Source organism: Triticum urartu, chromosome 6A (genome assembly GCF_056163025.1).
Source record: "Triticum urartu cultivar PI428250 chromosome 6A, HENAU_Tu73, whole genome shotgun sequence".
Classification (NCBI taxonomy): Eukaryota; Viridiplantae; Streptophyta; class Magnoliopsida; order Poales; family Poaceae; genus Triticum; species Triticum urartu.
In genome coordinates this window covers 203,536,342-203,608,430 of record NC_141878.1, presented here as the reverse complement: position 1 = coordinate 203,608,430, position 72,089 = coordinate 203,536,342, and the positions used below count along the sequence as shown (strand labels likewise).

Genomic DNA, 72,089 nt, shown 5'->3' with positions numbered 1-72,089 from the left:
TGGTGAGCATGGGGCCGTGCTCATGCTCCAGGATCCGCCGCTGACGTATCTCGTCCGCATTCTGGCGCGCGACGACCTCAGCCTCCTCCACCCGCTGGCGAAGAAGGATCACCTCGGCCTGGGAGGTGGTTGACTCCCCTTGCGCTACCTCAAGGGCGGCCCGAAAAGCATCGGCCCGCCGCGTCGCTTCCTCCAGCTTGGCCCTCAAGGCAGCAGTCCTACCTTCAGCCTCGGCCCGGATCAACTCCAGCCTCTCCTCGAACTCGTGCTCGAGGTTCAAGCGCACCATCGCCACCCGACGTCCGACCTCCTCCAGGACACAGGCTTCCCGTGCAGCGACATCATCCTCTATCTGCGTCACCAAGCGCTCCCTCGTCTCCAGAGGCTCGTACTCGCGGGTACGTTCGGCGGCTTCCAGCGTCAGCGCCTCCTGACGCTTCTGGAGCTCTACTGGGTCTCCAGAGGCCGCCTTCATCGATGCGAGGGCTGCCTCGCGCAGCTCCACTTGCTCCTCCAGTGAGTGGCACCAGGCCAGGAGCTCCCGAGCCCGCTCCTCCGCCGCCTCTCGCCGCCGGTCAGCTTCCCGGGCCTCCTCAGCGGCCCAAGATCGGGCCTCCCGAGAGGCCACCAGCGACGCCTTGGCCTCTGCATCGTCAAGATCGCGCTGACGGTGCGCAAGGGCGATGGCGCCCTCCAGCTCGCGCCTCTCTGCAGCCAGGCACAGGCCCTCGGCCTCAAGGCGCGCGTCTTCATCAGCAAGCTCCTCACCAAGTAGGCTCACCGCGTCAGCCGCCCTTCGAAGGAATCCTTGGCGAAGAGCGCGACGCTCCCGGGCGCGCTCGAGCAACAAAAAGGGGAGCGGCTGTGTATGACTATGAGTCCGCCTAGCATGGCGCAAAATAAGGGGCCGTGGGGGAACAGTGCTGCCCACGCCCAATCAACCGCCACGCGGCACCCGAGGCCGCAGGCTGTTAGGGCCCGCGGTGCTTCGCTCTTGCCCTTTCGCCTCCCTGCATGGCCAAGTCCGGGCTCACCTTGGGCCCGGGGGCTACTGTCAGCGTTCTGGGAACGGGGGTCCCCAGACTTGCCTGCATGCGTCCTGCGGCGTGGCTCAAAGGGGGGCCCAGCATGGCCCATCTTCATCAACACAGACCCAAGACCCTCGCGAGGGGCCAAGCCTCGCGGGGCGGACGACATGGAGCTTCCTCAGGCACGGCCTCATCAGGCTGGCTCGCGAGGAGGCAGAGAGATCAAGGCGGGGTACCTCACAAGGTGCCCATGACGCAAGCCATGACGACCAAGGGCGCCAGGCGGGCGCCAGCCCGCGCAATGTCCTCCTTTCCTCTTTGGTGGAAAGGGAGCAAGCGCAGGTGAGAGCATCAAGCAAAGGCACCCGTTTCGGTGCAACGAGACCAAGACCAGTCGAACGGCAGGGAGGAAGTCATTGTGGAGCCCAAGCCAGCGTCACCACCAGAGCCTTTGGCAGGCGAGGACCAACTTTATTCAGGATAAATGTACCAGATGTTCCCCTCCAAAATGGCCAATTGTTGGCGCCCTTCCCGCTCAATATTTGGGAAGAGGCCCAGGGCCTTTGCCTATAGATAGGACTAGCCACCCACAGGGTAAGGGGGATCGAAATCAGAGAGAGAGAGAGAGAGAGGGGGTGACTGAACTCCTCCTAGCAGTTCATCCCCTCAGCCAAGAATAGACCCTCGCGAGGCTGTTCTTCCTTGTATTGCTCATCTTCATCAGCCCAAGAGGCAATCCACCACACCACACACTGGAGTAGGGTATTACACCACGACGGTGGCCCGAACCAGTATAAACCCTGTGTCTCTTGTGCTGTTCTTTCCATAGCTTAGATCTTAGCGTGGCGGTGGGGCGCAGGTAGGTAGAAGGCGAAATCTCCGCGCGCACCCTAGTGTTCGAACCTCAAGGGTCTGCCGGAACCCGAAATCCGACAGCTAGGGCTTCGGATAGTGCCTCGAGGGCCAGTGCAGCTGTCTTGTTTTCGGCGCGGAGTGCTATGTCTAGATCACTAACGGGAGTGATGATCCCGTTAGGCCCAGGCATCTTGAGCTTCATGTACTCGTAATGGGGTATTGCTTGGAAGATTGTAAACGCTTCCCGCCCTAGCAGAGCGTGATAACCGCTGCTGAACGGAGCCACATGGAACGTGACCTCTTCAGACCTGTAATTATCCAGCGTGCCAAACACCACATCTAGTGTGATTTTTCCTATACAGCGCGCTTCCCGACTGGGGATTATTCCTCTAAAGGTTGTGCTGCTTCGCTCAATGCGGTTCTAGTCTATTTCCATTTTTTGAAGGGTTTCCTCATAAATGAGGTTCAATCCGCTGCCGCCGTCCATGAGTACCTTGGTAAGACGAAAGCCGTCCACTATTGGACTGAGGACCAATGCGGCTGGTGCTCGGGCTGTTCGGAATTTAGGTTCATCACTGGCGTTAAAGGTAATAGCCGTGTCACTCCATGGGTTTATTGTTGCTACTTGGTAGATTTCGGCAAGGCTGCGGAGTGTCCTTTTTCGCATATTATTTGATGCGAAAGTCTCGAAGACTGTTAATACCGTATTGGTGTCTCTGGGGTGGCTTTCTGTGGCCTCCGGAATTAGGAGATTTTTGCCAATTTTGGCCACCTGCTGGAGTATCCAACATGCTCCGAGGCTATGAGTTGGTGTGGCGTCCTCTGTACTGTGAATTTTACAGGGTCCATTGAGCCATCCTTCCAATACGGTTCCATGCCCTGTAGAGGGTTTTTGCTTTTTAGTGCTTGACCCGGGTGTCTGGTGATGATGCACCCTTTTATTTCGGACTGGGTTTGTATTCAGGGCCGGATTGTCCCAAAATTTGATTTTAATTTTCCAGGCGCTTTCCATCGCACAGTACTTTCGTACAATGGACGCCAAGTCAGCGAAGTGTGTAATATCACTGCGACTTATGGCGTTGAGTATTCCCTTGTCCGTGCAATTATTGCAGAAGATTGAGATTGCGTCTTCCTCGCGGCAGTCCCTTAGCCTATTCTTAACTAGGAGGAATCTGGCCCAGTAATGATGTACTGTTTCATCGGGCTCTTGCCTGGTTTTGGATAGATCGCTTATGTTGGGGTGGGTGGGTGGAATTAAATCCGAAGCCTCACCCCATCTGAGGCTTAGAGGACGAGGAATTTCCGAACTCGAAAATTTGGATTCCTGAATGTTTTCCAATGAATCCAGCCCATCGCCTGACTCTAAGTTCAGGTCTTGAGTGATATCCTCCCCTCCGCGGGTATCCGGCTTGGAGGGATCGGGAATCTGGATGTAGCGAGTCCTTAAGATAGATGAAGGGTCGCCGCACTGTCCCTCTACCATGACAACGTGATGGGTGACTTGGGGAGAGTTAACCTCTCTCAGATCGGGTTTAGGCCCAATCTGGTCGTAATCCGTAGCGACTCCCAGGGCGGCGAAGCGATCCAAGAGCTCGTTTATGGAGGAGAGATCCTTTGGATCTAACTGCTCGGCGAGTTCCGAGCTGACATGAAGATTGTTTTCGATGGCTCGAGAAGTCATCGTCGGCACAGAAGCCGAACAGGAGGTCATAAGAAAACCACCTAGCCGGAGGGTTTGGCCGACAGCCAAAGCTCCCTTAGCAACGGTGCCGTCTTTAAAGACGGGGCGAGGCATCCTTCCTGATGGCGATGACACAGAGGAACTCTCAATGAAAGCACCAATGTCGGTGTCAAAACCGGCGGATCTCGGGTAGGGGGTCCCGAACTGTGCGTCTAGGCCGGATGGTAACAGGAGGCAAGGAACATGAAGTTTTACCCAGGTTCGGGCCCTCTCGATGGGGGTAAAACCCTACGTCCTGCTTGAGTAATATTGATGATATGGGTAGTACAAGAGTAGATCTACCACGAGATCAGAGAGGCTAAACCCTAGAAGCTAGCCTATGGTATGATTGTTGTTGTGTATGTTGTCCTACAGACTAAAACCCTCCGGTTTATATAGACACCGGAGAGGGTTAGGGTTACACAAAGTCGGTTACAATGGTAGGAGATCTACATATCCGTATCGCCAAGCTTGCCTTCCACGCCAAGGAAAGTCCCTTCCGGACACGGGACGGAGTCTTCAATCTTGTGTCTTCATAGTCTAGGAGTCCGGCTGAAGGTATAGTCCGGCCATCCGGACACCTCCTAATCCAGGACTCTCTCAGTAGGAAAAGACCATCGCTCGTCCCCGACCGCCACTCATAAGGAAGACAATCAATAAATAAATCATGCTCCGACTTCATCACATAATGGTTCACCATACGTGCATGCTACGGGAATCACAAACTTCAACACAAGTATTTCTCAAATTCACAACTACTCAACTAGCATGACTCTAATATCACCATCTCCATATCTCAAAACAATTATCAAATGCACTTCTATGAAAGTTTTTATATTAAACCAAATTTCCATGTTGTTCTAAAGGACTCTCAAAATAATATAAGTGAAGCATGAGAGATCAACTATTTCCATAAAATAAAACCACCGCCGTGCTCTAAAAGATATAAGTGAAGCACTAGAGCAAAAACTATATAGCTCAAAAGATATAAGTGAAGCACATAGAGTATTCTAATAAATTTCAATTCATGGGAGTCTCTCTCAAAATGTGTGTAAAGCAAGGATGAAGGATGATTGTGGTAAACTAAAAAGAAAAGACTCAAATCATACAAGACGCTCCCAGCAAAACACATATCATGTGGTGAATAAAAATATAGCTCCAAGTAAAGTTACCGATAGACGAAGACGAAAGAGCGGATGCCTTCCGGGACATCCCCAAGCTTAGGCTTTTTGGTGTCCTTGAGTTTTACCTTTGGGTGCCATGGTAATCCCCAAGCTTAGGCTCTTTCCACTCCTTGTTCCATAATCGATCAAATCTTTACCCAAAACTTGAAAACTTCACAACACAAAACTCAAAATAGAAAATCTCGTAAGCTCCATTAGCGAAAGCAAACAAAACACCACTTCAAGGTACTGTAATGAACTCATTAATGATTTATATTGGTGTTAAACCTACTGTATTCCAACTTCTATATGGTTTCTAAACTCTTTTACTAGTCATAGATTCATCAAAATAAGAAAACAACACACGAAAAACAGAATCTGTCAAAAACATAACAGTCTGTAGTAATCTGTAGCTAACGCAAACTTCTGGAACCCCAAAAATTCTAAAATAAATCGCTGGAAGTGAGGAATTTATATATTAATCATCTGCAAAAAGAATTAACTAAATAGCACTTTCCAACTAAAAATGGCAGCAATTCTCGTGAGCGCTAAAGTTTCTGTTTTTTACAGCAAGATCAAAAAGACTTTTCCCAAGTCTTCCCAACGGTTCTACTTGGCACAAACACTAATTAAACACAAAAAACAAAACCAAAACAGAGGCTAGATAAATTATTTATTACTAAACAGGAGAAAAAATTAAGGAATAAAAATAAAATTGGGTTGCCTCCCAACAAGCGCTATCGTTTAACGCCCCTAGCTAGGCATAAAAGCGAAGATAGATCTAGGTATTGCCATCTTTGGTAGGCAATCCATAAGTGGCTCTCATAATAGATTCAGATGGTAATTTAATTTTATTTCTAGGGAAGTGTTCCATGCCTTTCTTTAATGGAGATTGGAATCTAATATTCCCTTCATATCAATAATTGCACCAATCGTTCTAAGGAAAGGTCTACCAAGAATAATAGGACATGAAGGATTGCAATCTATATGAAGAACAATGAAATCTACGGGCACATAGTTTCTATTTGCAACAATAAGAACATCATTAATTCTTCCCATAGGTTTCTTAATAGTGGAATCCACAAGGTGCAAGTTTAAGGAACAATCATCAAAATCACGGAAACCTAGCAAATCACACAAAGTTTTTGGAATCGTGGAAACACTAGCACTCAAATCACACAAAGCATAGAACTCATGATCTTTAATTTTAATTTTTATTGTAGGTTCCCACTCATCATAAAGTTTTCTAGGGATAGAAACTTCCAACTCAAGTTTTTCTTCATAAGATTGCATCAAAGCATCAACGATATGTTTAGTAAAAGCTTTATTTTGACTATAAGCATGAGGAGAATTTAGCACGGATTACAAAAAGGAAATACAATCTATCAAAGAGCAATTATCATAATTAAATTCCTTGAAATCCAAGATAGCGGGTTCATTGCTATTTAAAGTTTTGACCTCTTCAATCCCACTTTTAACAATTTTTGCATCAAGATATAAAAACTCTAAATTTTTGGAACGCCTTCTAGGTAAAGGTGGCTCATCTTTAGTCCCATCATTATCAAGATTCATATTGCAAAACAAATATTTAATAGGAGACACATCAATAACTTTTAGATCTTCATCTTTATTATCATGAAAACTAGAAGAACACGCTTTCACAAAGCAATCTTTCTTAGCACGCATCCTAGCGGTTCTTTCTTTGCACTCATCAATGGAAATTCTCATGGCTTTGAGAGACTCATTGATATCATGCTTTGGTGGAATAGATCTAAGTTTCAAAGAATCGACATCAAGAGAAATTCTATCAACGTTCCTAGCCAATTCATCAACCTTAAGCAATTTTTCTTCAAGCAAAGCATTGAAATTCTTTTGCGAATTCATAAACTCCTTAACACTAGTCTCAAATTCAGAGGGCATCTTATTAAAATTTTCATAAGAATTGTTTTAGGAATTACCATAATTATTAGAGGAATTACTAGGAAACGACCTAGAATTAAAATTACCTCTATACGCGTTATTACCAAAATTGTTCCTACCAACAAAATTCACATCCATAGATTCATTATTATTCTCAATCAAGGTAGACAAAGGCACATCATTTGGATCAGAGGAAACACTCTTATTAGCAAACAATTTCATAAGTTCATCCATCTTTCCACTCAAAACATTAATTTCTTCTATCGCATGCACCTTTTTACTAGTAGATCTTTTGGTATGCCATTGAAAATAATTAACCATAATATTATCTAGGAGTTTAGTAGCTTCTCCTAAAGTGATTTCCATAAAAGTGCCTCCCGCGGCCGAATCTAGAAGATTTCTAGAAGCAAAATTCAATCCGGCATAAAAGTTCTATATAATCATCCAAAGATTCAAACCATGTGTAGGGCAATTACGTATCATTAATTTCATCCTCTCCCAAGCTTGTGCAACATGTTCATGATCAAGTTGCTTAAAACTCGTAATATCGTTTCTATGAGAGATGATTTAGCGGGAGGAAAATACTTAGAGATAAAAGCATCTTTGCACTTATTCCATGAATCAATACTATTTTTAGGAAAAGACGAAAACCAAGCTTTAGCACGATCTCTAAGCGAAAACGGAAATAGCTTAAGTTTAACAATGTCATTATCCGCATCTTTATTATTTTGCATATCACACAAATCAACAAAGTTGTTTAGATGGGTAGCGGCATCTTCACTAGGAAGGCCGGCAAATTGATCTTTCATAACAAGACTCAACAAAGCAACATTAATTTCACAAGATTCAGCATCGGTAAGAGGAGCAATCGGAGTGCTAAGAAAATCATTGTTGTTGGTATTGGTAAAGTCACACAATTTAGTATTATCTTGAGCCATCGTGACAAGCAAGCAATCCAACACACGAGCAAACAAGGAACACGCGAAAAAGAGGCGAATGGAAAGAGAGCGCGAGGGGAAAAGAGGGCGAATAAAACGGCAAGGGTGAAGTGGGGGAGAGGCAAATGGCAAATAATGTAATGCGAGGGATAAGAGTTTGTGATGGGTACTTGGTATGTCTTGACTTGTGCGTAGACTCCGGCAACGGTGCCAGAAATGGCTCGTTGTTGGGAGTCAAATCTTGACTTGACTTGGCGCGAATCTCCCCGGCAACGGCGCCAGAAATCCTTCTTGCTATCTCTTGAGCACTACATTAGTTTTCCCTTGAAGAGGAAAGGGTGATGCAGCAATTAGCCTAAGTATTTCCCTCAGTTTTTGAGAACCAAGGTATCAATCCAGTAGGAGATCACCTCGAGTCCCATGCACCTACACAAATAAATAAGAACCTCGCAACCAACGCGATAAAGGGGTTGTCAATCCCTTCACGGTTACTTACGAGAGTGGGATCTGATAGATATGATAAGATAATATTTTTGGTATTTTTATGATAAAGGGAAATAAAGATGCAAAGTAAAATAAACGGCAATAGAAATAGCTAAGTGTTGGAAGATTAATATGATGGAAGATAGACCCAGGGGCCATAGGTTTCACTAATGGCTTCTCTCAAGAGCATAAGTATTACGGTGGGTATACGAATTAATGTTGAGAAATTGATAGAATTGAGCATAGTTATGAGAATATCTAGGTATGATCATGTATATAGGCATCACGTCCGCGACAAGTAGACCGAAATGATTCTGCATCTACTACTATTACTCCACACATCGACCGCTATCTAGCATGCATCTAGAGTATTAAGTTCATAAGAACAGAGTAATGCTTTAAGTAAGATGACATGATGTAGAGGGATAAACTCATGCAATATGATATAAACCCCATCTTTTTATCCTCGATGGAAACAATACAATATGTGTCGTTTCCCTTTCTTTCACTAGGATCAAGCACCGCAAGATTGAACCCAAAGCTAAGCACTTCTTCCATTGCAAGAAAGATCAATCTAGTAGGCCAAACCAAACTGATAATTCAAAGAGACTTGCAAAGACAAACCAATCATACATAAAAGATTTCAGAGGATATTCAAATATTGTTCATAGATAAACTTGATCATAAACCCACAATTCATTGGATCTCGACAAACACACCGCAAAAGAAGATTACATCGAATAGATCTCCAAGAAGATCAAGGAGAACTTTGTATTGAGATCCAAAGAGAGAGAAGAAGCCATCTAGCTAATAACTATGGACCCGTACGTCTGAAGTAAACTACTCACACATCACCGGAGAGGCCATGGAGTTGATGTAGAGGCCCTCCGTGATCAATGCCCCCTCCGGCAGAGCTCTGGAAAAGGCCCCAAGATGGGATCTCTCGGGTACAGAAGGTTGCAGCGGTGGAATTAGGTTTTCGTGGTGCTCATGGATGTTTGGGGGTACGTGGATATATATAGGAGGAAGAAGTACGTCGGTGGAGCAACGAGGGGCCCACGAGGGTGGAGGATGCGCCCAGGGGGGTAGGCGCGCCCCCTGCCTCATGGCCTCGTCGATCGTTTCTTGACGCCCACTCCAAGTCTCCTGGATCACGTTTGTTGATAAAATCACGTTCACGAAGGTTTCATTCCGTTTGGACTCCGTTTGATATTCCTTTTGTGTGAAACTCTAAAATAGGCAAAAAACAGCAATTTGGGCTGGGCCTCCGGTTAGTAGGTTAGTCCCAAAAATGATATAAAAGAGTAAAATAAAGCCCATTAACATCCAAAATAGATAATATAATATCATGGAGCAATCAAAAATTATAGATACGTTGGAGACGTATCAGCCTTCATGGGCCATAGGGGAGAGGGGAGGCAGCCCACAAGGGGTGGGTGCGCCCCCTCCCATAGGGAGTCCGAATTGGACTAGGGGAGGGGGCACGGCCCCCTTTCCTTCTCCTCTTCCCTCTCCCTTCCTCTTTCGCCCTCCGTAAGAAAGGAAGGGGGTGAATAGGACTTGGACTCCTATTCGGTTTCCCCCATGGCATGCCCCTCTAGGCCGGCCGACTCCTCCCCTCCTCCTTTATATTTGGGGGCAGGGGGCACCCCAAATCACAACAGTTATTCTCTTAGCCGTGTGCGGTGCCCCCTCCACAGTTTACTCCTCTGGTCATAGCGTCGTAGCTTAGGCGAAGCCTTGCGTGGATCACATCATCATCACCGTCACCACGCCGTCGTGCTGACAAAACACTCCCTCGACCCTCTGCTGGATCAAGAGTTCGAGGGACGTCATCGAGCTGAACGTGTTCTGAACTCTGAGGTGCCGTACGTCCGGTACTAGATCGGTTGGATCGTGAAGACGTTCGACTACACCAACCGCGTTAACCTAACGCTTCCGCTTTCGGTCAACGAGGGTACGTGGACACACTCTCCCCCTCTCATTGCTATGCATCTCTTAGATAGATCTCGCGTGATCGTAGGGAAATTTTTGAAATTGCATGCTATGTTCCCCAACACCTTTTCCCACCATTCCACCCTTTCCCTTCATTTTCTCATTGCTTCCCCCCTTCTGCCCGACTACTCCCGCCATTCTCCTCCCGCTCCCCTCCATCCGGCCGCCATCCCGTCATGCTGTCAAAGAAGTATTTGGCCCCTCGCTCCGCTGACGATGCCCATTCCACCCAGCCAAAGCAGAGGAAGTCGAGGGCGCCGATGGAAAAACCACCGGGCATGTCGAACACCGAGTGGAGGGCAGAGGTTCAGCGCTGGGAGGTTGTCACCACTGACTGGCGGAACATGCTCAATGCCAAGAAGGTCCGGGACGCGGACGCGTCGGCGGCGGCGGCGGAGCAGGCAGAGGCATCTCGTGCAGGGATGAATCTGCCCGGCGGCCAGTGCCCGCAAGCTATGTGGAGCCAACAGAGCGTCGCGTTGCCGGCCAACTTCTCGCTGCCGCCTCCCTGGGGGTACGTACCCTTGCCTGGCTACTCCGACGGCGACGCACATGGTGGATTCAACCCCAACATTGCGTTCCCACATGGCGCGCCGCCACGTGCCTGACCCTCCGGCCTGAACCCCGACCAGCGCACTCCCTCACCCGTGTTCGACGGCGTCCAGTACCCCAATACAAGTACTCATCGCTAATGTACGCAGCCTCACCGACGCCGCCTCTACGGCGTGGCACCCTGCCCTTCTCACAAGCCTCGGCCTTACATTTCGGCAACCCCGATGCGAGCAAGGCCGACAAGATCATCACGAGCGGCTTGGTCGCTGCCACCTCCTACCCCAGATTCCACACACAAGACGACACAATGGACACCACCGGCGACATGGACGACGAGTTCGACGATGCCAAGGAGGAGGAGGAAGAGGAGGAGGAGATGGGGCCGGCGCCGACGAGGAAAGGGAAAAACAAGAAGCGGGGGGGCAATGCCAGGCCGGGCGAGCCACGCGTCAAGTGGACGTCCAAAGAAGACGAGTGCCTTGCCGAGGCATGGAAGACCGTCAACATCGATCGGTCATCGGCGCGAACCAGAAAATCGCCACCATCCACATGGAGTGCGGCGACAAGGCCATGTCGAACCATTAGGCGATCGTCCAGGCGGCCGGCAACAAATGGCATGGTATCATCGATGAGATCGCGGCTCGCCCGAAAAGCGGCTCCAACATTGAGGGTCACGTATGTCCAGCTGTGATACATCTCCGTCGTATCTATAATTTTTGATTGTTCCATGCTAATATTCTACAACTTTCATATACTTTTGGCAACTTTTTATACCATTTTTGGGACTAACATATTGATCCAGTGCCCAGTGCCAGTTCCTGTTTGTTGCATGTTTTTCTGTTTCGCAGAAAATCCATATCAAACAGAGTCCAAACGGGATAAAAATGGACGGAGATTTTTTTGCAATATATGTGATTTTTGGGAAGTGAAATCAACGCGAGACGATGCTCGAGGGGCCCACGAGGCAGGGGGCGCGCCCCTGACCCTCATGGCCACCCGTAAGGCGGTTGGTGTCCTTCTTTCGCCGAAAGAAAGCTAATATCCGGATAGAGATCGTGTTAAAATTTCAGCCCAATCGGAGTTACAGATCTCCGGGAATATAAGAAACGGTGAAAGGGTAGAATCTGAGAACGCGGAAACAGAGAGAGAGACAGAGAGGCAGATCCAATCTCGGAGGGGCTCTCGCCCCTCCCATGCCATGGAGGCCAAGGACCAGAGGGGAAACCCTTCTCCCATCTAGGGAGGAGGTCAAGGAATAAGAAGACGAAGGAGCCCCCTCTCCCCTTCTCTTCTGGTAGCGCCGGAACGCTGTCATGGCCATCATCATCATCACCGCGATCTACACCAACACCTCCGCCATCTTCACCAACATCTCCATCACCTTCCCCCCCTCTATCTACAGCAGTCCACTCTCCTGCAACTCGTTGTACCCTCTACTTGAACATGGTGCTTTATGCTTCATATTATTATCCAATGATGTGTTGCCATCCTATGATGTCCGAGTAGATTTTCTTTGTCCTATCGGTGGTTGATGAATCACTATGATTGATTTAATTTGCTTGTGGTTATGTTGCTGTCCTTTGGTGCCCATCATATGAGTGAGCGCGTGGATCACACCATAGGGTTAGTTGTATGTTGATAGGACTATGTATTAGAGGGCAAGAGTGACAGAAGCTTCAACCTAGCATAGAAATTGATGCATACGAGATTGAAGGGGGGCCAATATATCTTAATGCTATGGTTGTGTTTTACCTTAATGAACATTAGTAGTTGCAGAAGCTTGCTAATAGTTCCAATCATAAGTGCATAGAATTCCAAGTCAGGGATGACATGCTAGCAGTGGCCTCTCCCACATAATACTTGCTATCGGTCTAGTAAAGTACTCAATTGCTTAGGGACAATTTCGCAACTCCTACCACCACTTTTCCACACTCGCTATATTTACTTTATTGCTTCTTTACTTACAACAGCCCCTAGCTTTTATTTACGTAATCTTTATTATCTTGCAAACCTATACAACAACACCTACAAAGTACTTCTAGTTTCATACTTGTTCTAGGTAAAGCGAACATCAAGCGTGGGTAGAGTTGTATCGGTGGTTAATAGAACTTGAGGGAATATTTGTTCAGCCTTTAGCTCCTCGTTGGGTTCAACACTCTTACTTATCGAAAACTGTTGCGATCCCCTATACTTGTGGGTTATCAAGACCTTTTTCTGCGCCATTGCCGGGGAGCAATAGCGTGGGGTGAATATTCTCGTGTGTGCTTGTTTGCTTTATCACTAAGTAAATTTTATTTGATGTTCTTAGTTGTTCTCTATCTTTAGTTATGGATATGGAACACAAAATACCAAAAAATAGGTGTACTTGCTGCTCATGGAGATGAGGAACCTCCTAAAACCCTCGATGCTCAATATGTGAAAAATGTTATGTACCACTTTGATAATCCTGAGAAAACCTCATTCAATCTGGTAATGGGAGTAACGTTGGATCAACGTGAATACTTTAGGGATTGTCGCTTGACACAAAAAAGGGAAACTATTATGGGATCAAATTTATATATTGTATTGGTATGCTAGGCAACTATGCTTGAGATATGATTATACTTGTTGCTCTAGGATGAAGGCTCCACACCTTCCCTTTTTCATGTGAATTTAATGATAATGAAACCTTAGATTCTTATGCTAGAGGTATATATGATTACTATGATGTGGAACAAATAGAAGAATTTGTTGCTTTTAAGGGTGCTTATGAAATTGAATCTTTGTTTGAAAAGTATGAAGCTTTTGATGATGATGTTTATAGGCCTGAAAATTTAGCTATCCTAAAATATTGCTATGATAATTATGAATATAATTCCTATATTAATGTGCTTATTAAGAAAGTCTCCTCTATCCAAGAAGAGACTAATATTTTGCAGGAATCTATGGAAGAAGCTGATGAAACTGTGAGCTCATTGGATGAAAAAGATGAGGAGGAGAGCGAAGAACAAAAGGAGGAAGAGCGGATTGATCACCCATGCCCACCTTCTAATGAGAGTAACTCTTCAACTCATACATTGTTTAATTCCCCTTCATGCTTACCGAAGGATGAATACTATGATAATTGCTACGATCCCGTTGATTCTTTTGAAATATCCCTTTTTTGATGATGCTTGCTATGCTTGTGGCCAAGATGCCAATATGAATTATGATTATGGAGATGAACTTGCTATAGTTCCTTATGTTAAACATGAAATTGTTGCTATTGCACCCGCACATGATAGTCCTATTATCTTTTTGAATTCTCCAAACTACACTATATCGGAGAAGTTTACCCTTATTAAGGATTATATTGATGGGTTGCCTTATACCGTTGCACATGATGATTTTGATGAATATAATATGCATGTGCTTGCTGCTCCTACTTGCAATTATTATGAAAGAGGAATTACATCTCCGCCTCTTTATGTTTCCAACACGATAAAATTGCAAGAAATTGTTTATACTATGCATTGGCCTTTACTATGTGTGCATGAATTGTTCTTTTATGACATGCCGATGCATAGGAAGAGAGTTAGACTTCGTCGTTACATGATATATGCTGCTTTGTGCTCACTACTAAATTACAAATAATTGCTAATTAAAATTGGCTTTGATATACCTTGGGATCCGGGTGGATTCACTACTTGAGCACTATATGCCTAGCTTAATGGCTTTAAAGAAAGCGCTGCTAGGGAGACAACCCGTTTTAGGGAGTCATTTATTTCTGTTGAGTGCTTTCATATAGTTTAAAAATAACAAAAATAAAGAGGGGAACCCAAAACTTTTTCAAAAAGGAAAGTGAAAGTGAGAAAGACAAGCATTGTTGAAGTGGGAGAGCTCCTTGAACTTTGTTCATGCTCACGGCAACTTTGTGAATCTTGATTACAGAAACTTTTCAAAAAAAATAATTATCCCCTTGTACAATTCCATTGTATTATAAAAATAATGTGCCAAGGTTTGCCTTTAGGATGTTTACATTTGCTTCATGGTTTGTAGGGTGCAGGACAGAAACTTTGGCTGTAGTGCGCAATTTTACATTTTTAGCTGGAATGTCAAATGGTTATGATTCTTTTTGCACTGTCTTTATATACAAATTTTTTATTTTTCCTAATTTTGTAGAATTTTTCAAGTATAAGAAGTATGGTGAATGTTCGGATTGTTACAGACTGTTCTGTTTTAGACAGATTCTGTTTTTGATGCATAGTTTGCTTGTTTTGATGAAACTATCGATTTATATCAGTAGATTAATCCATGGAAAAGTTATATTACAGTAGACACAATGCAAAAACAAAATATTAGTTGGTTTGCAATAGCACTTATAGTAGTGATTTGCTTTATTATACTAACGGATCTTACCGAGTTTTCTGTTGAAGTTTTGTTTGGATGAAGTGTTCGATGATCGAGAAGGTCTCGATGTGAGAAGAAGGAAGAGAGGCAAGAGCTCAAGCTTGGGGATGCCCGAGGCACCCCAAGTAAATATTCAAGGAGACTCAAGTGTCTAAGCTTGGGGATGCCCCGGAAGGCATCCCCTCTTTCTTCAACAAGTATCGGTATGTTTTCGGATTCGTTTCGTTCATGCGATATGTGCAATCTTGGAGCATCTTTTGCATTTAGTTTTCATTTTTATTTTATGCACCATGCTGGTATGGGATAGTCCTTGGTTGATTTATAGAATGCTCATTGCACTTCACTTATATCTTTTGAGTATGGCTTTATAGAATGCTTCATGTGCTTCACTTATATCATTTGAAGTTTGGATTGCCTGTTTTTCTTTACATAGAAAACCGCCATTTGTAGAATGCTCTTTTGCTTCACTTATATTTGTTAGAGCGTGGGCATATCTTTTGTAGAAAGAACTAAACTCTCTTGCTTCACTTATATCTATTTAGAGAGATGACAAGAATTGGTCATTCACATGGTTAGTCATAAAATCCTACATAAAACTTGTAGATCACTGAATATGATATGTTTGATTCCTTGCAATAGTTTTGCGATATAAAGATGGTGATATTAGAGTCATACTAGTGGGTAGTTGTGGATTAGTAGAAATACTTGTGTTGAGGTTTGTGATTCTCGTAGCATGCACGTATGGTGAACCGTTATGTAACGAAGTCGGAGCATGATTTATTTATTGATTGTCTTCCTTATGAGTGGCGGTCGGGGACGAGCGATGGTCTTTTCCTACCAATCTACCCCCCTAGGAGCATGTGCCTAGTACTTTGTCTCGATAGCTAATAGACTTTTGCAATAAGTATGTGAGTTCTTTATGACTAATGTTGAGTCCATGGATTATATGCACTCTCACCCTTCCACCATTGCTAGCCTCTCTAGCACCGCGCAACTTTCGCCAGTACCATAAACCCACCATATACCTTCCTCAAAACAGCCACCATACCTACCTATCATGGCATTTCCATAGCCATTCCGAGATATATTTCCATGCAACTTCCATCATCATCATATACATGACTTGAGCATTCATTGTCATATTGCTTTGCATGATCGTAAGATAGCTAGCATGATGTTTTCATGGCTTGTCCGTTTTTTATGTCATTGCTACGCTAGATCATTGCACATCCTGATACACCGCCGGAGGCATTCATATAGAGTCATATCTTTGTTCTAGTATCGAGTTGTAATATTGAGTTGTAAGTAAATAAAAGTGTGATGATCATCATTATTAGAGCATTGCCCCAGTGAGGAAAGGATGATGGAGACTATGATTCCCCCACAAGTCGGGATGAGACTCCGGACGAACAAATAAAAAAAGAAAAATAAAAGAGAAAGGCCAAAAAAAGAAGGCCCAAAAAAAATAAAAAAATAAAAATAAAAATAAAAAGAGAGAAAAAGAGAGAAGGGGCAATGTTACTATCCTTTTACCACACTTGTGCTTCAAAGTAGCACCATGTTCTTCATATAGAGAGTCTCTTGAGTTATCACTTTCATATACTAGTGGAAATTTTCATTATAGAACTTGGCTTGTATATTCCGATGATGGGCTTCCTCAAACTCCCGAGGTCTTCATGAGAAAGCAAGTTGGATGCACACCCACTTAGTTTTAGTTTGAGCTTTCATACACTTATAGCTCTAGTGCATCCGTTGCATGGCAATCCCTACTCACTCACATTGATATCTATTGATGGGCATCTCCATAGCCCGTTGATACGCCTAGTTGATGTGATACTATCTTCTCCTTTTGTCTCCTCCACAACCACCATTCTATTCCACCTATAGTGCTATATCCATGGCTCACGCTCATGTATTGCGCAAAAGTTGAAAAGGTTTGAGAACGTCAAAAGTATTAAACAATTGCTTGGCTTGTCATCGGGGTTGTGCATGATGTGAATATTTTGTGTGGTGAAGATGGAGCATAGCCAGACTATATGATTTTCTAGGGATAACTTTCTTTGGCCATGTTATTTTGAAAAGACATGATTGCTTTATTAGTAGGCTTGAAGTATTATTGTTTTTATGTCAAATGATAGACTATTGCTTTGAATAACTCGTATCTTAATATTCATGCCATGATTAGATATGTGATCAAGCTTATGCTAGGTAGCATTTCACATCAAAAATTATCTTTTTTATCATTTACCTACTCGAGGACGAGCAGTTATTAAGCTTGGGGATGCTGATACGTCTCCGTCGTATCTATAATTTTTGATTGTTCCATGCCAATATTCTACAACTTTCATATACTTTTGGCAACTTTTTATACTATTTTTGGAACTAACATATTGATTCAGTGCCCAGTGCCAGTTCCTGTTTGTTGCATGTTTTTTGTTTTGTAGAAAATCCATATCAAACGGAGTCCAAACGGGATAAAAACGGACGGAGATTTTTTTTGAATATATGTGATTTTTGGGAAGTGAAATCAACGCGAGATGATGCTCGAGGGGCCCATAAGGCAGGGGGCACAGGCGCGCCCCTGACCCTCGTGGTCACCCCGTAAGGCGGTTGGTGCCCTTCTTTCGCCGCAAGAAAGCTAATATCCGGATAGAGATCGTGTTAAAATTTCAGCCCAATCGGAGTTAGGGATCTCCGGGAATATAAGAAACGGTGAAAGGGTAGAATCTGAGAACGCAGAAACAGAGAGAGACAGAGAGACATATCCAATCTCGGAGGGGCTCTCACCCCTCCCATGCCATGGAGGCCAAGGACCAGAGGGGAAACCCTTCTCCCATCTAGGGAGGGGTTCAAGGAAGAAGAAGACGAAGGGCCCCCCTCTCCCCTTCTCTTCCGGTGGCGCCGGAACGCTGCCATGGCCATCATCATCATCATCACCGCGATCTACACCAACACCTCCGCCATCTTCACCAACATCTCCATCACCTTCTCCCCTCTATCTACAGCGGTCCACTCTCCCGCAATCCTCTGTACCCTCTACTTGAACATGGTGCTTTATGCTTCATATTATTATCCAATGATGTGTTGCCATCCTATGATGTCTGAGTGGATTTTCTTTGTCCTATCGGTGGTTGATGAATTGCTATGATTGATTTAATTTGCTTGTGGTTATGTTGCTGTCCTTTGGTGCCCATCATATGAGCGCGCGCGTGGATCACACCATAGGGTTAGTTGTATGTTGATAGGACTATGTATTGGAGGGCAAGAGTGACAGAAGCTTTGACCTACCATAGAAATTGATGCATACAGGATTGAAGGGGGACCAATATATCTTAATGGTATGGTTGGGTTTTACCTTAATGCCACATAATACTTGCTATCGGTCTACTAAAGTAGTCCATTGCTTAGGGACAATTTCGCAACTCCTACCACCACTTTTCCACACTCGCTATATCTACTTTATTGCTTCTTTACTTACAACAGCCCCTAGCTTTTATTTACGTAATCTTTATTATCTTGCAAACCTATACAACAACACCTACAAAGTACTTCTAGTTTCATACTTGTTCTAGGTAAAGCGAACATCAAGCGTGCGTAGAGTTGTATCGATGGTCGATAGAACTTGAGGGAATATTTGTTCTGCCTTTAGCTCCTCGTTGGGTTCGACACTGTTACTTATCGAAAACTGTTGCGATCCCCTATACTTGTGGGTTATCAAGCCGCCGGCTCACTTCTTTCGCCATGTACGTCGCCGACACTTGTTCTTTTGTTGCGTAGATGGTTCGGATGTTTACCATGTACCGCCAGGACAGCAGCGACCAGAGTTCAAGTTCCTCCACGTGTTCTCCCAAATCGAGTCGTGCGAGAAGTGGAGGGATGTGTGGCGCACCCTCGCCAAGGCCAAGGAGACATACAAGCCGGACGCGCCTGCCCCAGGGGCGGCGGATAAGCGCCCTGATGACAACAAAAGAGCCAAGACGGCGAAGAACGCCGCACCGGCTGCCGAGCGGCCGCAATCGTCGATCGAGCAGTGCATCGTCGATGCCAAGAACAATGCCACCAAGGGAGGAGAAATCCGACGCGCGGTGGTCGGCATTGATGACAAAGCAAGACGTGAAGCTCGACCTACTCCGGACCAACGTTGTCGCGAAGAAGAGGAACACCAACCTGACGTTCTTGATGGGGGCGGACATGTCGACGATGGACGAGCAGGTTAAGGCGTGGTACCTGGCGGAGCGCGGCCTCATCTTGAACCAGATGCCTTCGACCACCGCGCCTACGCCGATGCCGACCCCAACGCCGACGCCCAGCACAGAAGCCACGCCGACGCCGAATAGCCCGAGCACAAAATCCACACCGACGCCGACGCCAGCCAGTCCCATGCTGGAGGGGCCCGTCGTTTGATGCATTCCTTTGTCTACGCGTCCTTCCTTTTGAGCGCCGAACTATCGTTTATGTATGATCGCCAACCTGTGGCATGATGATCGCCGAACTTTGTGAAAGATCACCGTTGATCACCGAACTTATGGCATTTTTTTGACAGCAGGAAAAGACAAATTTGAATTTATGTGCATCTTAGGGCCGAAACCTGGGGCGCGGCTGGGAATTGCATCGACCCCAGGGCGAAAAACCGCCGGCGCATGGGTAAAAACACAATCGCCGGGTGCGCTGGGGGGCCAAACGAGTGGAGATGCTCTCGACCGCGCAGCTAACCACTCCGCCTACGCCATGTTACTGGTTATTAATAGGATTGAGGTCTACTAGAAGCGACAGAGCTGGTCTTCTCCATCTTTTCCTTTTTCATTTGTTTCATTTGTTTTTTCTTCTCCGTTTTTGCATTCTTTCTTCTTTCTTCTCAGATTTGTTTCATTCTTTTTGTTTCATTTTTTCTCTCTCTTTTTATTTGGTTTTATTTTTTCTTCTTAATGTTTTGTTTTCCTTGTGTGTTGTCTAATGTTTGTTTTTGTTTTCACTCTACATTTTCGTACATGTCAAAAAAAGTTTCTAACAAGTGATCAACATTTTTTGTATATACGTTCAACATCGTTCGTATGTTTTTCAACATCTTTGAAATACTTCTTCAACATTTTAATAGTTATTCAACATTTTTTTATACTTGGTCAATATTTTTAATACTTAATCAACATTTTTAAATACTCATTCAACATTTTTTAATACCTATTCAACAATTTTCAACTAATTGTTCAACATTTTTAATACTTATTCAAGAATTTCAAATTCTTGTTCAGCATTTTGTAAATGTTTGGTCAACATTTTTCACATACTCATTCAACATTTGTTAATACCTATTCAACATTTTTCAAATACTTGTTCAACATTTTTCAAATGTTTGTTCAACAATTGTTAATACTTATTCAATATTTTTCAAATACTTGTTCAATTTTTTTAATACTTATTCAAAATTTTCAAATACTTGTGCAACATTTTTCAAATACTTGTTCAACATTTTTATTACTTATTCAAAAATTTCAAATACTTGTTTAATATTTTTCAGATACTTGTTCAACATTTTTAATATATATTCAACATTTTCTGAAATATGATTCTGAATTGTGTTTATTGTATATATGTGTAGAATATTTTAAAATATAAATAAAATTACAAAGATAAAACAAAAAATGAGAATAGAACACAGAAAAACAAAAAAAACAGGCCTTTTTGCTTCTCACGCGGCTGGGCTGGTCAATCTGGGCTTGCCCCGACGCGAGGCATCCCCGTTCGCTCGCGTAACGCGATAAATAGGATTGCCCCGAAATCACTAGTTGAGGAGTACTCATTGCAAAGATCACTCCCACCTTCTTAGGTTGTGACAAGTGGCGTGTTGCATGTGCGCCACTTGTCGCAACCTAAGAGTTTTCTCTATTTTCATAGGTCCATTTATTCAAAAATGTTTTATCTCTTAAACCGTGCGTCCAAATCTCGAACCGTTTTCACCGTTGGATTCCTCGCGTCGAGATCTTCAAAACTAGATCCCATGTTGATAGGTTTTGATGAACTTCTTTTCATGAAAAAACCAGTCGAAAAAACCGAACGAAGAAACGAACCGGGAGCACAGGTTTTTTCCCTTTCCGAAAGAGGCGGGCCCGTGCCTCTTTGTGGAATCACAACTGTGCCTCTTGCGGAAGCAAAACTGTGCCTCTTCCGAAAAGGAAAAAAAAGGGAGAAAACATGTTTTTTCCTTTTCCGAGGAGGCACGGCTATGCCTCTCGCGAAAGCACAAGCATGCCTCTCGCAGAAGTAAAACCGCGCTTCTCACGGAAGAGAAAAAAAAATAGAAAATGTGTTTTTTTTTCATTTCCAAGAGGCACGGCCGTGCCTCTTGCGAAAGCACAACCATGCCTCTCGCGGAAGCAAAACCATGCCTCTCACAGAAGAAGAAAAAAAAACAAAAAATGGGTTTTTTCGTTTTTGAGAGGCACGGACGTGACTCTCGCGAAAGCACAACCGTGCCTCTCGCGGAAGCAAAATCATGCCTCTCACGGAAGGAAAAAAATAAAAAACGTGTTTTTTTGGTTTCCAAGAGGCACGGCCGTGACTCTCGCGAAAGCAAAACCTTGACTCTCGTGGAAGAAAAAAAATACGTTTTTTCGTGTAAAAAAATCAATTTTTTTGTTCCAAAAGCTAAGGAAGACCGGTGAAGAATCGAAACGTCAAAAAAACCTGAAAAAACCCCATTTAAAAGGCCAAAAACACTGACAGAAAAAAAATTGAAGGGAGCACCCAGAGCGCGACATGTGACGGGCGGCTGAGAGCGCGCCAAGTGGCGTTGATCGTTGTGAGGCTCTCGAAGGAGCGCTCGTTAATTAGTTGCTCCCGTATTGCCCGGGGAGCGTAGGCCCCGCTCGTCCGCTTAGCTCCGCCCATGCTAGCAATGTACATGTGGGCTGGCCCAACGAGCTCACTCCAGTTTTGGGAAGTGCTAGAACCTTCCACAACCATTTTTTCTTTTGTTTTTCCGGTTCCCCTTTTCTTTTTTTCTTTTTATTTTTCTTTTATTTTTCTTTAAAAATTCAGGATTATATAGGAAATACGAGTACAATTTTTCAATAGGTGACATTTTTTAAAATTCGAACTTTTTCAAGTCGCGAGTGAACATTTTTGAAATTCAAAATTTGTTCATTGAAATTAAGAAATGCTCATGATTTTTTAAAAGTTGTTCATATAATTCAACAAATGCTCTTGAATTCATAGTTTATTCATATAATCTGCTAGGACGGAACATCTGCTGGGTGGAGGGGATGCAGATTATGGTCTGCATGGACGACATCTGAAAGACAGAACATCTGCTGGGCTCGTGGTTCGTGGATGGCAAGTATGGTTTCCTCCTTCAACGTCTTAGTCGTGGTGGTGTGTCAGATCTGGAATTCGATGGCGTGTCCGGGATGTTGCCCCGGTCTGATTCGTTCAACAGGAAGGGCTTCACTGTTGGTGAGCCACCTTGGAGGTCCGTAAAGCTGCATATCAGCGATGGAGCCGCGTCGAGTTCGGGTGAGGTGGTGATTCATCATTCTTTTCTTCAGCGGCTGCTATGGTGGTCCTAGAGGCAGCTGATGGGCGTTGGTGTTAAGCTCAGAGATGCTATCTTTTCAGTTTTGTCATGTCGGTCTTTACGTGACTTGTCCTTTGTTCTTTATGATATAAATGAGACACGTATTACCATACAAAAAAAGTATGGCATTTTATGGTTTAATTTTCTTTTTGTAACCTTTTCCTTTTTTGTTGTTTTTGATATAATAAACATTTTTCTAATACACATCAAACAATGGAGGAAAAAACCCCGTTTGAAACCCAACCAGGAATCTGCTTACCTGGGCCACAGGCCATGTGTTAATCGCGTGGGCGATCACCTGATATGTATCACAACGACTGATACATGTCAGTTGGGCGCTCGAAATCGCCAGGGCTATATGTCATAAGTACCGATTCCTAATATGAATCGCGTATGAGCGATGACTAGCAGGTCGGCTCATTAGTGCGGTTACTCGCTGCGCGCTGTAGGTTCGCACCTTTTCGATTTTCTTCATTTTTATTTGGTTATTTCACAATTTTTTCTTCGTTTTACTTTAGCTTTCTTTGTTTTGTCATTTGCTTTTCCCCCCTTTCTTTTACATACTTTGCTTTTCTTCGTGTTCTTTGATTTTTTTGCCTTTTCTTTTGTTTCTTTGTCAGTTTTTATAAAAAAATCAACATATTTGTATTTTTTTCTCAATAGACAATGTACATTTTTAGAGCACATGTGAAATATTTTTCTGATACACATTGGGCATTTTTCCAATATCATGCACACTTTTTTTAATACATGGTTTGAACACATTTTGAAAAACACAGTATTATTTTTAAAATGCATGTTTTTCATTTTTATAATGGCAATAAACATTTTTTAGCTAAACATTTTTTTGCATTTTATAATTAATTTGAAAAATTCAAGAACCATTTTTGCTGGAAAGATGTGATTATTTATTTAAAATATCATGTACATTTTTAATGGAAATAAACATTAACCTACGGGAACGTGTTTCTAAATGTCACAAGCATTACTTTGAATGTGGGAATATTTCCATAAAATGCCACTACGATTTTCTAATGAAATGAAACATATTTTTATTATGCAATCATTTTTGAATTGGATACATATTTAAAAAAATATTCATTCTTTTAAAATGCGGGAACATTTTTCTCATTGTCATGAACATTTTTATGAAAGTTATCCACATTTTTTTAAATTGTTCTAACTAATATTTTATAGTATGTTAACATTTTTCAGATACTTATTTTGATTTTATTATGTAAATATAATTTTGTGAAATATAGAAATTAAAAATATGAATAAAAGTTACAAAAAATTATTTTTTTTACTGGACTGGCCCATCACCGATTGTCGGCGAGGCTACGGTTTGCCTTGCAGTAAGCAGCATATAGAGGCACCCACTAGAAACTGCTAGCGGGGATTCCTAGCCACCTATCCTTCGCTTTCGTTTGGAACGAAAGCACAATCACTGGCGGAACGAAAAGTCAGAGTGGGGAGTACTCCTACAAAAAGACGAAACAAGACAGTAAACTCGCTGTCAAAATGATGCAAAATCATGTCCAGCAGAGCTGCACCCTTCTTATTTTGACCTCTAGCGACCTCGTCACGAGAAAAACAGGATGGTCATTGTTCAAGCCGGAAAATGCACGATCTAGATGCTAGGAATTTCCAAGTAACCACGCCGCGTCTCGTGTGGCTCGCGGCTAATATATGTAGCATTCCCGGAGCAGGTGAAGCATACCTATCCCATCCAACATTCTGACGGCAACTTGTCAATCATCGCAACCGCAAGCCATGACATCGCCACAATTACAATTTACACCATGCGGTAGCGCGCCGTACTTATCCTATAGAGCACAGCACAGCATCTGTCGCGAGAGAATTTCGGTCGTGAGACGGCCGCCTCGCGCCAAACCAAGCCAAGCCTCACTCTATTATAAACTCCGGCGGCGCTGCGTGCTTCGAGCAGCCAGCGGGTGGCATAGGTTGACGAGGACAAAGTCCACGGCGTTCATCCATCGTCCTCCATGGCGCCGCAGCACTTCCTGGTCGTCGCGTTCCCGGGCCAGGGCCACATCAACCCGGCGCGCGCTCTGGCGGAGCGCCTCGCGCGGGCCGCACCGGGCGCGCGGGTCACGCTCTCGGCCGCCGTGTCCGCGCACCGTCGCATGTTCCCCTCGATCGCGTCCCCCGACGACGAGGTCCACGACGGTGTTATCTCCTACATCCCCTACTCGGAGGGCTACGACCACGGCTTCAGCCTCTTGGCTGGCGACGGGGACGAAGTGCAGAGATACGCGGAGGTGTTCGGCCGCGTAGGTCGCGAGACCTTCTCGGCGGTGCTGGACCGCCTCGCGGCGCGGGGCCGGCCCGTCACGTGCGTCCTGTACGCCATGCTCATGTGGTGGGCCGCCGAGGTCGCCCGTGAGCGCGGCGTGCCCCGGGCGCTCTACTGGATCCGGCCGGCCACGATGCTGGCCGTGTACTATCACTACTTCCATGGGTACGAGAGGCTCGTGACGGAGCACGCTGCCGAGCCGGGGTTCACGGTGTCTATGCCGGGCCTCCCTTCGATGGTGATCCGTGACCTCCCGAGCTTCTTCACCAACCTTACGGACGGCAGGATAGTCGCGGCATTCGGGGACATCCGCAGTGTTAGAAATAGAGATAGAACTACCTATTGTAATCTCAACAAACTCTATTCTCTCTCTCGCGTAGCTTATCTCCTCCTCTCTTGTAACAACCGAATCGTGATCGATCGGTATTGCCTTGTAAGCCATGACAGGGGCTGTTCCTGTCTCATATCAATATAAACCAACGTGGCTCCTCATTGAGGAGTAGGAACGCTTCCATCTGACATGGTATACAGAGCCATCCACTTCCCATCGATCTAGCCAAAAGCTTTCCTCCCGATCACCCTCGCCATTGCCATGTCGTCCTCATCCATCGTCACCCTCAACCTTGGAGCCCTACCATCCGAGAAACTTACCAAAACCAACTACATCCTGTGGAAAGCACAGGTCATGCCGGGCCTGCGAGGAGCGCAGGTCACCGGCCTTCTGGACGGGTCAGATGCCGCACCACCGAAGACGGTGCAGCAAGAGCAGACGAACAAAACGTCACCACGGAGCCCAATCCGCTGTATGCACAGTGGATATCAAAGGATCAGTAGGTTTTGAGTCATCTTCTGAACTCTCTGTCAATGGAGATCCTCGCCCAAGTTGCGAGCAAGGAGACAACCTTTGATCTCTGGACTGCCATCACCACCTTGTTCTCATCGCAGTCCCAATCTCGCATCACCAATCTGCGGATTGCAATCACCAATACGAAGAAGGGTTCCATGTCCAGCAGCGCCTACATCTCCAAGATGAAGAATCTGGGGGACGAGCTCGCAGCGGCAGGACGCCCCGTCTCGGATCCAGAGATGGTGGATTATGTCCTCGCCGGCCTTGACAGAGACTATGATCCTGTTGTGGCAGCTATTGGCGCAATCAAGAATCAAATCACAGTTGACGACCTATTTGCTCAGATCGCGGCGTTCGATCAGCGTGTCGAGATGCTCGGCGATGGCCCTAATGGGGGTTTCAAAACCTCGGCAAAATTGGCCTACAGGGGGCGTGGGCGCGGCTACAGCAGGGGCCGCGGGCGCAGCAGCAGAAGGGGGCACGGCCGAGGCAGGCGTCCTTCCCCGACTCCGTCTGGTGGCCACGGCGGTGGCAGAGGTGGCCGCGGTCGTCCACAACAACAACGGCAGCAGCAGGAACATGACTATCCAGAGTGTCAAATCTGCTACAAACATCACCCAGGAGGTGCTCGTAATTGTTGGCATAGGTATGATGAAGATGAACCCGAGGAAAAGAGTGCAAACATGGTGACCAACTCCTATGGCGTCGACACGAACTGGTATGCAGATACCGGTGCTTCACATCACATCACCGGCGAGCTGGACAAATTGACGTTCAAGGAGAAGTACCATGGACATGATCAAGTACACACCGCGAGTGGTTCTGGTATGAAATTTGCTCACATTGGTCATTCAATCGTTAAAACCCCTAAGAAAACCTTGCATCTAAACAAAGTTCTTCATGCCCCTAAAGCCTCACAAAATCTTCTCTCTGTTCATCAGTTTACTTTAGATAATCGTGTCCTTATTGAATTTTATCCTTATTTCTTTTTGGTAAAGGACTTGGACACAAGGAGAATCCTGCTTAGGGGCAAGTGCGTGGGAGGTCTCTACCCACTTATATCTTCGTCATCATCATTGAATAAACAAGTGTTTGTCGCTGTCAAGCCTTCATCATCCAAGTGGCATAGTAGATTAGGTCATCCTTCATCAGTCATTGTTAAATTTGTTCTTAGCAAGAATAAACTTCCCTTCTCTCATGAGATTAGTGAGTCGGTTTGTGATCCGTGTCAACAGGCTAAAAGCCATCAACTCCCATACCCTGTATCTACTAGCATATCTACTGCACCCTTACAACTAGTATTCTCAGATGTTTGGGGGCCAGCTCCTACTTCGGTCAGTAGATACTCATACTATGTAAGCTTTATTGATGATTATAGCAAGTTTACATGGATCTATCTTCTTAAGAAATGGTCTGAAGTGTTTCAAGTTTTCACAAACTTTAAAAATCTTGTTGAAAGAAAACTAGACACTAAGATCATTGCCATGCAAACCGACTGGGGAGGTGAATACAGGAAACTGAATTCCTTCTTCCAGCAACTTGGTATTTCTCATCATGTTGCATGTCCTCATGCGCATCAGCAGGATGGTTCTGCAGGAAGAAAACATCGCCATGTCGTTGAAGTAGGCCTAGCTCTACTCGCAAATGCATCTATGCCACTAAAATTCTGGGATGAAGCATTCTTAACTGCCACATATCTCATCAACTTGCTCCCTAGCAAAGTCATCAAATTTGAGACCCCTATCACACGCCTCTTTGGCACTCATCCAGATTACAAGTCTTTGCGTGTCTTTGGTTGTGCATGCTGGCCTAACCTAAGGCCATACAACTCGCGCAAGCTTGCCTTCCGTTCCAAACGGTGTGTTTTCTTGGGGTACAGTCCCATTCACAAAGGAGTAAAATGCCTAGATGTCTCTACTGGCAGAGTTTATATATCCCGTGATGTTGTTTTCGATGAGTCCATTTTCCCTTTTTCTTCTCTTCATCCTAATGCTGGAGCCATTCTTAAGAAAGAAATCTTGCTTCTTCCCCCAAACCTTCGGAACTTTGAGCAAGGGGGCGACGATTGTACTGACCAATATGACACTTCAACCAGTCCTAGTGGTGCATCTATTCCTGTGCAGGGTCATGGAGAAAACGTAGGAGAAAATGGTGCTCAAAATGATCAAGATTTGGCACAAAATGGCCCTATATTGCATGTGTTGGAGGAAGAAGAGGCAGGCGCAGACTATGAGGTTGATCCGGAGCAACCTGTGACGCTGCAGCGTCAGGCGTCTTTGGATCGCGCGCCGTGATCAACTCTGGATCGCGCGCCCACCAGAGGCCAGTGCTAGCATGCCACGTCGCCAGGCGGTGGGCCGTCTCAGCGACCCACGTGCGGGTGGCCCACCACGACTGGTCTCCAGCCTGAGACGGTCGGCTCGGGATCTCGCGCGATCGGCTCGGGACCGCGGCTGCCCACGCGTGCGAATCAGGCGACAGCGACACTCATGGGATCTTCCGCGTCACGCGGGGCTGCAGCACCAGAGTCCGGCATGAACACACCAGAGGCTACAGAATCAGGGTCCGGATCAGCTACGCAAAGTGGATCCAGAGAATCTACATCATCTGGATCTTCTGTGGTGCAGTCATCTGCTCAGCTACAGCCGGTGCCAGCCTCACGTGTCACAACTCATCTTCAAAAAGGTATAAAAAATCCAAAGATTAGAACAGATGGTACTATACGCTATGGCATGTTATGTGTTGCAGGAGAGCCAACTAGATTGGAAGATGCACTTGGAGATCCAAGGTGGAAAAATGCAATGGATGAAGAGTACTCTGCACTCATGAAAAATAAAACGTGGCGTCTTGTACCTGAGCAGCGAGGTAAAAATGTTATTGACTGTAAGTGGGTATATAGAATAAAGAAAAAGGCAGATGGTTCGATTGACAGGTACAAGGCACGTTTAGTCGCGAAAGATTTTAAACAGCGTTATGGGCTGGATTATGAGGACACATTTAGTCCCGTTGTTAAAGCTGCAACCATTAGGCTTGTGTTAGCTATTGCTGTTTCCAGGGGATGAAGCTTGAGACAGCTAGACGTGCAGAACGCGTTTTTGCATGGTGTTCTGGAAGAGGAGGTTTACATGCGACAACCACCTGGGTATGAAAACAAGAAAACACCCCACTATGTGTGTAAGCTTGATAAGGCTCTTTATGGCCTGAAATAGGCACCAAGAGCATGGTATTCAAGGCTAAGCTCTCAGCTAAGGTGTCTTGGATTTGTTGCATCTAAAGCTGACACATCACTCTTCATCTACAATAAGGCAACCACAGTTATATTTGTTTTGATATATGTTGATGATATTATAGTTGCGAGTTCTTCATCGAGTGCTACTAATGCTCTACTTCATGATTTGAGTTCAGAGTTTGCCTTGAAAGATCTTGGTGATCTTCACTTCTTCCTGGGCATTGAGGTGAAGAAGATTCTAGATGGCATAGTAATGAATCAGGAGAAATATGCTACTGAGCTTCTGACTCGCATGAGGATGAAGGATTGTAAGCCTTCACCTACACCATTGTCCTCTTCAGAAAAACTATCAGCCTTTGAAGGGGAGCCTCTAAAGGAAGAAGAGATCACAAAGTACAGGAGTGCTGTGGGTGCCTTATAGTACTTAACACTGACAAGACTAGATATATCATTTGCTGTTAACAAGGTTTGTCAGTATCTACATGCACCTACTACTGTACACTGGACAGCTGTTAAAAGAATTGTACGGTATATAAATACACTGTAAGCCTAGGACTTCAGTTTAAACGTTCAAGCTCCACTCTTGTTAGTGCCTTCTCTGATGCTGACTGGGCAGGATGCAGTGATGACAGGAGGTCAACTGGAGGATTTGCAATATTCTTTGGTCCTAACCTTATTTCTTGGAGTGCCAGGAAACAGGCTACAGTGTCAAGATCAAGTACAGAGGCTGAATATAAGTCACTAGCCAATGCAACTGCTGAGATCATTTGGGTGGAATTGTTACTTAATGAGTTGGGTGTTAAGCAACACCGCATTTCATGTTTATGGTGTGATAATTTGGGAGCCACCTATCTCTCTGCTAACCCAGTGTTCCATGGAAGAACTAAACACATTGAAGTTGATTTTCATTTTGTGAGAGAAAGGGTTGCAGAAAAGAAGTTGGACATCAGATTTATTCCCTCCAAAGATCAGGTAGTAGATGGCTTCACCAAGGCATTGTCAATTAAACCATTTGAGGAGTTCAAGAGGAATCTTAATATAGGATAGTTGAGATTAAGGGAGGGTGTTAGAAATAGAGATAGAACTACCTATTGTAATCTCAACAAACTCTATTCTCTCTCTCTCCCGTAGCTTATCTCCTCCTCTCTTGTAACAACCGAATCGTGATCGATCGGTATTGCCTTGTAAGCCACGACAGGGGCCGTTCCTGTCTCATATCAATATAAACCAACGCGGCTCCTCATTGAGGAGTAGGAACGCTTCCATCTGACACGCAGGACGTTCCAGCAGCTGGACCTTGACGTCGACAATGGCAGCACCACTGGAGGAAGGCAAGCCATGGTGCTAGTGAACACCGTGGAAGAATTAGAGGCCGGTGCTCTCACGTCTGTCCCTGAGTTGGACGTGTTCCCCGTCGGGCCAGCCGTGGTGTCGCTCTCCACCGTGGGCGGCGGCGGCACCGCCACGCAGTAGGAGATCTCTTTGAGCACGACGAAAAAGGCTACATGGACTGGCTGCACACAAAGCCAGCACGGTCGGTGGTGTACGTGTCGTTCGGGAGCATGTCGGCGGTGAGCAAGCGACAGAAGGACGAGCTGAAGCGAGGCCTCGCCGCGAGCGGCCGGCCGTACCTGTGGGTGGTGCGAAAGAACAACAGAGACGATGGCTTCGACGATGCCGGCGACATGTGGGGCATGGTGGTTGGGTGGTGCGACCAGGTGCGGGTGCTGTCGCATCCGGCCGTCGGGTGCTTCGTGACGCACTTGTAACACCCCGGATGTAACTTTCCCAATTTATACTCCAACTCTTGCCGTTCCCGGCGTTAAGTTCTTTTATTTTCTTGGGTTCGGGTCTTTGTCTCCGTGTGTTGTTGTCGTTGCCATGCATTTCATATCATGTCATCATGTGCATTGCATTTGCATACGTGTTCGTCTCATGCATTCGAGCATTTTCCCCGTTGTCCGTTTTGCATTCCGGCGCTTCGTTCTCCTCTGGTGGTCATTTCTACCTTTATTTCGTGTGTGGGGATTAAACATTTCCGGATTGGACCGAGACTTGCCAAGCGGCCTTGGTTTACTACCGGTAGACCGCCTGTCAAGTTTCGTACCATTTGGACTTCGTTTGATACTCCAACGGTTAACCGAGGGACCGAAAAGGCCTCGTGTGTGTTGCAGCCCAACGCCCCTTCAATTTGGCTCAAAACCCACCTAAACCTGCTCCATCATCTAGAGCGTTCGATCACGATCGCGTGGCCGAAAACCGCACCTCATTTGGACTCTCCTAGCTCCCCCTATGCCTATATATAGCCTCTCCCCGAAAATCCGGATCCCCCCTCGTCCAAAACCCTAAATCCACCTCGCGCCGTGCCGGACGTGTCTGTTCCGGCTGGACACGCCGCCGCCAACCACTCCACGCCTGCCACGTGGCGCCGCCGCGCTGCTCCCGCCGCCGGCCCAGGGAGCCCGCATCCGCCCCCCGCGGGCCCATCCGCGCGCGCCGCCCGCACGTCGCCACGCCGCCTTCTCCTACCTCGCCGCCCGCGCGCCACCCGGGTGCCCCGCTGCCGTGCGCCGCCACCTCGCCGGCCGGATCTCGCCCCGGCCGCCGCAGCCGCTCGCCTCCGCCGCCTCCGCCGCCAAGTCCGCCGTCTCGCCGCGCCGCTCGGTCTCCGACGAGCCCCTCGAGCCGGCCTCGCCTCTCCCTCACCTCCCCCTCGACTCCACCTCGCCGGAGCAGCCGCCACCTCGTCGGAATTGCCTCGGTTCGCGTGCCGTGAACAGTAAACCCTAGATCTGGAGGTGTTTTTTTCTTCTAAGTCCCGAAAATCGCAGATCCATGTGCTCATGTTCATAGCCTCGTAACTTTGCATCCGTAGCTCCGATTCATGCATATAGCATATCAAAATGTTCATCTCAGAGAGTACATAATTTCATTACAGTGCATCATTTTCATTTGAGTTCATCTTGATGCCCGAAATGCTGTTAGAAGAGAGCTACTTGAGTTAATTGTCAGATCTGCTGCTCCATTTAGCTTTTTGTCATTTTTGCCATGATTATTGTGTGCATGATATGCCCTGATGCTCTACATATGTTTTGTTAAGGGTTTTGTCATCTTTCCAGAGGTGCAACCCATGTATTTTTGTGATGTGTGTGGTGACTAGCACAAGCTTACAAAGTGGAGCACTTGGTAATTCTGTTTTCAGGGACTTAGCATTTCCACTAAGTCCTTGATCTGTTTATCTCATGTTGTCATATGTTCGTGTTGTTTCCTAGTGATCCGTGCCTCTTTTGGGGATGATGAGTAAGGATGTTTTGTTAATTTTGCAGTGCTCTATCCATCCATGTCTTTGTTTGAAATTATGAAGCATCCTAGCTTGAGTCAATCGAGCTCTACTTTTGCTACTTTGTGAATCTGGGCAGATTGTCAACTTGTTTGCAATTTTCCGATGATGTTGTAGTTGATCCGTGCATGCTATGCTATTGTTCTTGCCATGTCTAGCTTGCATTTTGTTTGTTCTTAATGGGTGTATGCTTAGCTTGTTATGACTTGCACCGTAGTGTGTGCATCGAGCTCGTAAACATGCCTACTTGAGTTATGTTTCAGCATGCTCCAGTTTTCACTAAGTCTGAAAACTGATTATGTTTTTACTATGTTCACATGCTTGCAATTGTATTTTCTGATCCATTTTGGCTCAAGGTCACTAAGGGACTTTTGTTAAGCTCTTTTAGTAGCTCCATGCCATGCTTTAATTTGCCATGTTCAGGTCCTGTAGCATGTAGTTTTGTTGCTCCGAAGTGGGCTACCTGATCTGAAATTCCAGACAAGTGTTAATTTCACTAAGTCTGAGATCTATTTGCCATATGCATTTTTGCCATACTTGTTTGAACCTGTTAGTGGATGAATTGGCCATAGCTCAGTGCTAGACTTATGTTAAGCATTTTGAATGCATCCCTGCCATGTATTCTTATGCCATGTTTGAGTGCTGTAGCATGTTCATCTCTTTGCATTTAGATGGCTACTTGCTGTAAATCGTAGACCGGTGTCATATTTGAATCGCTTGCCATTTCCAAACCGTAACTCCGATTCCGATGTTCTTTATATCGTTTTCAAGCGATTTCATCTCATCTTTCCAGTGGCACACTTGGATTTCCAAGTTGAGGCCAGGTTCTTGCATTTCCTATCATATCTTGCATTTTGCATCCCGCATCGCATCCCGCATAGCATATCATCATTGCATCATATTGTTTGATCCTTGCACGTGGTTGATTGTGCCCTTGTTGTTTGTTTCTCTTGTTTGGGTAGAGCCGGGAGACGAGTTCGCTAATGAGGAGCCCGTTGAGTTTGCTTTCGAGGATCCAGTCAACTCTGACAACTTTGCAGGCAAGATGATCATACCCTCGAAATCACTACTATCTTTGCTATGCTAGGTTGCTTGCTCTTTTGCTATGCCAATGCTACGATGCCTACCATTTGCTTTCAAGCCTCCCAAATTGCCATGTCAAACCTCTAACCCACCATGTCCTAGCAAACCGTTGATTGGCTATGTTACCGCTTTGCTCAGCCCCTCTTATAGCGTTGCTAGTTGCAGGTGAAGATTGAAGGCCGTTCCTTGTTGGAACATTTATTTACTTGTTGGGATATCATTATATTATCTTGTTATCTTAATGCATCTATATACTTGGTAAAGGGTGGAAGGCTTGGCCTCTCGCCTAGTGTTTTGTTCCACTCTTGCCGCCCTAGTTTCCGTCATATCGGTGTTATGTTCCCGGATTTTGCGTTCCTTACGCGGTTGGGTTATAATGGGAACCCCTTGACAGTCCGCCTTGAATAAAACTCCTCCAGCAATGCCCAACCTTGGTTTTACCATTTGCCACCTAGCCTTTTTCCCTTGGGTTTCGCGGACTCAAGGGTCATCTTATTTTAAACCCCCCGGGCCAGTGCTCCCCTGAGTGTTGGTCCAACCTAGAGCACCGTGCGGGGCTGTCCCTTGGCAACTTGGGTTACGTTGGCTCCTGTACGCTTAGCTTATCCGGTGTGCCCTGAGAACGAGATATGTGCAGCTCCTATCGGGATTTGTCGGCACAGCGGGTGGTGTTGCTGGACTTGTTTTACCATTGTCGTAGTTGTCTTGAAGAACCGAGATACCGAGTCTGATCGGAACGTCTTGGGAGGAGGTCTATTCCTTCGTTGACCGTGAGAGCTTGTCATGGGCTAAGTTGGGACTCCCCTGCAGGGATTGAACTTTCGAAAGCCGTGCCCACGGTTATGGGCAGATGGGAATTTGTTAATGTCCGGTTGTAGATAACTTGAACCTTAACTTAATTAAAATGAATCAACTGAGTGTGTTACCGTGATGGCCTCTTCTCGGCGGAGTCCGGGAAGTGGACACGGTGTTGGAGTAATGTTTGCGCAGGTTGTTTTCTAGTTTCTCGCTCGCGCTTTGCCTCCTCTTCTCGCTCTATTTTGCGAATAAGTTAGCCACCATATATGCTAGTCGCTTGCTGCAGCTCCACATATATTTTACCTTGACTTACCTATAAGCTTAAATAGTCTTGATCGCGAGATTGCTGAGTCCCTGTGGCTCACAGATTACTATTACACCAGATGCAGGTCCTGATGATTCCGCTCCAGCAGACGTGTGTGAGCTCAAGTGGGAGTTCGACGAAGACTCTCAACGCTACTATGTTTCCTTTCCTGATGATCAGTAGTGGTGCCCAGTTGGGGGTGATCGGGACCATGTCGCATGTTGGGTTATCTTTTATTTTGGCGCCATAGTCGGGCCATGAGTGTTTGGATGATGTAATGTTATTTATGTACTTGATTGACGTGGCGAGTGTAAGCCAACTATGTTATCTCCCCTTTTATTATCTATATTACATAGGATGTTGTGAAGATTGCCTAACTTGCGACATATGCCTTCAATGCGATTATGCCTCTAAGTCGTGCGTCGACACGTGGGAGATATAGTCGCATCGAGGGTGTTACAAGTTGGTAATCAGAGCCTTCCCCGACCTTAGGAGCCCCATTGCTTGATCGTTTTTAGCGGCCAAGTTGTGTCTAGAAAAATGTTTTGAGTCATTTAGGAATTATATATCGGAGAGTTTAGGAATTCTTTTTACTTCCCAGTCTCCTCATCGCTCTGGTAAGGCATCTTGACGTAGAGTTTTGACTCTTCTCTTCTCAAATTTCACAATTTTTTTTAGGATCACGCGGGTATCTTGGAATCGTTCCGATGGTTTTATGATGAGAACATTGTCTTGGTGCCTCCTGTCAGGGGTTTTGTGGAAGTGTCCCGGGGAGTTGAGCTCTGAGGTGTTGTCGTCATAATTTTATCGTTGCAGTTCTGGAATACCTGAGTTTAGTACGCCGACATCGAAAATCTCTTTTATGCAGTTCGTTGGTGAGATAACCTCGACGCCACCCAGTACTGGGGCGGGAGTTCGGGAGTATCGCCATAACTTGTATAACGGATGCTTTTCAAAGGTTGAGGTAGATGGTTTCCGAAGTTTTTCTTGGTTATGTGTTGAAGGATGGATACAGCTGGATGTAGGATTTGCTAGTTTGGGTGAGATATTATGCTTCCCCTGTATCCCCAACACCTGATTGCATAACCGGAAAGGTTCGGTAGTTTCATAGGTGGGAATTCTTGTAGTTCTAGTTCTTCTTCCACGGATATTGGTTTGAGATTGGGATTTCTTACCGATTATTCGTTCTTGATCCGTACCTTGTTGATTTATTTCTCTACCTAAATTCTACGTGGCTTCTCAATTTATGGATATGTGACCATTTCAAGAGGAATGCATTCGTTCATTTTGTTCGGATGTGAAGACTATATGTTACAATTTTCATTCCATTGGATTCAGCTTCAATAATTATCTATCAATGTGCTAATGGTGGTCAACCTCTTCAGGATGGCTCCTCCAATGCGCACGACTCCGAATCCTGATCCGCCACCACCTCCACCTCCTCCAGAGGCATGGCAAGCTGTGATGGCCGCAAACAATGCAAACACACAGTTGATCATGCAAATTCTTCAAGAGCGCAATCTAGGCAACCAAGGGAACCAAGGTAACAATCAGAATCACTTTGCTACACTCAACCAGTTCCTTGCTAAAGGGCCAAAGACTTTCAGCAATTGTGTTGAGGCAACCGATGCTGACGATTGGCTTGTGGATCTATGCAAGCATTTCGAGTGCAGTAACATCAGGCCTGAGGAATTTGTCAAGTTCGCTTCCTTCCAACTCAAAGATCAAGCTGCAGAATGGTTCCAACAGTACAAGGATTCCAGAGGTGGACGTGTTATCACTTGGGATGAATTTCGTCAAGATTTCCGAGCTCATCATATTCCTCAGAGCGTGGTTGAAAGCAAGCGTGAGGAATTCCTCAATCTGAAACAAGGCTCTTTGTCTGTCTATGACTACAACAAGTTGTTTCAGAAGCTCGCCCGCTTTGCCAAGCAGGACGTACCTGATGAGAAGAGCATGATATACCAGTTCAGGGGTGGTCTTAGAGAAGAAATTCAGCTAGCTCTTGTTCTCTTCGAGCCCTTGAGATACGATGGGTTCTACAACATGGCACTGAAGCAAGAGGCTGCTCAGTTGAGGTGTGATGCTTCCAAGAAGTGAGTCAGAGATGTTACTTCTTCTTCCTCTACTCAAGTGGCCAAGCAGCAGAAGTATTGGCTTCCTCCTCCTCCGTTCCGTCAGCCGTATCAGCAGAAGAGCAAAGGTGGCAGTGGTTCTTTCCACCCACCCAACCCTGGCTTTCAGAACAAGACTTCGTCTCAAGCTCCAAGATCGAGTGCTCCGTATCACCGTCCGCTTTCAGAGGTCACGTGCAACAAGTGCCAACAGAAGGGTCACTATGCCAACAAGTGTTTCAACCAGAGGCGTCTTCCTCCTCCTCCTCCTGTCAGATCGGCAAGTACAGCTGTGGTCAAGCATAACCCCAAGCACGCCAAGGTCAACTTGCTGAATGCAGCTCAGGCAGATGAATCATCAGATGTCATCATGGGTAACTTTCCAGTTAACTCTTTTCCAGCAAAAGTTCTTTTTGACACTGGTGCATCGCATTGTTTCATGTCAAGATCTTTTGTTTCCAAGCATGACTTCGTTTCACAAATGTTGGGTAAACCTATGGGAGTGGTTTCTCCGGCTAAGTCTATGAGGGCTACTTCAATAGTCCCAGATGTTTCTATCATGATGGGTGATTTCAAGTTTCTCGCTTCTCCAATGGTTCTTGGTAACTCGAATATTGATCTTATTCTCGGGATGGATTGGCTTTCTAAGCACAAGGCTCAGCTTGATTGTGCAGCCAGGCAGATTCAATTGACTCATTCGTCTGAGGATGTAATTGTCTTTGCCACGAATGATGATACCATCCATCTGTTTTCTCTCAATGAGAAGGGTGAACTCGATGCCATCTCGCAAATTCCAGTCATTTGCGAATATCAAGACGTCTTTCCAAAAGAGCTTCCAGGAATGCCTCCGCACCGGCCAGTTGAATTTGTTATTGATCTTGAGCCTGGTATAGAACCTGTGTGCAAGCATCCTTACAAGCTCGGACCTGAAGAGTTGAAGGAGATGAAGAAGCAACTCGATATTCAAGAGAAAATGGGTCTCATCCGGCCTAATTCTTCTCCGTGGGGTTGTGGTGTTCTTTTTGTGAAGAAGAAGGATGGAACGGACCGACTTTGTGTTGATTACCATCCATTGAACAAGAAGACCATCAAGAACAAGTATCCACTTCCCAACATCAATGAGCTGTTCGAACAACTCAAAGGTGCCCAAGTATTCTCCAAGCTTGATCTCCATATGGGTTATCATCAGATTCGAATCCGTGAGCAAGATATTCCCAAGACAGCTTTCAGGACAAGCTATGGTTCATATGAATACACTGTCATGTCTTTTGGCCTCGTTAACGCTCCTCCGATGTTCTCTCGCATGATGAACTTCATCTTCAACGCCTACACCAATGACTTCGTTTTGGTCTATCTCGACGACATTCTGGTTTTCTCGAAGAACAAGGAAGATCATGCCAAGCACTTGCGTTTGGTACTCGATAAGCTCAGGGAACATCAGTTCTACGCCAAGTTCTCCAAGTGCGAATTTTGGCTCGATGAGGTTCTTTATCTTGGTCATATCATCTCTGCCAAGGGCATTGCCGTGAATCCTGAGAAGGTGTCTGCAATTGTGAATTGGGAACCTCCTCAGAACGTGAAGCAACTCCGTAGCTTCCTCGGTCTCGCAAGCTATTGCCGAAGATTCGTTGAAAACTTTTCTAAGATAGCGAAGCCTCTCTCAAATCTTCTTCAGAAGCACGTCAAGTACATTTGGTCTCCGGAGTGTGATATTGCTTTCAACACTTTGAAAGAGAAATTGATCACTGCTCCAGTTCTGACTCCGCCTGATGAATCCAAGCCGTACGAGGTCTTTTGTGATGCCTCTCTCAAAGGTCTTGGCGCAGTTTTGATGCAAGAGAAGAAAGTTGTTGCTTATACCTCTCGCCAGTTGAAGCCTAATGAGAAGAACTACCCCACTCATGATCTCGAGTTGGCGGCAGTTGTGCATGCTCTTTTGACTTGGACATCTTCTATTGGGAAGAAAAGTGGACATTTTCACTGATCACAAGAGTCTCAAGTACATTTTCACTCAGTCTAATCTCAACCTCAGGCAGACTCGATGGGTCGAAATGATTCAAGAGTATAATCCGAGTATTGAGTATACTCCAGGCAAGGCCAATGTGATTGCTGACGCATTGAGCAGGAAAGCTTACTGCAATAGTCTGATTCTTAAGCCTTATCAACCCGAGCTTTGTGAAGCTTTTCGCAAACTTAATCTGCAAGTTGTTCCTCAAGGTTTCCTCGCCAACCTTCAAGTCTCTCCTACCTTGGAAGACCAGATTCGCCAAGATCATCTTCTTGATGCTATGGTGAAAAAGGTGAAGATTGGGATTGCCAAGAGTCAACCCAAGTACAAGTGCTACCGCCTTGATGACAAGGATACTCTCTTCTTCGAGGATCCTATTGTTGTACCCAAAGGTGACCTCCGTAAAGTGATCATGAACGAGGCTCACAATTCTCTCCTCTCCATCCACCCTGGGAGCATGAAGATGTATTAGGATCTTAAGCAGGCTTATTGGTGGACTCGAATGAAGCGCGAGATTGCTCAATTCGTGAATGAATGTGATGTCTGCAGAAGAGTGAAGGCAGAACACCAAAGGCCAGCTGGTCTCCTCCAACCTCTTGCCATTCCATAATGGAAGTTTGACCACATTGAAATGGACTTCGTGACTGGGTTTCCAAAGTCCAAGCGTGGCAATGATGCTATATTCGTTGTCATCGACAAACTCACCAAAGTGGCTCACTTTCTGCCTATTAAAGAGTCGATCACTGCAGCTCAATTGGCGGAACTCTATACCTCTCGAATTGTCTCTCTGCACGGTATTCCACAAGTGATCTCTTCAGACCGTGGCAGCATCTTTACATTCAAGTTTTGGGATTCTTTTCAGAAGGCCATGGGCACTACCATCCGCTTCAGCACAACTTTCCATCCTCAAACTAGCGGTCAAGTCGAGCGTGTCAACCAGATTCTTGAAGATATGCTCAGGGCTTGTGTGATCTCCTTCGGCATGAAGTGGGAGGATTGTCTTCCATATGCTGAATTCTCCTACAACAATAGTTTTCAAGCAAGTTCGGGCAAGGCCCCATTTGAAATTCTGTATGGCAGGAAGTGCCGTACCCCTCTCAACTGGTCTAAAACCGGTGAACGTCAGCTTTTGGGTAATGACTTAATCACAGAGGCAGAAGAAATGTGCAAAGTCATTCGTGATAACCTCAAAGCAGCCCAATCCCGTCAGAAGAGCTACTATGATAGTAAGCACCATGATTTGGCTTTCGAGATTGGAGATCATGTTTACCTCCGCGTCTCTCCTATGAAAGGTACTCGTCGCTTCGGTATCAAAGGGAAGCTTGCCCCCAGATATGTGGGACCTTTCAAGATTGTCAGCAAGAGAGGCGACCTCGCCTATCAACTCGAGCTTCCTTCAAACTTTGCAAATGTTCATGACGTGTTCCATGTCTCTCAGCTTCAAAAGTGCTTCAAGACTCCTGACCGCACCATCAATTTTGAGGACATTGATCTCCAAGAAGATCTCTCTTATCGTGAGCACCCATTTGCTATTCTTGAAGAGACTGGACGCAAGACTCGCAACAAGTCAATCAAATTTCTCAAAGTCAAGTGGTCACACCATTCCGACCGTGAAGCTACCTGGGAACGCGAGGATCACCTCCGTTCTGAGTACCTGGCGTTCTTTTAGTCCTAGATCTCGGGACGAGATCCTTTCGTAGTGGTGGAGTGTTGTAACACCCCGGATGCAACTTTCCCAATTTGTACTCCAACTCTTGCCGTTTCGGCGTTAAGTTATTTTATTTTCTCGGGTTCGGGTCTTTGTCTCCGTGTGTTGTTGTCGTTGTCATGCATCTCATATCATGTCATCATGTGCATTGCATTTGCATATGTGTTCATCTCATGCATTCGAGCATTTTCCCCGTTGTCCGTTTTGCATTCCGGCGTTTCGTTCTCCTCCGGTGGTCATTTCTACCTTTCTTTCGTGTGTGGGGATTAAACATTTCTGGATTGGACCGAGACTTGCCAAGCGGCCTTGGTTTACTACCGTAGACCGCCTGTCAAGTTTCGTATCATTTGGACTTCGTTTGATACTCCAACGGTTAACCGAGGGACCGAAAAGGCCTCGTGTGTGTTGCAGCCCAACGCCCCTTCAATTTGGCCCAAACCCACCTAAGCCTTCTCCATCATCTAGAGCGTGGCCGAGAACTGCACCTCATTTGGACTCTCCTAGCTCCCTCTACCTATAAATCTAGCCTCCTCCCCGAAAATTCCGGATCAAACCCTACCCTAACCTTCCCCTCGCGCCGCCGGACGTTTCCCCTCCACCGACGAACGTGTCCGCCGCCGTGTCCGCCGCCACATGGCAGCCTCCCATACGCTGCCTCCCTCTCTCTCCACCGGCACCGCCAAAGCCCGCAGCGGCCCGCGGGAGGCCCGCCCGAGGCGCCCTGGGCCCCGAGCGCCCCGCGCCCCGATCGCCGCCCGTGCCTGGGAGCGCCGACGGCCGCCGCCACCGCCTCCCCGCCACGGCCGCCGTCCGCCGCTAGCCGCCCCGCGTCCGGCGCCGGCATGCTCCGCCCGCCGCCCGCCGGAGCCACCGCAAGCTCCGACGCCGGCGACCTCCTCCGCCCCGTCCCGAGCTCCTTCCTCGATGGATCTGGCCGCCCCCGTCTCACTCCGGCGAACAGGGACCTCTCCGGCGAGATCCGGCATCGAATCTCGGATTGCGTGCCCCCGATCCAGATCTGAAAATATCTCCTCGGGTTGACTTTTTCTCTCAAACCCTAATCCATATGCCTATGTTCATAGCCTCGTAACTTTGCATCCGTAGCTCCGTTTTTGGCATATAGCATATCAAAATGTTCATCTTAGAGAGTACATCATTTCATTCCATTGCATCATTTTCATCTGAGTTTATCTTGATGCCCGAAATGCTGTTAGAAGAGGGCTACTTGAGATAATTGTCAGATCTGCTGCTCCATTTAGCTTTTTGTCATTTTTGCCATGATTATTGTGTGCATGATATGCCCATGAGTTCTACATATGTTTTGTTAAGAGTTTTGTCATCTTTCCAGAGGTGCAACCCATGTATTTATTGATGTGTGTGGTGACTATCACAAGCTTGCCAAGTGAGGCACTTGGTAATTCTGATTTCAGGGACTTAGCAATTCCACTAAGTCCTTGAGCTGTTTATCTCATATGGCCATATGTTCATGTTGTTTCATAGTGATCCGTGCCTCTTTTGAGGATGATCAGTAAGGATGTTTTGTTAACATTGTAGTGCTCTATCCATCCATGTCTTTGTTTGCAATTATGGAGCACCCTAGCTTGAGTCAATCGAGCTCTACTTTGAATCTGGGCAGATTGTCAACTTGTTTGCAATTTTGCCGATGATGTTGTAGTTGAGCCGTGCATGCTATGCTATTGTTCTAGCCATGTCTAGCTTGCATATTGTGTCTTATTAATGGGTGTATGATTAGCTTGTTATGACTTGCACCGTAGTGAGTGCATCGAGCTCGTAAACATGCCTACTTGAGTTATGTTTCAGCATGCTCCAGTTTTCACTAAGTCTGAAAACTGATTATGTTTTTGCTATGTTCACATGCTTGCAATTGTATTTTCTGATCCCTTTTGGCTCAAGGTCACTTAGGGACTTTTGTTAAGCTCTTTGAGTAGCTTCATGACATGCTTTACTTTGCCATGTTCAGGTCCTGTAGCATGTAGCTTTGTTGCTCCGAAGTGGGTTACCTGATCTAAAATTCCAGACAAGTGTTAATTTCACTAAGTCTGAGATCTGTCTGCCATATGCATTTTTGCCATGCTTGTTTGAACCTGTTAATGGATGAATTGGCCGTAGCTCAGTGCTAGACTTTTGTTAAGAATCTTGAATGCATCCCTGCCATGTATTCTTATGCCATGTTTGAGTGCTGTAGCATGTTCATCTCTTTGCATTTAGATGGCTACTTGCTGTAAATCGTAGACCGGTGTCATATTTGAATCGCTTGCCATTTCCAAACCGTAACTCCGATTCCAATGTTCTTTATATCGTTTTCAAGCGATTTCATCTCATCTTTCCAGTGGCACACTTGGATTTCCAAGTTGAGTCAAGGTTATTGCATTTCCTATCATATCTTGCATTTTGCACCCCGCATCACATCCCGCATATCATATCATCATTGCATCATATCGTTTGATCCTTGCACGTGGTTGATTGTGCCCTTGTTGTTTGTTTCTCTTGTTTGGGTAGAGCCGGGAGACGAGTTCGCTAATGAGGAGCCCGTTGAGTTTGCTTTCGAGGATCCAGTCAACTCTGACAACTTTGCAGGCAAGATGATCATACCCTCGAAATCACTACTATCTTTGCTATGCTAGTTTGCTTGCTATTTTGCTATGCCAATGCTACGATGCCTACCATTTGCTTTCAAGCCTCCCAAATTGCCATGTCAAACCTCTAACCCACCATGTCCTAGCAAACCGTTGATTGGCTATGTTACCGCTTTGCTCAGCCCCTCTTATAGCGTTGCTAGTTGCAGGTGAAGATTGAAGGCCGTTCCTTATTGGAACATTTATTTACTTGTTGGGATATCATTATATTATCTTGTTATCTTAATGCATCTATATACTTGGTAAAGGGTGGAAGGCTCGGCCTCTCGCCTAGTGTTTTGTTCCACTCTTGCCGCCCTAGTTTTCGTCATATCGGTGTTATGTTCCCGGATTTTGCGTTCCTTACGCGGTTGGGTTATAATGGGAACCCCTTGACAGTCCGCCTTGAATAAAACTCCTCCAGCAATGCCCAACCTTGGTATTACCATTTGCCACCTAGCCTTTTTCCCTTGGGTTTCGCGGACTCAAGGGTCATCTTATTTTAAACCCCCCGGGCCAGTGCTCCCCTAAGTGTTGGTCCAACCTAGAGCACCGTGCGGGGCCGTCCCTTAGCAACTTGGGTTACGTTGGCTCCCGTACGCTTAGCTTATCCGGTGTGCCCTGAGAACGAGATATGTGCAGCTCCTATCGGGATTTGTCGGCACAGCGGGTGGTGTTGCTGGACTTGTTTTACCATTGTCGTAGTTGTCTTGAAGAACCGAGATACCGAGTCTGATCGAAACGTCTTGGGAGGAGGTCTATTCCTTTGTTGACCGTGAGAGCTTGTCATGGGCTAAGTTGGGACTCCCCTGCAGGGATTGAACTTTCGAAAGCCATGCCCACGGTTATGGGCAGATGGAAATTTGTTAATGTCCGGTTGTAGATAACTTGAACCTTAACTTAATTAAAATGAATCAACTGAGTGTGTTATCGTGACGGCCTCTTCTCGGCGGAGTCCGGGAAGTGGACACGGTGTTGGAGTAATGTTTGCGCAGGTTGTTCTCTAGTTTCTCGCTCGCGCTTTGCCTCCTCTTCTCGCTCTCTTTTGCGAATAAGTTAGCCACCATATATGCTAGTCGCTTACTGCAGATCCACATATATTTTACCTTGACTTACCTATAAGCTTAAATAGTCTTGATCACGAGGGTGCGAGATTGCTGAGTCCCTGTGGCTCACAGATTACTATTACACCAGATGTAGGGCCTGATGATTCCGCTCCAGCAGACGCGTGTGAGCTCAAGTGGGAGTTCGACGAAGACTCTCAACGCTACTATGTTTCCTTTCCTGATGATCAGTAGTGGTGCCCAGTTGGGGGTGATTGGGACCGTGTCGCTTGTTGGGTTATCTTTTATTTTGGCGCCGTAGTCGGGCCATGAGTGTTTGGATGATGTAATGTTATTTATGTACTTGATTGACGTGGCGAGTGTAAGACAACTATGTTTTCTCCCCTTTTATTATCTATATTACATGGGATGTTGTGAAGATTGCCTAACTTGCGACTTATGCCTTCAATGCGATTATGCCTCTAAGTCGTGCCTCGACACGTGGGAGATATAGTCGCATCGAGGGTGTTATAGCACTGCGGCTGGAACTCGACGCTGGAGAGCGTGGCGTGCGGCGCGTCGGTGGTCGCCGTGCCGCAGTGGTCCGACCAGGACAGGAACGCGTGCCTGGTCGTCCAGTGGGGCATCGGCGTGCGTGCTGCGCCCGGCGCTGACAGGGTTCTGGAAGCGGAGGAGCTCGCGAGGTGCCTGGAGATCATCATGGGTGACACGGAGGAGGGCGCAGCCATACGGGCGAGCTCGGCAGCGTGGAAGGCGAAGTTGCAGGAAGCAATCGCACACGGCGGCTCATCGGGTCATAATCTGGGGACTTTCGTGGACCAATTTGCGAATGATGCTTAGAAGCATTTATTTATGTACTATACGTCCTCGGTTCTTATACAAATATGCATTTCTTTTCATAAGTTTAGATTTCTAAAATCTAACTAGTTTATTAAGAAAATATATACTCATATGATAGTAAATAAATGTTTTTTTAGAATGTAGGGGGGGAGGGGGCTCCCGACCTAAATATATTATTCAAAAGCCGCCGAGGCACCAAGCACAGAATTACAAAGGCACGGCGCAACGTGCAGAGGTAGGAACGCCACGAGAAGACCTCCTCCTTGTCACATGTTGCCATAAGACGATGTGACCATAGGTCTAGGTCAGAAATAAGAGCTCTTAGAGTTATTACAGAACATTGATCAATGCTCCTAAACAGCATATCATTGCGTGCAGCCCAGATATTCCAAAGGAGAGACATGAGAACCATTGGCCAAGTCTTGTGCGGTAGGTGAAGGGGTAAAGGAACATCCCAAAGGTCGTCGATGTCATCCGTCTGTGGCAAGATACCCACTCACTGCCAGACCCGGCTGGCAAGTGGGCAGGTGATAAAGAGGTGCATGGAGTCTTCGGGAAACATAGCACAGCGAGGGCATATGTTTGTGGAGATGATCTGCTTGTGGGTAAGGTTGGCCCTGGTGTTGAGACGGTCCTTAAAGAGGAGCCAAGCAAAATTTTTGATCTTGCGTGGAGCCTTCAAACGTCATATGAGGGGAGCAAGGGGATCATTATCCGTTCGTGTCATGAGTGCGCCGTACGCATACTCTGTGTAAAATTTGTCCATCGGGAAACCATTTATATATTATATTTATTTGCTATTGTCAATGTTGACATTGTTTTGTGTAAAATTTGTCCATTTTACAAAGCTTGCCCCTGTTTAGAAAAGTACGGATTTTTAGTGCAAAGTTGACTTTTTTTAACAATTACAATGTAATACAATACATTCATCATTTGTAGACGCTAACTACACTCACATGACACCGTACTTCCGTTTGGAGATGCGCACTCTACATACATGGCACCTGTTTTGTCCTTTCATCAGGTTTTTGATGGATCATATCAGTTCCGGGAAGCGTAGGATGGAAGACTCGAGCCCAACCCTTGTTTACATTTAGCTCTGTTTATCTTTATCTTAGTTTAGATTATTGTTTAGCTCGATCCAGACGTTATAGGGTGAATTAAATAAAATTTATTACCCCCAATCCAGGGTATCTTATTCACTTTTGTGTCTATTTAATTTGTTTATTTATCGTGCTCAATAATTTACCCAAGTCTGTTTTTTGCGTGGAAGTTTGATTTCATTCCCCAGGCCGGATTTGGAGGCTATTAAAGTCTTTACTTTAATCCGTACTGCTAGCCAGCCTATGTGTTTTTCCCATTAGTCGGTTTGTTGCATTTTTCTTTGCTACGGTCTTCAATTTGTATCTTTTGGCTAAGGCTGGTTGTAATGGGGAGTATCATATACTAGTATCATGCATATGATATTATTGTATGATACTATCTCCCTAATGCATAGTGTCATATATCAGTATCATGTAGTACTCTATTTATTGACATACATGACACAAAGTAGCATAGCATTTATTATGATACGGTATCATGATATGATACTCCACCATCTCTTTCTTCATTTAATGCTACGGCACCTCATCAAAATTGCCTAGTTGGTATGCATGATACTAGTTATGATACTACCATTACAACCAGCCTAATAGCCAAGTTTCTGCTAGTCTGGCTAAGTTGGTCACTGAAGTACTCCTCAATGCCTTGTTGCCAATGGGGTTGACGCCGAAAGCTGGCCCAAACGCTGTTTGAGATCGGAGGTAGGTAAAGTTAAAGCACGACAAAAGTACAACTATTTTAAGACCAAACTTGTATTTGGCATCCAAAATAAACTACAACAGTTAAGGCTTAATCTTTTTATAGCACTTCCTCAACATTCCGAGGCCACGCTACTACTCATATCTATTCTATTATCTATTCAGGAGGTAGTCCCGCTAGGTTAGTCGGGCACACTCCATCGCGACGTCGAATTAATTCTTCGGTGTCACCCAGTTTCTGTCGGGACCCAAGGGGTCAGCCTCCACAATAGGGCGGATGAGCGTGTGGTAGTGGGCTTGGAGCATTGCCCATGCTTGGGGCACTCCTTCCCGGGCAGCAAACACCTTCTAGGTGCCAATCCGGAGAGGTGCCCCTTGGAGGCGAACGACGAGGTTGAAGAGATTCCTCGGGGTGGCCTCCTCTGCCAAAGTCGTTGGAAGATGCCCTTGATTACCAGCCTGGCAAACACGTGAACTTCCCAAACTGCTTGAGCTTGTCTCCAATAATCACAGGGCGAGAGACGTCCTAGAACTGTAGCCAGAAGGTCCCGATCATGCCCATACTATGGGGCATAGCTTCCATTTGTGGCAGGTTGGAGAAGCTCTCTGAAGAATGCCAAACGTTGATGTCCGAAAATGCACTGCACAAGATATGGCTTACCGACCATGATATACGTAGTCTTCTTCACCCCCACCCCCTCGCCATTGGTCTGACACACCTTGATCTCCATCAGATCCGAGGCCTGCTTCCTGAGATACTCGACCAAGGTGTCACATTCGACCTTTAGTTGGTCGTACCGCACGATGTGCTTGTCGACATCTTGTTGGAGGAGGGAGGAAGATTCTTGGGTAGTCTGACCAGACTCCCGCTCTTCCTTCAAGAGCATGTCGGTTTTCTAGGCCGTTTCCCGGGCAAGCCGAGCTTCTTCCCGAGCATATTGCGCTTGATGATGAGTTGTCCGGAGCTGCATCTCCATCTCGGCAAAGCGCTCCTCGGCCACTTCAAAAAATACAACAAGACAAAGCCGATATGAATAACTCTGTGTAGAATGTGAGCAGAAAATGGAAAGAGCCAGTGTGCCATACCAGTGGTGATTCTGACATTCTGCTCCTGGCTCGGAACCTTGAGCTCGGACCGGGCCAACAATTCCTTCGCCGTCACCAATGAATGTATCTCTAGGGCACCTTTTAGCACATGACATAAACAATTGGATGTGCTTTTTGGCTTCTAAGAGTGGTACCTGGTCGGGGGAGTTGGTGTGAAGGGGGTGACGATGTTGGTCCGAGGTGGATCTTCAAGTCCTACATCTGGGATGTAGAACCATTCCTCCTGCCAGTTCTTGTTTGTCTCCCCTGACCAAGTACTTGACGTCGGCCACCTTGCTAATGTTTGCGCCGCCACACTCACAAGTCTATGACGTTGGTCTACAGTTTGACGCAAAAGAGCTTGCACCAAAGACCTAGGTGCACCCGGCAACACAATAAAAGCTTCACACGGCGTGATGAAACACGAAGTGTGAATGATGGAATTGGGAGAGAGGTGGTCGAGCTTGAGGCGGTAGAAGTGGTTGAGGCCCCTAAAGAAGGTGTGGACCGGAAACCCTAGCACGTAGATGAGAATGGGTAAGGAACATACCCGCTCGCCATCAGCGGGGCAAGGGATGGTCTCTGTGACGCCCAGATAATTATGCTACAGTGAATCTCCGCTAGTGATGCCACGTCACCTCGGTTACTGTTGATAAACTCGCGTTGATTCGAAACTGATTCAAATTCAAATTCAAAATCAAGTCAAATGGTAAAGGTTTTCAAATATTAAAACTAAAATGTACGGGTTGTGCCAAATAATGCATAGGTAATTATGGTGAAGAAAACACACTTTTATAAAATATTTAAATACTCTAATATGAATAAAACAATAGCAAAAACAATTATTTAAATGCTTTTAAAATAATAAACGATTACAAATTATTTTATTTTAGGTGCCAAGCTAATTGTGGCAGTGGCATAATTATTAATTCTATTTTAAGTACAACTTATGTACTTTATAAATAAAATAAAATTTAATAAAACAAAAAAGAAAAGAAATAAAACAAAATACAAATTAATAAAAGAAGAAACCCCCCGGGCCTCGGCCCAGCAGGCCACCAGGCCGCCCCTACTTACCACCCGGTCCACCACCGAACCCTAACCCCCTCCCCATTCGCCGGCACTCCCCCCCCCCACGTCGTCCACTCCTCCCTTTGCCTCCCACCCCCGAACCACTCGCCCCGCTCCGCCCGTGTCCGCCCCCTGCCGTCATCAACCACGGGGCACCGTCCCGTCCCTGGCCTTCTTCTCACTGGCCGACCCCGACCCTCACCGACCCCCTTCGCGGCACAGGGGTGAGCTCCCCTGACCCACTTCCCCGTTTCCCCTCTATCACCAACGCCGCCCGCACCTGCTGGCCCCTCCCTTGTGTCAGTTGTGCTCCACCATTGCAGGCCGCACCAGCACGCGTGTCACTACCGCCCGGCCGTGCCACCGACCCCTGCCCGTCGCGCGCCGCCCGCGACCAAGGCCACCCGTGGTCGTGCTTTGGCATCTCCCCGGGCTTCTGCCGCCTCCACCTCTTGCTCCCCTGCCGTGCCCCGGCCACCGTGCACCCACCTGTGCTCACCATCGCTTGCCCCCCCGCAACCCCTGATGCGCACTGCTGCTGCTCTTTGCTGCGCTGCCGCCGCCACTGCCTTTGCTACTACTGATCTGCCGCCACCGTGGCCAGCACCCTCACCCGTCGCTTGACCTCATCGCCCCGCTCCCGCAGTGCCCTACTTCGCCCCACGCCGCCAGCTGAAGCCGTCCACTGCCGGTGTCTGCTACCACTACCATCGTCGAAGCCCTGCGCCTCACCTCGCGCTCGCCCATGCCGGGTGATACGTCTCCAACGTATCTATAATTTTTGATTGTTCCATGCTATTATATTATCTGTTTTGGATGTTTATGGGCTTTATTATACACTTTTATATTATTTTTGGACTAACCTATTAACCAGAGGCCCATCCCAAATTGTTGTTTTCTTGCTTATTTTAGTGTTTCGAAGAAAAAAATATCAAACGGAGTCCAAACGGAATGAAACCTTCGGGAGAGTTATTTTTGGAACGGAAGCAATCCAGGAGACTTGGAGTGGAGGTCAGGGAAGCTTCGAGGAAGCTGTTGGGGAACGTAGTAATTTCAAAAAAATTCCTATGCACACGTAAGATCATGGTGATGCATAGCCACGAGAGGGGAGAGTGTGATCTACGTACCCTTGTAGATCGACAACGGAAGCGTTAGCACAACGTGGTTGATGTAGTCGTATGTCTTCACGGCCCGACCGATCAAGCACCGAAACTACGGCACCTCCGAGTTCTAGCACACATTCAGCTCGATGACGATCCCCGGACTCCGATCCAGCAAAGTGTCGGGGAAGAGTTCCGTCAGCACGACGGCGTGGTGACGATCTTGATGTACTACCGTCGCAGGGCTTCGCCTAAGCACCGCTACAATATTATCGAGGACTATGGTGGAAGGGGGCACCGCACACGGCTAAGAATATGATCACGTGGATCAACTTGTGTGTCTAGGGGTGCCCTCTGCCTCCGTATATAAAGGATAAAAGGGGGGGGGTGCGGCCGGCCAGGAGAGGGCGCGCCAGGAGGAGTCCTACTCCCTCCGGGAGTAGGATTCCCCCCTTTCCTAGTTGGAATAGGATTCGGGAGGGGGGAAAGAGGAGAGAGAGAAGGAAGGGGGGCGCCGGCCCCCTCTCCTTGTCCTATTCGGACTAGGGGGGGGAGGGGCGCGCGGCCCAGCCCTGGCCACCTCTCCTCTCTTCCACTAAAGCCCACTAAGGCCCATATACCTCCCGGGGGGTTCTGGTAACCTCCCGGTACTCCGGTAAAATCCTGATTTCACCCGGAACACTTCCGATATCCAAATATAGGCTTCCAATATATCAATCTTTATGTCTCGACCATTTCGAGACTCCTCGTCATGTCCGTGATCACATCCGGGACTCCAAACAAACTTCGGTACATCAAAATGCATAAACTCATAATATAACTGTCATCGAAACCTTAAGCGTGCGGACCCTACGGGTTCGAGAACAATGTAGACATAACCGAGACACGTCTCTGGTCAATAACCAATAGCGGAACCTGGATGCTCATATTGGCTCCCACATATTCTACGAAGATCTTTATCGGTCAGACCGCATAACAACATACGTTGTTCCCTTTGTCATCGGTATGTTACTTACCCGAGATTCGATCGTCGGTATCTCAATACCTAGTTCAATCTCGTTACCGGCAAGTCTCTTTACTCGTTCCGTAATACATCATCTCACAACTAATTCATTAGTTGCAATGCTTGCAAGGCTTATGCGATGTGCATTACCGAGAGGGCCCAGAGATACCTCTCCGACAATCGGAGTGACAAATCCTAATCTCGAAATACGCCAACCCAACATGTACCTTTGGAGACACCTGTAGAGCACCTTTATAATCACCCAGTTACGTTGTGACGTTTGGTAGCACACAAAGCGTTCCTCCGGCAAACGGGAGTTGCATAATCTCATAGTCATAGGAACATGCATAAGTCATGAAGAAAGCAATAGCAACATACTAAACGATCGGATGCTAAGCTAATGGAATGGGTCATGTCAATCAGATCATTCATCCAATGATGTGATCCCGTTAATTAAATAACAACTCTTTGTCCATGGTTAGGAAACATAACCATCTTTGATTAACGGGCTAGTCAAGTAGAGGCATACTAGTGACACTCTGTTTGTCTATGTATTCACACATGTATTATGTTTCCGTTTAATACAATTCTAGCATGAATAATAAACATTTATCATGATATAAGGAAATAAATAATAACTTTATTATTGCCTCTAGGGCATATTTCCTTCAGAAGCCACGAGGCAGGGAGGCGCACCCTACCCCCTGGGCGCGCCCCCACCCTCGTGGGCCCCTCGTGGCTCCCCTGACCGACTTCTTTCGCCTATATATGTCCATATACCCTAAAAACATCAGAGAGCAGAATAGATAGGGAGTTCAGCCGCCAGAAGCCTCCGTAGCCACCGAAAACCAATCTAGACCTGTTCCGGCACCCTGCCGGAGGGAGGAATCCCTCACCGGTGGCCATCTTCATCATCCCGGCGCTCTCCATGATGAGGAAGGAGTAGCTCTCCCTCGGGGCTGAGGGTATGTACCAGTAGCTATGTGTTTGTTCTCTCTCTCTCTCTCTCTCTTGTGTTCTCGACTTGGCACGATCTTGATGTATCCCGAGCTTTGCTATTATATTTGGATCTTATGATGTTTCTCCCCCTCTACTCTCTTGTGATGAATTGAGTTTTCCCTTTGAAGTTATCTTATCGGATTGAGTCCTTAAGGATTTGAGAACACTTGATGTATGTCTTTCATGTGCTTATCTGTGGTGACAATGGGATATCACGTGATCCACTTGATGTATGTTTTGGTGATCAACTTGCGAGTTCCATGACCTCGTGAACTTATGCATAGGGGTTGGCACACATTTTCGTCTTGACTCTCCGGTATAAACTTTGGGGCACTCTTTGAAGTTCTTTGTGTTGGTTGAATAGATGAATCAGAGATTGTGTGATGCATATCGTATAATCATACCCATGGATACTTGAGGTGACATTGGAGTATCTAGGTGACATTAGGGTTTTGGTTGATTTGTGTCTTAAGGTGTTATTCTAGTACGAACTCTATGATAGATTGAACGGAAATAATAGCTTCGTGTTATTTTACTATGGACTCTTGAATAGATCGATCAGAAAGGATGACTTTGAGGTGGTTTCGTACCCTACCATAATCTCTTCGTTTGTTCTCCTCTATTAGTGACTTTGGAGTGACTATTTGTTGCATGTTGAGGGATAGTTATATGATCCATTTATGTGATTATTGTTGAGAGAACTTGCACTAGTGAAAGTATGAACCCTAGGCCTTGTTTCAAAACATTGCAATACCGTTTGCGCTTACTTTTATCATTAGTTACCTTGCTGTTTTTATATTTTCAGATTACAAAAACCTTTATCTACTATCCATATTGCACTTGTATCACCATCTCTTCGCCGAACTAGTGCACCTAACAATTTACCATTGTATTGGGTGTGTTGGGGACACAAGAGACTCTTTGTTATTTGGTTGCAGGGTTGTTTGAGACAGACCATCTTCATCCTACGCCTCCCACGGATTGATAAACCTTAGGTCATCCACTTGAGGGAAATTTACTACTGTCCTACAAACCTCTGCACTTGGAGACCCAACAACGTCTATAAGAAGAAGGTTGTGTAGTAGACATCAAGCTCTTTTTTGGCACCGTTGCCAGGGAGGTTAGTGCTTGAAGGTATATCTTTAGATCTTGCAATCAAATCTTTTTGTTTCTTGTTTTATCACTAGTTTAGTTTATAAAAGAAAACTAAAAAATGGAATTAATGGTGCCTCATATGCTTCATCTTTTTAATGTCTTCCGTGAAAATAAGGATTCCGATAATTGTTCCAAATTGTTAGAAGAAGAATGCATTAGAATGTTTGGCACTAAATCTTTGTACGATGAGCATGATTGGAATGTTGTTAGTATGAATTCCTTGAATATCTATGATGCTAATGATATGCAAAGCCACAAGCTTGGGGATGCTATGTTGGATGAAGATGATATTTTTTGTCCCCCAAGTTTTGATATGCAAATTTGTTATGATGATAGCATGCCTCCTACTTATGATGGTTATTGTGATGATACTTATGCTATAAAAAGTAATGATGATTATATTTATAAAACTTGTCATGATTATGATTACCCCTTTTCTGAACATTACTCTTTTATGTTGGGGAACGTAGCAAAAATTCAAAATTTTCCTATGTGTCACCAAGATCAATCTAGGAGATACTAGCAACGAGTTATAGGGAGTGCATCTTCATACCCTTGAAGATCGCTAAGCGGAAGCGTTACAAGAACGCGGTTGGTGGAGTCGTACACGCAGCGATTCAGATCGCGGTCGATTCCGATCTAAGCGCCGAACGGACGGCGCCTCCGCGTTCAACACACGTACAACCCGGGGACGTCTCCTCCTTCTTGATCCAGCAAGAGGAGAGGAAAAGTTGAGGGAGAACTCCGGCAACACAACGGCGTGGTGGTGGAGCTTGTGGTATTCCTGCAGGGCTTCGCCAAGCTCTACGGAGGAGGAGGAGGAGGTGTAGGAGAGGGGGAGGGGCTGCGCTAGGGGAAGGGTCTCGATCTTCTGGCAGCCCTCCCACACCCACTATTTATAGGAGAAGGGTAGAGGGGGCCGGCCCCTTCAGATCCCATCTAGGGGAGGGGCGGCGGCCAGGGAGGGAACCCTAGATGGGTTTTTGGCGCCCCACCCATAGGAGACTTGCCCCCCCCCCCCAAGCCAGGAGGGGAGGCTGCCCTAGGGGAGGCGCCCCCACCTCTCCTAGTTACGTGAGATGGGGTGGGAGGGGCGCACAACCCCTTAGTGGGCTGGTGTTCCCCTTCCCCTTGGCCCATAAGGCCCCCCAACACTTGCCGGGGCCTCCGAAACCACTTTCGGACACGCTGGTCGTCACCCGATACCCCCAGAACAATTCCGGACTCCAATACCCTTCGTCCAATATATCGACCTTCACCTCTGGACCATTCTGGAACTCCTCGTCATGTCCGGGATCTCATCCGGGACTCCGAACAACCTTCGATAACCACATACTATTTCTCATAACAACTCTAGCGTCACCGAACCTTAAGTGTGTAGACCCTAAAAGTTCGGGAACCATGCAGACATGACTGAGACATCTCTCCGGCCAATAACCAATAGAGGGATCTGGATACCCATATTGTCTCCCACATGTTCCACGATGATCTCATCGGACGAACCACGATGTCGGGGATTCAATCAATCCCGTATACAATTCCCTTTGTATATCGGTATGTTACTTGCCCGAGATTCGATCGTCGGTATCCCTATAGCTTGTTCAATCTTGTTACCGGCAACTATCTTTACTCGTTCCGTAATGCATGATCCCGTGGCTAACTCATTAGTCACATTGAGCTCAATATGATGACGCATTACCGAGTGGGCCCAGAGATACCTCTCCCTCACACGGAGTGACAAATCCCAGTCTCGATTCGTGCCAACCCAACAGACACTTTCAGAGATACCTGTAGTGCACCTTTATAGCCACCCAGTTATGTTGTGATGTTTGGTACACCCAAAGCATTCCTACGGTATCCGGGAGTTGCATAATCTCATGGTCTAAGGAAATGATACTTGACATTAGAAAAGCTCTTAGCAAATGAACTACACGATCTTGTGCTATGCTTAGGATTGGGTCTTGTCCATCACATCATTCTCCTAATGATGTGATCCCGTTATCAATGACATCCAATGTCCACGGTCAGGAAACCATAACCGTCTATTGATCAACGAGCTAGTCAACTAGAGGCTTACTAGGGACATGTTGTGGTCTATGTATTCACACATGTATTATGGTTTCCAGTTAATACAATTATAGCATGAACAATAGACAATTATCATGAACAAGGAAATACAATAATAACCATTTTATTATTGCCTCTAGGGCATATTTCCAACAGTCTCCCACTTGCACTAGAGTCAATAATCTAGTTCACATCACTATGTGATTGTAATGAATCCAACACCCATGGGGTTTGTTCATATCTCGCTTGTGAGAGAGTTTTATTAGTCAATGGGTCTGAACCTTTCAGATCCATGTGTGCTTTACAAATCTCTATGTCGTCTTGTAGATGCAACTACCACGCGCTACTTGGAGCTATTCCAAATAACTGCTCTACTATACGAATCCGGTTTACTACTCAGAGTCATCCGGATTAGTGTCAAAGTTTGCATCGATGTAACCCTTTACGACGAACTCTTTTACCACCTCCATAATTGAGAAAATTCCTTAGTCCACTAGTTACTAAGGATAAGTTCGACCGTTGTCATGTGATCCATTCCTGGATCACTCTTGTACCCCTTGACTGACTCATGGCAAGGAACACTTCAGGTGCGGTACACAGGATAGTGTACTGTAGAGCCTACGTCTAAAGCATAGGGGACGACCTTCGTCCTTTCTCTCTCTTATGCCGTGATCAGGTCTTGAGTCTTACTCAATGCTCACACCTTGTAACATAGCCAAGAACTCCTTCTTTGCTGATCTATTTTGAACTTCAAAATCTTGTCATGGTATGTATACATTTGAAAGTACTATTAAGCGGGTTTTGATCTATCCTTATAGATCTTGATGCTTAATGTTCAAGTAGCTTAATCCAGGTTTTCTATTGAAAAACACTTTTCAAATAACCATGCATGCTTTCCAGAAATTCTACATCATTTCTGATCAACAATATGTTAACAACATATACTCATCAAAAATCCTATAGTGCTCCCACTCACTTCTTTAGAAATACAAGTTTCTCATAAACTTTGTATAAACCCAAAATCTTTGATCATCTCATCGAAGTGTACATTCCAACTCCAAGATGCTAACTCCAGTCCTTAGAAGGATTACTGGAGCTTTGCATACTTGTTAGCATCTTTCAGGATTGACAAAACCTTCTGGTTGTATCACATACAACCTTTTCTCAAGAAAATCGTCGAGGAAACAATGTTTTGACATCCTATCTGCAAGATTTCATAAATAATGTAGTAACTGCTAACATAATTCCAACAAACTCTTAGTATCGCTATGAGTGAGAAAGTCTCATCGTAGTCAACTCCTTGAACTTGTCGAAAAACATCTTAACGACAAGTCGAGCTTTCTTAATGGTGACACTTACCATAATTGTCAGTCTTCGTTTTAAAATCCATCTGCACCCAACAGCCTTACGACCATCAAGTAGTTCTTCCAAAGTTTATACTTTGTTTTTATACATGGATCCTCTCTCAGATTTTATGGCCTCGAGCCATTCGTCGGAATCCGGCCCCACCATCACTTCTTCATAGCTCGTAGGTTCATTGTTGTCTAGCAACATGACTTCCAAGACAGGATTACCGTACCACTCTGAAGTACTACGCATCCTTGTCGACCTACGAGGTTTGGCAGTGACTTGATCCGAAGTTTCATGATCACTATCATCAGCTTCCACTTCAATTGGTGTAGGCGCCACAGGAACAACTTCCTGTGCCCTGCTACACACAAGTTGAAGTGACGGTTCAACAACCTCATCAAGTCTCCACCATCCTCCCACTCAATTATTTCGAGAGAAACTTTTCCTCGAGAAAGGATCCGTTTCTAGAAACATTCACTTTTGCTTCCGGATCTGAAATAGGAGGTATACCCAACTGTATTGGGTATTCTATGAAGATGCATTTATCCGCTTTGGGTTCGAGCTTATCAGCCTAAAACTTTTTCACATAAGCGTTGCAGCCCCAAACTTTTAAGAAACAACAACTTAGGTTTTTCTAAACCATAGTTCACATAGTGTCGTCTCAATGGAGTTGCGTGGTGCCCTATTTAAAGTGAATGCGGTTGTCTCTAATGCCTAACCCATAAACGATAGTGGTAATTCGATAAGAGACATCATGGCATGCACCATATCCAATAGGGTGCAGTTATGATGTTCAGACACACCATCCCACTATGGTGTTCCAGGCGGTATTAGTTGTGAAACAATTTCCACAATGTCTTAATTGTGTGCCAAACTCGTAACTCAGATATTCATCTCTATGATCATATCATAGACATTTTATCCTCTTGTCACGACGATCTTCAACTTCACTCTGAAATTACTTAAACCTTTCAATAATTCAGACTTGTGTTTCATCAAGTAAATATACTCAGCATCTACTCGAATCATCTGTGAAGTAAGAACATAACGATATCCACTGCATGCCTCAGCACTCATTGGACTGCACACATCAAAATGTATTACTTCCAACAAGTTGCTTTCTTGTTCCATCTTACTGAAAACGAGGCCTTTGAGTCATCTTGCCCATGTGGTATGATTTGCATGTCTCAAGTGATTCAAAATCAAGTGAGTCCAAACGATCCATCTGTATGGAGTATCTTCATGCATATATACCAATAGACATGGTTCGCATGTCTCAATCTTTTCAAAAACGAGTGAGCCCAAAGATCCATCAACATGGAGCTTCTTCATGCGTTTTATACCAATATGACTCAAATGGCAGTGCCACAAGTATGTGGTACTATCATTACTATCTTATATCTTTTGGCATGAACATGTGTATCACTACGATCGAGATTCAATAAACCATTCATTTTAGGAGCAAGACCATTGAAGGTGGCATTCAAATAAACAGAGTAACCATTATTCTCCGTAATTGAATAACCGTATTGCGATAAACATAATCCAATCATGTCTATGCTCAACGCAAACACCAAATAACAATTATTTAGGTTTAACACCAATCCCGGTGGTAGAGGGAGCGTGCGATGTTTGATCACATCAACCTTGGAAACACTTCCAACACATATCGTCATCTCACCTTTAGCTAGTCTCCGCAACCTTTTATTTCGAGTTACTAACACTTAGCAACCAAACCGGTATTTATTACCCTGGTGCTACTAGGAGTACTAGTAAAGTACACAATAACATAACGTATATTCAAAATACTTCTGTCGACCTTGCCAGCCTTCTCATCTACCAAGTATCTAGGGTAGTTCTGCTTCAGTGACCGTTTCCATCATTACAGAAGCACTTAGTCTCGGGTTTGGGTTCAACCTTGGGTTTCTTCACTAGAGCAGCAACTGATTTGCCATTTCATGAAGTATCCCTTCTTTCCCTTGCCCTTCTTGAAACTAGTGGTTTTACTAACCATCAACAATTGATGCTCCTACTTGATTTCTACTTTCGCGGTGTCAAACATCGCGAATTGCTCAAGGATCATCATGTCTATCCCTGATATATTATAGTTCATCATGAAGCTCTAATAGCTTGGTGGCAGTGACTATAGAGAACCATCACTATCTCATCTGGAAGATTAACTCCCACTCGATTCAAGCGATTGTAGTACTCAGACAATTTGAGCACATGCTCAACGATTGAGCTTTTCTCCCTTAGTTTGCAGGCTTAAGAAACTTGTCAGAGGTCTCATACCTCTTGATGTGGGCACTAGTCTGAAATCCCAATTTTAGTCTTTGGAACATCTCATATGTTTTGCGACGTTTCAAAACCGTCTTTGGTGCCACAATTCTAAACCATTAGCATTACGCACTGAACTATTACGTAGTCATCAAAACGTGTATGTCAGATGTTTCGCAACATCGATAGACGACACTCGAGGTTCAGCACACCGAGCGGTGCATTAAGGACATAAGCCTTCTGCGCAGCAATGAGGATAGTCCTCAGTTTACGGACCCAGTCCGCATAATTTCTACTATCAACTTTCAACTAAATTATCTCTAGGAACATATCTTAAACAGTAGAACTAAAGCATAAGCTACGAGATAATTTGCAAAGACCTTTTGACTATGTTCATGATAATTAAGTTCATCTGATTATTTAATGAACTCCCACTTAGATGGACATCCCTCTAGTCATCTAAGTGATACATGATCTGAGTCAACTAGGCCGCGTCCGATCATCACGTGAGACGGACTAGTCATCATCGGTGAACATCTTCATGTTGATCGTATCTACTATACGACTCATGTTCGACCTTTCGGTCTCTTGTGTTCCGAGGCCATGTTTGTACATGTTAGGCTCGTCAAGTCAACCTAAGTGTTTCGCATGTGTAAATCTGGCTTACACCCGTTGTATGCGAACGTTAGAATCTATCACACCCAATCATCACGTGGTGCTTCGAAACAACGAACCTTCGCAACGGTGCATAGTTAGGGGGAACACTTTCTTGAAATTTTAGCGAGGGATCATCTTATTTATGATACCGTCGTTCTAAGCAAATAAGATGTAAACATGACAAACATCACATGAAAATCATAAAGTGACATGATATGGCCAATATCATCTTGCGCCTTTGATCTCCATCTTCGAGGCGCGGCATGAACACCATCGTCACCGGCATGACACCATGATCTCTATCATCATGATCTCCATCATCGTGTCTTCATGAAGTTGCCTCGCCAACTATTACTTCTACTACTATGGCTACCGGTTAGCAATAAAGTAAAGTAATTACATGGAGTTTTCGTTGACATGCAGGTCATAAATAAATTAAGACAACTCCTATGGCTCCTGCCGGTTGTCATACTCATCGACATGCGAGTCGTGATTCCTATTACAAGAACATGATCAATCTCATACATCACATATATCATTCATCACATCCTTTCGGCCATATCACATCACATAGCATACCCTGCAAAAACAAGTTAGACGTCCTCTAATTGTTGTTGCATGTTTTACGTGGCTGCTATGGGTTTCTAGCAAGAACGTTTCTTACCTACGCAATACCACAAGGTGATATGCCAATTGCTATTTACCCTTCATAAGGACCCTTTTCATCGAATCTGATCCGACTAAAGTGGGAGAGACAGACACCCGCTAGCCACCTTATGCATCAAGTGCATGTCAGTCGGTGGAACCTGTCTCACGTAAGTGTACGTGTAAGGTCGGTCCGGGCCGCTTCATCCCACAATGCTGCCGAATCAAGATAAGACTAGTAACGGCAAGCAAATTGAACAAATCATCGCCCACAACTACTTCGTGTTCTACTCGTGCATAGAACCTACGCATAGACCTAGCTCATGATGCCACTGTTGGGGAACGTAGCAATAACTCAAAATTTTCCTACATGTCACCAAGATCAATCTAGGAGATACTAGCAATGAGAGAGAGGGAGTGCATCTTCATACCCTTGAAGATCGCTAAGCGGAAGCGTTACAAGAACACGGTTGGTGGAGTCATACATGCAACGATTCAGATCGCGGTCGATTCCGATCTAAGCACCGAACGGACGGCGCCTCCGCGTTCAACACACGTATAGCCCGGGGACGTCTCCTCCTTCTTGATCCAGCAAGAGGAGAGGAGAAGTTGAGGGAGAACTCCGGCAGCACGACGGCGTGGTGGTGGAGCTTGTGGTATTCCTGCAGGGCTTCGCCAAGCTCTACGGAGGAGGAGGAGGTGTAGGAGAGGGGGAGGGGCTGCGCTAGGGGAAGGGTCTCGGTCTTCTGGCAGCCCTCCCACCCCCACTATTTATAGGAGAAGGGGAGAGGGGCCCGGCCCCTTCAGATCCCATCTAGGGGAGGGGCGGCGGCCAGGGAGGGAACCCTAGATGGGTTTTGGGCGCCCCCACCCCTAGGAGACTTGCCCCCCAAGCCAGGAGGGGAGGCTGCCCTAGGGGAGGCGCCCCACCTCTCCTGGTTATGTGAGATGGGGTGGGAGGGGCGCACAGCCCCTTAGTGGGCTGGTGTGCCCCTTCCCCTTGGCCCATAAGCCCCCCAACACTTGCGGGGGCCTCCGAAACCACTTTTGGACACGTTGGTCGTCACCCGATACCCCCAGAACAATTCCGGACTCCAATACCCTTCGTCCAATATAACGATCTTCACCTCTGGACCATTTCGGAACTCCTCATCATGTCCGGGATCTCATCCGGGACTCTGAACAACCTTCGGTAACCACATACTATTTCCCATAACAACTCTAGCGTCACCGAACCTTAAGTGTGTAGACCCTACGAGTTCGGGAACCATGCAGACATGACCGAGACATCTCTCCGGCCAATAACCAATAGCGGGATCTGGATACCCATATTGGCTCCCACATGTTCCACGATGATCTCATCGGATGAACCACGATGTCGGGGATTCAATCAATCCCGTATACAATTCCCTTTGTCTATCGGTATGTTACTTGCCCGAGATTCGATCGTCGGTATCCCTATACCTTGTTCAATCTCGTTACCGGCAATTCTCTTTACTCGTTCCGTAATGCATGATCCCGTGACTAACTCATTAGTCACATTGAGCTCATTATGATGATGCATTACCCAGTGGGCCCAGAGATACCTCTCCGTCACATGGAGTGACAAATCCTAGTCTCGATTCGTGCCAACCCAACAGACACTTTTGGAGATACCTGTAGTGCACCTTTATAGCCACCCAGTTACATTGTGACGTTTGGTACACCCAAAGCATTCCTACGGTATCCGGGAGTTGCACAATCTCATGGTCTAAGGAAATGATACTTGACATTAGAAAAGCTCTTAGCAAACGAACTACACGATCTTGTGCTATGCTTAGGATTGGGTCTTGTCCATCACATCATTATCCCATTATCAATGACATCCAATGTCCATGGTCAGGAAACCATAACCATCTATTGATCAACGAGCTAGTCAACTAGAGGCTTACTAGGGACATGTTGTGGTCTATGTATTCACACATGTATTACGGTTTCCAGTTAATACAATTATAGCATGAACAATAGACAATTATCATGAACAAGGAAATACAATAATAACCATTTTATTATTGCCTCTAGGGCATATTTCCAACATTTTAATATGGAAACAATTTATAGTATTCGAGTTTCTTATGATACTCCCACTATTCTGAATGAGAAGAATTTTGCTTATGTGGAGAGTAATAAAAATTCTATGCTTGTAGATCATGAAAATAATGCTTTATGTGATGGTTATATTGTTGAATTCATTCATGATTCTACTGAAAATTATTATGAGGGAGGAACATATGCTTGTAGGAATTTCAATAATATCAAGTTTCCTCTCTATGTGCTTAAAATCTTGAAGTTATGCTTGTTTTACTTTCCTATGCTAGTTGATTGTTGTTCCCATAAGTTGTTTGCTCACAAAATCCCTATGCATAGGAAGTTGGTTAGACTTAAATGTGCTAGTAATATTCTTCATGATGCTCTCTTTATGTTTCAATTCTTATCTTTTATGTGAGCATCATTGAAATCATCATGCCTAGCTAGGGGCGTTAAACGATAGCGCTTGTTGGAAGGCAACCCAATTTTATTTTTGTTCCTTGTTTTTTGTTCCTGTTTAGCAATAAATAATCTATCTAGCCTATGGTTATATTTGGTTTTATGTTTTAATTAGTGTTTGTGCCAAGTAGAACCTTTGGGAAGACTTGGGGAAAGTCTTTGCGATCTTGCTGTAAAAACAGAAACTTCAGTGCTCACGAGATTAGCTACCATTGTTTACTGGAGAGTGAGATTAAGTTGATTCTTTTTGAAGATGATTAATAGACAAATTCCTCAGGTCCAGAAATTTATTTCAGAATTTTTGGGGTTCCATAAGTATATGTTTGATACAGATTACTACAGACTGTTCTGTTTTTGACAGATTCTGTTTTCTATGTGTTGTTTGCTTATTTTAATGAATCTATGAGTAGTATCGGAGGGTATGAACCATAGAGAAGTTGGAATACAGTAGATATTACACCAATATGAATTTAGAATGAGTTCACGACAGTACCTAAGTGGTGATTTATTTTCTTATACTAACGAAGCTTACGAGTTTTCTGTTAAGTTTTGTGTTGTGAAGTTTTCAAGTTTTGGGTAAAGATTCAATGGACTATGGAATAAGGAGTGGCAAGAGCCTAAGATTAGGGATTCCCAAGGCACCCAAAGGTAATATTCAAGGATAAGCAAGAGCCTAAGCCTGGGGATGCCTCGGATGGCATCCCGTCTTTCGTCTTCGTTCATCGGTAACTTTACTTGGAGCTATATTTTTATTCACCACATGATATGTGTTTTGCTTAGAGAATCAAGTTACTTTCTTTTGTTTTGCTTGCTGTTTGAATAAAATACCAAGATCTGAAATTCTTAAATGTCAGAGAGTCTTCACATAGTTGCATAACTATTCGACTACTCATTGATCTTCACTTATATCTTTTGGAGTAGTTTGTCATTTGCTCTAGTGCTTCACTTATATCCTTTTAGAGCACGGTGGTGGTTTTATTTTGAAGAAATAGATGAACTCTCATGCTTCACTTATATTATTTTGAGAGTCTTTTATAACAACATGGTAGTGTGCTTTGGTTATGAAACTAGTCCTAATATGATGGGCATCCAAGATGGGTATAATAAACACTTTCATAAAAGGTGAATTGAATACTATGAGAAGTTTGATACTTGATAATTGTTTTGAGATATGAAGATGGTGATATTAGAGTTATACTAGTTGAGTAGTTGTGAATTTGAGAAATACTTGTGTTAAAGTTTGTGATTCCCGTAGCATGCACTACAAAAAAAAGACACATCCGTGACATTTTGGGCCAAACGAATTTTTTTCCTGTCATACATATGACACTTCTATGATGATAATTGTGACAAAACTCGGTGTCATCATAGATGTGGTGGGCTCCTACTTCTATGAAAAAAGATCATGACAAAAAAGGGCTTTTCGTCCTGGGCGGGCCGGAGACGCAGCTGCATGACATTCTTTGGGCCGTCCATGACGGAAAAAACCGTGGTAGAAGCGAGGGGGAGGAAAATTTTGAGGAGTTCCAGGTTATGGTGGGAGGTCGGGGGCCGAGCGATGCGCATTTCACTCGTACACGTACGCGCGCGTGTGTGCGAGGTGTTGGCTCTAATTGAACCCGAGCGAGGAGTTGGGCTCTAACTGAACCCGAGCGATTGCATTGCAGGCTACGCGTTACTGAACCCGAGCGATTGATCGATGACTGTTAACTGAAGCCGATCGTGCGATTCCTTCGCTACTGCTGCTAACTGAAGCCGATCGAAGCTGCTTCTGGGATGAACAGTGAGGGTTGCAGGGGGGTTTGGATGAACAATCAGCGGTGGCGTTGCCTCTGGATGAACAGGACCCTGTGGTGACCACGCCACGCGGAGAGCACCACGACGGTGGACGATGGCGAGGCCTAGGAAGGGGACGACGCGGAGCCGGGGAAGACACGGCAGTGGAAGCCCGCACGGAGAGGAGTACGAGGGTTCACTGGTTCGGCTGCGGTGTGAGGCTGCCGTCGCCGCAGGGCCTGGCCAGCGGTGGGAATAGTAGGGGCGGTGAGGCCTCTGCGGTAGCACAGCCGGCCACGGGAGGTAGGAGCATGCGGCACGACCGGTGCTGCTTTGGGCAGCTGGAGCAAGAAGACCAGAGGTTGAAGAAGCACTACGGCCGTTGGATGGACATCGTACGGTCACTGGAGCTAGAATCATTCATATTGACTAAGTTGACAAAGCCCTTCGTCCCCGTCAACTTAGTAGGCCCACAAGTCAGCCTCCCATCAAGGTGGGTCCTAGCTAGCCGGGGGAGTGCTCATTTTTTTGTGCGTAATAAGGAGGCACTTCCGGTGGGTCCGAGATGACAGCGGGGGGAACGTTTTTTTTCGCGAAATACGGTGGCCCATCCGGTGGGTCCCAGTAGTCACGGGGAAACGATTTTTTTCGCAAAATACTGGTGGCCCGTCTGGTGGGTCCCCACTGTCAGGTGGAGGAATAATTATTTTCTGCGTAATAAGGAGGCACTTCCTTGCGGCTGCCGTGGACCCAGCTGTCAGCCTCTCCACGTACAGTACTCTTCCGATGGAAGTCGGTCGTTGACCAAATTGACCACGCCGCGCCGAGAGCACCACGGCGGTGGACGACGGCGAGGCCTAGGAAGGGGACGACATGGAGCCGGGCAAGACGCGGCAGTGGATGCCCACACAGAGAGGAGTACGAGCGTTCACTGGTTCGGCTGCGGTGTGAGGCTGCCGTCGCCGTAGAATAACAGTGGGTGTGGGTGAGTGGAGGGATGGCCTGGCCAGCGGTGGGAGTAGTATGGGGGCGGTGAGGCCTCCGCGGCAGCACAGCCGGCCACGGGAGGCAGGAGGAGACGGCACGACCGACGCTGCTTTGGGCGGCTGGACCAAGAAGACCAGAGGTTGAAGAAGCACTACGGCCGTTGGATGGACATCGTACGGTCACTGAAGCTAGAATCGTTTATATTGACTAAGTTGACAAAGCCCTTGGTACGCTCCAACTTAGTAGGCCCACAGGTCAGCCTCCGAAATGGTGCGCCCCAGATGTGAGGGGGAAGAATCATTTTTTGGGCGGCCGAAGCTAAGAATATCCGAGATTGAAGAAGAAGCATGACATCCATTGGATAGACATCCAACGGCCTCTGCTGCTAGAACCGTGTGTTGACTATAATAAGTTGACAAAGCCTTGCATACACGTCAACTTATTTTTTTAGGGGACGCGTCACTTAGTAGGCCCACAAGTGTGTGGCAGAGAACTTATAGCCCATTTGCGTTTTGTATGAATGTACAATCCATTTTTGAATTCTAATGGAATTTACAACAACCCATTTACAGTTTGTTAAAAGTACAACCCATTTTCTAGCTAGGACAATGATTAATAATTTCAACCAACCGTTGAAGACAGAATTCAATAAAATTTCCCACATTTTGATGGGATCCAAAATATTTTTATCCCGAAATTTGTAGTCAGATTAAATATAAATTTGTATCACGTAAAAATCCAATGAAACATTACACGCGCAACAATGAAAATTTAAGATTTTCAAAATCCATAAATAATATTTTATAAACTAATTTCATGTTTGATGCATTTTTTATAGTTACTGCGCAGATTTTATAATTACATCTCATTTATTATTTTTTAAAGCCAATTTTCCTGTTAAGCCTAATGCATCCCTCCTAGGATAGATTTGCAGCCCAGCGGGGCGGAGAATAACAACTTGACCTTGCCTGGGTATTCCTCTAAAAGACGTATAGCTGGGCTAGCCATTTTCATCTTGAAAAAATTAGTATCTGGGCTGGATATCTGGCCTGGGCTAGATGGGCCACAGCCCGCCCAGTTAATACCCTGATCTCCTCTGAACAACAATGAAATCATCACCAAGAAAAACTCTGCAGTGCTCACGCCTCAAAAACACAAATACTGCTCGAGCTGCTTGGTCCCAGCTATCGGCCGCACCTTGTGCAATTCTCTCATTTATATTGACTACATAGGTTGACAATGGTGTGGGACCGTGATGTCAGGAAACCAGGAGAAAGCAAAAACAATGTAGTTGTACATAATAAGGAGGCACTTGCGTACGTACGGCTATGGCCCTAGTGGGTCCCTAGTGTCATCTAGTCAAAATAAAGTCATCTCCTGAATCCTCATGTTCGTTGATGATGTTAACAATGCTCGGCGCCACGGCGAGCGCAACAACTCGAAGGACAACGGAGAGGGACTCGTGGGCCCTATGGATGGTCTGATACTGCGCCCGCTGCTCTTTCAGGAAGCCAGGATCATCGGACACCTATGAGCACCTTCGAGAAACTGAGACGGCATGAAACGGTAAGGCCGCGCTTGGGAGCTCTGGTTTATTTCAAACCGGTATTAACATACAAGTGTAATTTACTCATCATCAGAAACAACGCGTAAAATACAGGCATAATGAAACTGAGGGCCCGAGGTCTATAAGTAAAACTGGCGGGTTAGGCGTGTAATTTGAGAGACTAGTGTATATTTTACGAGCACTACTATATGGACGACATTACCAGACGATACATGCATGACGTGCGTATCATGCCATCCATGGGCAAGGCTGAAACAGCAGCTAACAGCTGGATTAGCAATCGTTCGAGTGTCGTTCAGCGTTTTTATCATGTGTGAAGTACTTCCGATATTTTACTAGTCAAAATCGACCACCCAAGCACCTTCGCCCGAGACCATCTGCTTTAATTGACAAGCGTCAGTTTTACAAGCGGTTTTGGTTGGAAAACGACGATCCAATCACGGCCTAATATCATGAGTTGGTCGGAAGATCATATGGTTTCATGTCTCACCTACCCGACTTGTCATATAGGCTATGAATGAAACATCAGACGATGAACTTCTTAAGCACGGAAACAACAGAAGAGGATGATATTCTTAACAAGAAAATCACTGCCATTAGATCGACATGCAAAACAATACGAAGCATTATTCTCAGGAGGCATGGTGAACAGCTCGTGATGCCTCATGCCACAACATTGCAAGCTCAACTTTGCAATCAAACACAAGGCCTGGCATTACATAGACAATATTCAGAACAAACTCTTAACACAGGAATATCTTAGCAGAGTAACTATTTACTTCTAAACTGAACACAGGAATAGTAAAAAACACTCGACGCTGCTCACAGCAAGGGCGTCCCACTCAAAAATATCAAATGCATGTCTTCTGGCTAACATCAATGAGCAAATTTTGACAAGGTTTTCCAATTCCAATATATTAAACTAACGTCTTCTTGCTAAAATCAATGATTAAACTTTGACAAGATTTTCCCATTCAAAATATGTAATGCCTATGATAGTCCTGTCGTAGCTTCTTGTACTTGTTTGGGCACTTTTTGCCCAGGGCACTCCACGTGTTGTTAAATTGCTAATGGTCTCTGCAGACTAGTCATGTCACTGGTGTCTAATAATACTCTGTAAAGCTTCTCGGTCATTCCTTCTATAATGTAGCGCAAACAATGACTGCTTCTTTCTGCAAAGTGGAACGACCAACTGGACCCAGTGATGCAGCAGTTTGCCTTGGACACATTGGCTCCTTTTGTGCAATTCAACTAAAATCGAAGTCGGAATAAAACCGAGCTTTAATTTTGATATCCCTGTAAGCAACAATAGGTATAAGGGAAACAATTACTGAGAAATAACGGTTGATGACTTGTACTCCCAGAAGAAAAACATCTACTGATCTACTTTATCTTAATGGGAAACAAAGCAGGAGAGTAGCAATTCTCCATCAGTGTGATTCATTCATATTGACCGAGACATTATCTTAACAATGCCTTGTTTCAACATGTATAAAGAACGACAAAGAAGAAAAGTACCATTCCTAAAACAATGCAACTAATTCATTTTAACAGAGACATTATCTTAACAATACCTTGGTTAAACATGTAGAAAGAACTACAAAGCAGGATAATACCATTCCTAACAAGTCTTGTAGTTTTGAACTAACATTCAATAGTTAATTAATTCTGAGAGTGGCATTGCTTAATTTTACCAGCAGCATTAGATTAACGAAAAGCATAAACAGTTCCAGGGAAGAGTGGGCGCAACAACAGTATGTGCTTCCATCTACTTATAAAGGGGGTGATGCAGAGTTTGTTGTAACAAGGCAACAAGCATCATGTCTGGGTTGGTCCCGTTTTTGTTCACTACTTAATGGGAAAAGACAGCAATACAATAGCTTCAATTGAACATTTATTTAAAACAATACCAATACAAGTAGCACAACATCTCAAAGCACACTGCACAATCATGTGGATGAAGGCCTGTTGTAACACCCCGGATGTAACTTTCCCAATTTGTACTCCAACTCTTGCCGTTTCGGCGTTAAGTTATTTTATTTTTTCGGATTCGGGTCTATGTCTCCGTGTGTTTTTTTCGTTGTCATGCATCTCATATCATGTCATCATGTGCATTGCATTTGCATACGTGTTCATCTCATGCATTCGAGCATTTTCCCCGTTGTCCGTTTTGCATTCCGGCGTTTCGTTCTCCTCCGGTGGTCATTTCTACCTTTCTTTCGTGTGTGGGGATTAAACATTTCCGGATTGGACCGGGACTTGCCAAGTGGCCTTGGTTTACTACCGGTAGACCGCCTGTCAAGTTTCGTATCATTTGGACTTCGTTTCATACTCCAACGGTTAACCGAGGGACCGAAAAGGCCTCGTGTGTGTTGCAGCCCAACGCCCCTTCAATTTGGCCCAAACCCACCTAAGCCTTCTCCATCATCTAGAGCGTTCGATCACGATCGCGTGGCCAAAAACCGCACCTCATTTGGACTCTCCTAGCTCCCTCTACCTATAAATCTAGCCTCCTCCCCGAAAATTCCGGATCAAACCCTACCCTAACCTTCCCCTCGCGCCGCCGGACGTTTCCCCTCCACCGACGGACGTGTCCGCCGCCGTGTCCGCCGCGACATGGCAGCCTCCCATACGCTGCCTCCCTCTCTCTCCACCGGCGCTGCCGAAGCCCGCCGCGGCTCGCGGGAGGCCCGCCCGAGGCGCCCTGGGCCCCGAGCGCCCCGCGCCCCGATCGCTGCCCGTGCCTGGGAGCGCCGATGGCCGCCGCCACCGCCTCCCCACCACGGCCACCGTCCGCCGCTAGCCGCCCCGCGTCCGGCGCCGGCGTGCTCCGCCCGCCGCCCGCCGGAGCCACCGCGAGCTCCGACGCCGGCGACCTCCTCCGCCCCGTCCCGAGCTCCTTCCTCGATGGATCTGGCCGCCCCCGTCTCACTCCGGCGAACAGGGACCTCTCCGGCGAGATCCGGCATCAAATCTCGGATTGCGTGCCCTCGATCCAGATCTGAAAATATCTCCTCGGGTTGACTTTTTCTCTCAAACCCTAATCCATATGCCTATGTTCACAGCCTCATAACTTTGCATCCGTAGCTCCGTTTTTGGCATATAGCATATCAAAATGTTCATCTCAGAGAGTACATCATTTCATTCCATTGCATTATTTTCATTTGAGTTCATCTTGATGCCCGAAATGCTGTTAGAAGAGGGCTACTTGAGATAATTGTCAGATCTGCTGCTCCATTTAGCTTTTTGTCATTTTTGCCATGATTATTGTGTGCATGATATGCCCATGAGTTCTACATATGTTTTGTTAAGAGTTTTTTCATCTTTCCAGAGGTGCAACCCATGTATTTTTGTGATGTGTGTGGTGACTAGCACAAGCTTGCCAAGTGAGGCACTTGGTAATTCTGATTTCAGGGACTTAGCAATTCCACTAAGTCCTTGAGCTGTTTATCTCATATGGCCATATGTTCATGTTGTTTCATAGTGATCCGTGCCTCTTTTGAGGATGATCAGTAAGGATGTTTTGTTAATATTATAGTGCTCTATCCATCCATGTCTTTGTTTGCAATTATGGAGCACCCTAGCTTGAGTCAATCGAGCTCTACTTTTGCTACTTTGTGAATCTGGGCAGATTGTCAACTTGTTTGCAATTTTGCCGATGATGTTGTAGTTGATCCGTGTATGCTATGCTATTGTTCTTGCCATGTCTAGCTTGCATTTTGTGTGTTCTTGGTGGATGTATGCCTAGCTTGCCATGACTTGCACCGTAGTGAGTGCATCGAGCTCGTAAACATGCCTACTTGAGTTATATTTCAGCATGTGCCAGTTTTCACTAAGTGTGAGAACTGATTATGTTTTTGCCATGTTCACATGCTTGCAATTGTATTTTCTGATCCCTTTTGGCCCAAGGTCACTAAGGGACTTTCGTTAAGCTCTTTGAGTAGCTCCATGCCATGCTTTACTTTGCCATGTTCAGGTCCTATAGCATGTAGTTTTTGTTGCTCCGAAGTGTGCTACCTGATCTGAAATTCCAGACAAGTGTTAATTTCACAAAGTCTGAAATCTGTTTGTCATATGCATTTTTTGCCATGCTTGTTTGAACCTGTTAATGGATGAATTTGCCGTAGCTCAGTGCTAGACTGTTGTCAAGCATCTTGTATGCATCCCTGCCATGTATTTTGTTGCCATGTTTGGGTGCTGTAGCTTGTTCATCTCATTGCATTTAGATGACTACTTGCTGTAAATCGGAGACCGGTGTCATATTTGAATCGCTTGCCATTTCCAAACCGTAACTCCGATTCCGGTGTTCTTTATATCGTTTTCAAGCGATTTCATCTCATCTTTCCAGTGGCACACTTTGATTTCCAAGTTGAGGCCAGGTTCTTGCATTCCCTGTCACATCTTGCATATGCATCCTGCATCGCATCCCGCATAGCATACCATCTTTGCATCATCTTGTTTGATCCTTGCACGTGGTTGATTGTGTCCTTGTTGCTTGTTTGTCTTGTTTGGGTAGAGCCGGGAGACGAGTTCGCGAACGAGGAGCCCATTGAGTTTGCTTTCGAGGATCCAGTCAACTCTCATAACTGTGCAGGCAAGATGATCATACCCTCGAAATCACTACTATCTTTGCTATGCTAGTTTGCTCGCTCTTTTGCTATGCCAATGCTACGATGCCTACCACTTGCTTTCAAGCCTCCCAAATTGCCATGTCAAACCTCTAACCCTCCATGTCCTAGCAAACCGTTGATTGGCTATGTTACCGCTTTGCTCAGCCCCTCTTATAGCGTTGCTAGTTGCAGGTGAAGATTGGAGGCCGTTCCTTGTTGGAACATTTATTTACTTGTTGGGATATCATTATATTGCCATGTTATCTTAATGCATCCATATACTTGGTAAAGGGTGGAAGGCTCGGCCTCTCACCTAGTGTTTTGTTCCACTCTTGCCGCCCTAGTTTCCGTCATATTGGTGTTATGTTCCCGGATTTTGCGTTCTTTACGCGGTTGGGTTATAATGGGAACCCCTTGATAGTTCGCATTGATTAAAGCTTTTCCAGCAATGCCCAACCTTGGTTTTACCATTTGCCACCTAGCCTCTTTTCCCTTGGGTTCCCGGAGCCCGAGGGTCATCTTATTTTAACC

General features: G+C 45.6%; 1 pseudogene; it reads left to right on the top strand.

Moving 5' to 3' along the window:
• The first annotated feature begins 24,327 nt into the window (after window positions 1-24,327).
• On the top strand, window positions 24,328-44,880 carry LOC125517464 (cyanidin 3-O-rutinoside 5-O-glucosyltransferase-like; annotated as a pseudogene).
• Window positions 44,881-72,089: the final 27,209 nt, after the last annotated feature.